Here is a 72,089-nt window from a genome sequence, read left to right on the forward strand (position 1 = left end):
CTTTTGTACATTTTTAACTGGGTTGTGTGTCATTGTCATCTTCTTCTTTTTCTTTTTTAAGATTTATTTACTTATTTGAGAGTAAGAGTGAGAGCATGTTCATGCGCTGGGGAAGGGGCTGAAGGAGAGGGTGAGAGAGAATCTCCAATGGACTCCCTGCTGAGCATGGCATCCAATGCAAGGCTTGATCTCATGATCCTGAGATCACGACCTGAGCCAAAATCAAAAGTTTGACGTTTAACTGACTGAGTCATTTTGGTGCTTCTGTGTTGTGTGTCTTCTTATTATATTTAAGAGTCTTTGTATATATTGGATAGAATTATTTATCAAATAATAGATTTTTCAAAATATTTTCTCTCAGTCTACATATTATTTTTTTCACTCTCTCTTTAAAAATAATATTTATTTGACAGACAGAGATCACAAGTAGGCAGAAAGGCAGGCAGAGAGAGAGGAGGAAGCAAGCTCCCTGCTGAGCAGAGAGCCTGATATGGGGCTCAATTCCAGGACCCTGAGATCATGACCTGAGCTGAAGGCAGAGGCTTTAACCCATGAGCCACCCAGGCGCCCCTCTTTTTTCAATCTCTTAACGGTTAGGTTTCATGGAGCAAAGCTTCTTAATTTTTGTAAAAACCAACTTTCCTATTTTATCTTTCACAGATCCATGCTTTTGATCCTGTATCTAAACACTTAGCACCAAACTGAAGGCCACCTTGATTTTCTGCTATGTTTGCTTTTGGAAGTTTTAGAGGTTTGCATCTTATATTTAAGTCTATGATTAATCTAGTCAAATTTTATGAAAGGTCTAAGTTCTGTGTCTTGCCTCTTCTTTCCCTCTCTCTTTTCCTTTCTTATCTTTCCTTTTCCTCATTCTTCCCTTCTTTCCTTCCTTCTCTCCCTGCCTGCTTTCTTGTCTTCCCTTCCCTTCCCTTCCCTTCCTCCCTTCCTCTTCTTTTGTCCTACCTTCCCTTCCCTGACCACTCCTTCTTCCCTCTCTCCCTCTCTTCCTTCCTTCCTTGCATATGGACATCCAATTTTTCTGACAACTTTTTTTTTTTTTTTTGGAAAGACTATTGTTTCCTTGATTGAATTGCCTTCATTTCTTTTTGAAAATTAGACCATTGTTGTGAATCTATTTCTGAGCTCACTATTTCTGGGGTTCACTGATCTATGTGTCTCAACATTTATGAACACCAAACCTTCTTGGTTACTGACATTTTTGGTAAGTCCTGAAGCCGGGTAGTGTCAGTCCCTCAACTCTATTTGTCTTCATTATTGTGCTGATTCTTCTAGATGTTTTGCTTTTTGATATAAACTTTAGAATTGTTTAAAAAAATACCATGAACTAGATTGCCAGGATTTTATATGGAATTTGTGATCTATATATCAAATTGAGAAGAATTGAGTATGAAGCAATGTCGAGTCTCCCTATCTATGAATATAGAATATTTCCTTATTGATTTATTTTTTCAACTCTAATTAACATACAGTGTTATATTAGTTTCAGGGGCACAAAATAATGATTTAACAATTCTATATACTTCTCAGTGCTCATCAGGATCACTGTGCTCTTACTCACCATTCCGTATTTCACTCATCTTCCCACCCCCTCCCTCTGGTGACCACCTGTTTGTTCTCTGTATTCAAGAGTCTGTGTTTTGCCTGTTTTTTTCTGTGTTGTTTCTTAAATTCCACATATGAGTATAATCATACAGTATTCATCTTTCTCTGATTTATTTCAGTTAGCATAATATTCTCTAGGTCCATCCATATTGTTGTGAAAGGCAAGTTTTCATTTTTTGTTATGGCTGAGTAATATTACATCATATATATATATATATATATATATATATATATATCTCACATCTTCTTTATCTGATCACCTATTGATGGGTATATGGATTATTTCTATATTTGGCTACTTTAAATAATGCTGCAATAAACATAGGGGTTTATATATCTCTTCAAATTAGTGTTTTTGTATTCTTTAGGCAAATACCCCATAGTGGAATTATTACAGGATCATATGATAATTCCATTTTTAATTTTAGGGAAGTCTCTACACTGTTTTCCATGGTGGCAATGTTTTTAACTTTAGTCATTGTGACAGGTGTAAAGTGACATCTCATTAGGGTTTTAATGTGATTAGTAATTTCCCTCTTGATTAGTAATATAGAGCATTTTCATTTTGCCCATACGGATATCTTCTTTAGAAAAATACCTATCCAGATCCTCTGCTCATTTTTAATTTTATATATATATATATATATATAGTTTAGTGTTGAGTCATATAAGTTCTTTATATAGTTTGGATATTAACCCCTTATGGGATATGTCATTTGCAAATATCTTTTCCCTGCTCAGTGGGTTGCATTTTAATTTTGTTGATAATTTCCTTCACTGTGCAATTTAGATCATTGACTTCATTCGATTTCACTAATCAAAGTTTTGTCATTTTCTAGATATAAATTGTGTAGACATTTTATTAGATGTATATGTATGTATTACATATTTGTGGTGATAATGTAAGTAAAAATTTATTTTGGATTCAACTATCAATTGTTTATTGTTGATATACAGCAAAGCAATTGAGTTTTGCATATGGAACTGGTATCCTACAGCTCATCTAATAATTACTTATTAGTAACAGGAGTTTTATTTTTGTTGCAAATGTTGACTTTCTGGGACTCTGTTCATGACAATACAAAGGACAAAAAGCTTTATTCCTTCCCAAACTGTATGTCTTTTATTTCCCTTTCTTTATTGGATTAATTAAGGGTTCTACTACAATGCTGAGCAGAAATGGTTAAAGGAGACAACCTTGGCTTGTTCCTGATCTTAAAAGAAAAACATCTAGTTGCTTCTCATTAAGAATGATGTAAGCTACATTTTTAATTTGTTTGTTTTAAAATGTTTATTTTTTTGAGAGAGAGAGAGTGGGAGCAAGGCAGAGGGGCAGAGGGAGAGGGAAAAACAGACTCCCCACTCAGCCCAGAGCTTGGATCTTAACCTGAGCTGAAAGCAGATGGTTAACCCACTGAGCCACATACCCCTTGTTTGTTTTTGAACGTTCTTTACCATGTTAAGGAAATCTACCTCATTTTCTATTTTCCTGAGAGTTTTTATCAAGAGTGGGTGTTGGATTTTGTCAGTTGCTTTTTTCATATCAATTAATATGATGATAGAATATTTCTTTCTCACCCTGCTGCTATATTATAATGATTGACTTTGAAATGTTGAGCCGGCCTTGGATACCTGAAATAAGTCCTTCTTTGTCATACTGCACTTTTTCTTTTTTTTTTTTTTTTAACAAATTTGCTAATATTTTGTATCTATTAGAAGTATTGGTCTGCAGTTTTCTTTTTATAACTCTTTACATGGTTTTGGTGATAGAGTAATGGTGCCCTCATATAATGAGCTGTGAATTGTCTTCTTTGTCCTTGTTTTTGGATGGAAGTTTTGAGAATTTGTACGATTTCTACCTTAAATTTAATGGTACTCACAAGTGAAATTTTCAAGGTTTGGTGCTTTCTTTTTTTTATTGTTTTTTAGGAGCGTTATTAAGTATTGATCACTTTATTTAATAGAGAAAGGACTTTTGATGTTATCAGTTTCTCCTGTGTGAGTTTTTGTGATTTATGTCTTGTAATTAATTACCTAAATTATCTATATTATTAAACTTGTGGTATAGACTTTTCTAATATTAATTTACTATTACTTTACCATCCATTGGATCAGTAGTGGTGATCCCTCTTTAATTTTGATGTTAATGAAGTATTCACCTCTTGTTTCCTTTGTTATTCTGGCTAGAATGTCATCAGTTCATTTCAAAACCAGTTTTGGTTCCATTGAATTACCCTATTTTCCTATTTACAATTTCATTTATCTCAAATTTTTAAAAATTTTTTCTTTCTTCTGCTTGCTTTAGATTTAAATTATTCTTCTTCCTTGGGTTTACTAAGATGGAAGACTGCATTGCTTATTTTATGCATTTTCCCCTAATATAATCATGTAATGCTATAAATTGTCCTCTAAATAATGCTTTCACTACATCTCATACATTTTGGTGAGTTGTCTTTTATTTTCTATTTAGATCAAATATGCTGAAAGTCTTGAGACTTATTATTTGACCCACATGTTACTAAGATGTTCATTGTTTAACCACCAGAACTTTTAGTGATTGCTTCAGATTTTACAATACCCATTTATATCTAAGTCTCCTTTCAAACAACACTTTGGTTCACAGGTAACTTATAAATGAATATTCAAAATTCCTCCTTCCCCATGTTATAAGGAACTAATGTTGTCATGTATTACACTTATCCATGTGCTATTGTTACCCGTACACTTTCAGTTATTGCTTTGAACAAATATGTGTTATATTAAGAATACAAAAAGTATTTTATTTTGCCTTCATTTATTACTTTCTTGGTGAACATCCTTTCTTTATGGAGATATGAATTACTGGCCTAAAGACCTTCTCTCTGAAGAAGTTATAACATTTCTTACAAAATATGTGTATTGGCTCCACAATCCCTTTTCTGCATATTTGAGAAAGTGTTTATTTCTCCTTTAGTTTTGAATGGTCATTTTACTGAATGCAGAATTCTATATGGTTGGATTTTTTCATTTAACATTTTTTAAAAGATTTTATTTATTTATTTGACAGAGAGAAATCACAAGTAGACGGAGAGGCAGGCAGGGAGAGAGAGAGGGAAGCAGGCTCCCTGCCAAGCAGAGAGCCCGATGCGGGACTCGATCCCAGGACCCTGAGATCATGACCTGAGCCGAAGGCAGCAGCTTAACCCACTGAGCCACCCAGGCGCCCCTCATTTAACATTTTAAACACTTCGAACATTTCACTGTACTATCTTATTCCTTGCATGACTTCCAAGAGGTCTCGAGTAATCTTATTTTTGTTCCCTAAGGCATTTCTTTCCTCTGGCTTCTTTCAAGATTTTCTCTTTCTTTCTTTCTTTTTTTTCCCCCATTTTGAATATACCTAACTGTAGTTTTTTTGAGTGTTTATTCTGTTTGGTGTTCTCTGAATTTCCTGGGCCTGTGACCTTGTGTCTGTCTTTAATTTTGGATACTTTTCAGCTGTTATTAGTGCCGACATTACTTCTGCACTGTCTCTCTTTTTCTCTGTCTCGTATTGTCATTAGGCATGTCATATTCTTTTCATAATTGCCACAATATTCTTGGATATTCTTTCCTATTTGTCTCATTATTTTTTCTCTTTGCATTTCAGTTTGGGAAGTTTCTGTTGACATATGTTCAAACTCCCTGGCCATGTTGCCCCACTAGTGTCACTGCTATTTTTAATAATAAATAATAAATCTATTTTTAGATTTCTGTGAGCTTTACTTGTAATGATATTTACCTGGGATTCTCTTGGGAGATATAACTAGGGTCACTGGGCAAATTCACCTTTAATTTCAGGAGCCAAAATGTCTGACTGTTAAATATGGGCTTTGTTAAATATGTTAAATATGGCTGTTAATTATCGACCCTGGTGAGGGAGTATAAGAGCACATGTACTTGGTTCAAGAATAGATAAACTCAGAGGCATAAGCTGCACCTTAGAGCTCCCTGCAAGTTTAGGCTGAAGTCCAAAAGGACCCTCTCATTTGGCTCTCCTTGTTCTGTCTCTGACTTCCATGCTCTCTCACTGTTGTTTCAGACAGAAATTCCTTAATAAAGCCCTTACACATGATTCCTTATTTTAGGATCTGTCCCTGAAGAACACCACCCAACATTGGCCCAATGATATATTATTACTTTATTAGATATTTGCTCATTTTAAAGGGAGTTTTCTTTGCTATGTTGTATAGCTTTTCATTTATCTTCAGCAGAAAGTTTGGGGCCAGATTACCCAGTACATTATTGGTAAGTAGAAGTCCGCAAGCAACTTTTCTCAACTTGATGGCATTATCATTTTTTTTTTTTTAAGTACACCCTACACTCAATGTGGGGACTGAACTCATAACCCCAAGATAAAGAGTCACATGCCCTAGTGACTGAGCCAGCCACGTGTTCCAGATGGCATTACCTTAATATCAGTGCCATGAGTATTGTGAGTGACTCTCTCGATTTACTTTCCTCTCCTGGTTTTACCACGGAGTCTCCAGTGTTCAGAGAAACCCATCGGTTCTGGGAGAAAGGGGGCAGTTGGTGTCCCTAACCAATATATGAAACAAAATCTCTAAGTAAGGCAATGGTGAGTAGGGCCTGATCAGTACAGGTTGAGTCTTTTTCTCTCCTTTCTATATATTAGTTGCAACTGTGTTCTTTATTCTGCCTCCCTTTTGGGGAGAACGTGGTCATTGTCTCATTGTCTATCTTCCCAATGTCTGTGCTAAATAATCTCAGTTCCATTCCTATTACTGAAGACTGAACATTTCTTTTTTCAATAAAGTCCTGTCATTAGAGCACTTGATATCATTGTGTTTCTTTTAGACAACTCCCAGTCTTGCCCCTCTTCCTTTTTAAATTCACATTCCTGGGAGAACAACCGATCAGACAGCATGTACCAGATGTGCACCCTGGATGGCTCTCCTCTGAAATGGGAGGGGAGTTAGATGACACAGACATAGGTGACACTGGGAGGGTCTATTCCCATGCATTAAGGTGAGCCAGGCAGATATCTCTACAATACCTCTCAGAACAGTGGTTCTCAAAGGGTGGTCTCCAGATTACATCAGCAGCAGCAGTGCCACCTGGGCATGTGTTATAAATGCAAATTATTGAACCCTACCCCAGACTTACTAGATAAGGAACTCAGGGTTGGATCCAAACAAGTCCTCCTGATGATCTTGATGCATGGTCAGTTTCAGAACCCATCTTCCAGAGGACACATTTGACTTCATCACCCTGCCTCTGCCATATTATATTTTATTTTCCCATAGACCAAGAAGAGAAAATGATTGAATAATTTTTCTCAATAATGAAGAACAAAGAAGTGTATACCCATTCTTCGATATAGTGATCACCCCCTTGTCCAGCAAGTGGCCTTCCATAGCATAGTATGTAACGATAGCAAGGGGCAAGAAACAGACAGCGCTATTCCAGAATGTCCCAAGGCGGGCTGCCCCTAAGAGGTTCAGAGCATGGAACAACCACTAGGTTCTGTGGTCCATCGCCCTTCTCCAAACCTCCATGCTATGAAGTGTTTTTTGTTTGTTTGTTTGTTTGTTGTTTGTTTTTGTTTTTGTTTTTTAAATGAGATTCTGTGTGTATGGGATTAGACAATCCATAATTCCTTGGAGATTGGGGCTAACCTCTAGCCACAGGATTTGCTGGCTAGAAAGACAAACATTTAGACCTTTATTTTTGTCAAGATAAACCACTGGCCATTATAGAATGGAAGAGGTCTAGTGGAATCTCTTTGCCAGATTGTATCATGGCTGGTTGCTCTCCTCAAGGAACAGTGCCATACTGGGGGAGGAGGGTCACTGTTGGTCTTTGTGCCTTGCATGTTGAATAGTCAGTAGGTAAAGCAGCTTTGGTAAGTGCTTAACTTCCATCTCTATAATCAGGAAGTCTATTCTTATGCTATTTTGCAAATTCTGTGTTGGCTAATGATGATGGCTGATAAATATTGACTGCTGAGTTATTTTGTCTACTTGTATGTTCAATGTTTCTTCCAAAATAGATGCCTTCTGCTGGGCATTAGCATGTGATGCAAATATCTTCACATATCATGCTCACTCCTGTATATGGATACATCCATTTGCCTTAATCAGAGCTCTTTGCTTATTATACTCCAATACTCCCCCACCCCAGGTCCTCAACCAAGTGCCAGGCTACTGCTAACAGTTCAGAAGTAAGTATACACTCTCAAATTCCTCTAATATCCTTCCACACAAAGTCAGTTCTGCCCATTGGAAAGATTTTTTTTTCCTCTGCTGTCTATTTTGGGCACCCCAGTGTGTCAGTGTTGTAGCTGCCATTCATCTTCAGCTTGCATACATATCCTAAGCTACCCCATCCTTCAGCGGGTCATACAGGACCACTATAGAGTTATAGGAAGACACTAGGGTAAGGGTGTTCCTGCAACTATGGCAGTAGGTGGCCTCTGGTTCTAAATCACCTGGTCATGAAACACACACATGCCTTCTGGTCCTGCTTGCTTCATCCTTGGCGTTATACTCACATTTTACAACAAACTGTTAGGATACCCATATAGATTCATGATGTGGCAGGGGTGACAAAGTCCTGCTTGTAAGACATATTATGGATTCACAGTCTATTTCTGCCACGTGGTCAGGTATTCCATCTACCAGAGCCCACTAATATACTAAGAACTCTCTCAAGATGCATTTAATTCTCCGGTGCAGATGTTATGGCTCCAGAATCTGAGGGTCATATGTTGTCATTCTCCCACTGGGGCTTTCCATAAAAATCACCTGCACCTTTCCCCACTGCCAATGCCTCCAACCCATAGTGTCTAATATATCATAGGGTCTAAATGGAAGGGCTGTTTGGACTAGAGCCTGACCTTCTAAAGACACCAGTTTTGATCTGGCATCATTCAGAGCAATCAACCTTCTATGTCACCCACCATATGGCTCACATCAGCACTCCTGGGTGTGGAACACATTGTCTTCAGAACCCACAGCAGTTTGACATACATGGTGCTTCTTTTTTGCAATAAGAAGCTCCTGCTCACTGTCCAGTCTGTATGATGTCCCCCATGCAGTGGACCAGTGTGAGGACTGAATCTTGTGAAGCTGGAGACAGTAAAGGGCAATAAACTTGAGTCTGCAGTGGTGGCCCACATTTCTCTCCTGACCTTATGAGCAACCCTGTCTGGCTGCTCAGAGGCTTTCCTTGGAGGCGTTGTTGGAATGAGAGGTCTCAGAGATGGGAGAAAAGGGTCACCCCAGCCCTGCAAGCTCCACCTATTCTGAGCATTGGGTGTTTTTATCTGATTCTGTTGGAGATACAAAGTTCCTGTTGTGATCCACAGTCTCAGGGCTTACGGATGCTCTCTCTTGGATCAGCTGACCTGTCTCTTAGGGTGTGCTCTATCTGGACCCACTCAGGGTGTGCCTTGATCTTATGTGTCTTGCATTCACCTCCTCTTATGCCACTGGGGCTCAACTCTTTGGATTCTCCAGCAGCATGTCTGAAAGAAGAAAAATAAAACAGCATCACCTGTGTGACCTCTACACTTATGTCCTAATAGTCTGGTTATATTCTGGAGGCCATAGGAATGCTTCTGCATAAATTGAGAAAGAGTCAGAGATTATTGAAAAGATAGCTGGAAGATTACTATTATAAACACTTAAGGGGTCACAAAAACTCCTATATGGTGACAATGACTATATACATTTTTTAATATATTTTTTAACCCTCTGTGCCCAAATCAGGCTTCACCTGTGACTCCATTCTGGAAGCTTGTTCAGCAGAATGTGCCCTTGGAGCCAGTCTGGCCCTGACATCTGGTGCCCAACACACTTCCCGCAGTCTGTGGTAAGCTGCTGGGGCGCTCCTGTCACCCCCCTTTCTTATAGTCAGTCCTCCTTTCTATCTTATTTTCCACTTTATTATTTTTTAATTATTTTTATTTTAATTTAATTTAATTTTAATTTATTTTTTATTTATTTTCATCATAACAGTATTCATTATTTTTGCACCACACCCAGTGCTCCATGCAATCCGTGCCCTCCATAATACCCACCACCTGGTACCCCAACCTCCCACACCCCCGCCACTTCAAACCCCTCAGATTGTTTTTCAGAGTCCGTAGTCTCTCATGGTTCACCTCCCCTTCCAATTTCCCCAACTCCCTTCTCCTCTCCATCTCCCCTTGTCCTCCATGCTATTTGTTATGCTCCACAAATAAGTGAAACCATATGATAATTGACTCTCTCTGCTTGACTTATTTCACTCAGCATCATCTCTTCCAGTCCCGTCCATGTTGCTACAAAAGTTGGGGATTCGTCCTTTCTGATGGAGGCATCATACTCCATAGTGTATATGGACCACATCTTCCTTATCCATTCACCCGTTGAAGGGCATCTTGGTTCTTTCCATAGTTTGGCAACCGTGGCCATTGCTGCTATAAGCATTGGGGTACAGATGGCCCTTCTTTTCACTACATCTGTATCTTTGGGGTAAATACCCAGTAGTGCAATGGCAGGGTCATGGGGAAGTTCTATTTTTAATTTCTTGAGGAATCTCCACACTGTTCTCCAAAGTGGCTGCACCAACTTGCATTCCCACCAACAGCATAAGAGGGTTCCCCTTTCTCCACATCCTCTCCAACACATGTTGTTTCCTGTCTTGCTAATTTTGGCCATTCTAAGTGGTGTAAGGTGGTATCTCAATGTGGTTTTAATTTGAATCTCGCTGATGGCTAGTGATGATGAACAGTTTTTCATGTGTCTGATAGCCATTTGTATGTCTTGATTGGAGAAGTGTCTGTCCATATCTTTTTTGATATGATTGTCTGTTTTGTGCATGTTTAGTTTGAGGAGTTCATTATAGATCCTGGATATCAACCTTCCAAGCCTCCCTCAAAAAAACTGAAAAACAATCTGAGAGGTTTGAAGGGGGCGGGGGGTGGGAGGTTGGGGTAACAGGTGGTGGGTCTTATAGACGGCACAGATTGCATGGAGCACTGGGTGTGGTGAAAAAATAATGAATACTGTCTTTCTGAAAATAAATAAATCAATTTAATAATAAAAAAAATTAAAAGGGGGAAAAAAAAAGAAAAATCCAGAACACAGCAGCTGTCTCTACACCTTAAAGAACTGGAGAATCAACAACAAATCAAACCCACTCCACACATAAGAAGGGAAATCATCAAGATTAGAGCTGAGGTCAATGAGGCAGAAACCAGAGATACAGTAGAATGTATCAATGAAACTAAAAGCTGGTTTTTAAATTAATTTTAAAAAGATCTTATTTATTGGAACACCTGGGTGGCTCAGTCAGTTAATTATCTGCCTTTGGCTCAGGTCAGGATCCACAGAGTCCCTGGACGAACCCCGCATCGGGCTCCCTGCTTCTCCCTCTCCCTTCGCTGCTCCCCCTGCTCATGCTCTTTCTTCTACCCACTCTCTCTCTCAAATAAATAAAATCTTAAAGATCTTTTTTATGCATTTAGTTATGATTGATTTATTTGCCTAGAACACAAACAGGAAGAGGGCCAAAGGGACAGGGAGAATCTCAAGCAGACGCCCTGCTGAATGCAGAGCCGCACAGGGGTCTTGACCCTACGACCCTGAGATCATGACCTGAGCCAAAAGCAAGTTAGAAACTTAACTGACTGGACCACCAGGTGCCCCTTACCTTCCAGTTTAATAAAGACCACATCCTTGGAGCCCATGGGCTTGATGAGCAAAAAATCCTCAAGAAGAATAAAGACTCAGATTCGACTGTTACACACAGTGGAGCCGAACTCCTCCCCACTTCTGAATAGATCTCTCCTCTGCTAATGGATTTGAAGGGGCCAGTCGACTTGTATTTTGTGTTCATTAGCAGTCACTGGATCAATGTGGTCAAACTACATTTTCTTTGCTCAAAGGCCCTTATTTGACACTTCCTGGCCCTCTGACGATTGGCTCCATTAACGTCAATCTGTTTGGTCACATATTAGCATCGTAACCCTCGCCACCAGCTCACTCTGTATTTTATAGCTGTTTGAAATAAAATGCACTGCATGCTTCCCTTTCCATATCCACAAGATGCTTCAGGCTGTTCCCCTCACAGCAAAGCCACATCAGGTCCTGGGTGAGGGCTGGCATTTTCATGTAAATGGCAAGTTTTATATCAATGTCAGATTAGCTGCGAGGTTGTTTAAACACTGAAACCTTCTGACCAGTTGACAAGACAGGGTTTCCATGAAGGAGGTGACATTTCTGAAGCATCCATATCTTGGAGGTTTTGATGTATTAGTTGATCTTTCCCCTGATGGCTGGTGATACAGACAGTCTTGTTAGTATTTTAAAAGTAATTTTTTTAAAGTTATCTTTTTTCTTACTCTCTCCTTCTCACTTCAGAATTATTCTGTTACCAAATTACCTATTCCAATATTAGCATTCACTGGCTGGGCTAATGGAAGGAGAAACGCCCGCACTGGTCTTCTCGGGGCACAGAACTGGCCAGGCTATGTGAGCTTGGTGCTCTCTGTATAGATGGAAAATTCTCTGGGGTAAACAGAAACTTCTCTGTTCATTTATCTTCACTCTCCATGTGCAAGAAGAGGTGACCCAGGATGTATAGGTTTCCAGTTTATTCTTTTTTTTTTTTAATTAAATTATTTATTTTCAGAAAAACAATATTCATTATTTTTGCACCACACCCAGTGCTCCATGCAATCCGTGCCCTCCCTAATACCCACCACCTGGTACCCCAACCTCCCACACCCCCGCCACTTCGAACCCCTCAGATTGTTTTTCAGAGTCCATAGTCTCTCATGGTTCACCTCCCCTTCCAATTTACCCCGACTCCCTTCTCCTAAGACCCCGTGTCCTCCATGCTATTTGTTATGCTCCAGTTTATTCTTGAGACGATGGGTTTCTGTAAAGAGAGGCGATGACAAAGGCAGACAGAGTAACATTCTCACACTTCTACAAAAAGCCATGGGGTCTTGCTTACCACCTCCCACAAAGAGGAAGAAGCATGCTTCTCCTTGGGTAGTTGGGATAGTGGATGCTGTGCCAGAATGTGTACGCACTCGGCATAGACACACAGGAAATGTGTCCAAAGCCAGAAGCTCTGGCTTCTGACCTCTTTTGTCCTCTGAAGTCCAGCCCCTATGTCCATGGCCTGAAGGCTCTGTCTCTCTGTTGACTCATTTTCCCATTTTGGCATTTTCCCCAGAGTGCAGGAAATGCTGACTCCATTGATAATAAAGGTAGTCTTGGGGCCCCTGTGTGGCTCGGTTGGTTGAGCGTTTGACTCATGATTTCAGCTCATGTCCTGATCTCAGGGTTGTGGGACTGAGCCCCACAGCTGGCTCCACGCTCTGAATAGACCCTGCCTCTCTCCCTCTCCCTCAGCCCCTCCGCCTGCTCATGTTCTCTCTCTCTAAAATAAATAAATAAATGGTGTTTACAAAATTAGTGAAGATAGCTTTGATAATATGACTGTTTCCATGTCGCCCGGGTTCTTTCTGTGCTTCATCTTACAGCCCAGGCAATTAATGGGCGATGAGAACTTACTGCCCACCAGAGGGTTCTAAAACCCTTATCCTGGTCATCAATACTCTTCATGTTACTGCTCAACTTAAATTTCCCAAAATGACACCCACTTACCTTTACTAATTCCATTTTTAGTTTGGGCCATATTATCTGAGATTCCCCAAACACGGCCTGCAGGCTCCTGTCCCCGATGCACCCTGAGCTCCTTCCCATCTAAATCCTGCATGTTGGGCAGAATGAGATTCAATGCCATCTTCAAGAAGCACTTGAGCTCTTGTCAGAGAGTAGACATCCCTTTCCTTGTAATTGTTATCATTTCAGTGTGCATATGGGCCACTTGGGTGCAGAAATGAGGCTTCTCTGTGCCTTTGCACTCCCATGACCACAGCCCCCCCCCCCCGCTCAAATGCTGTACATGGAAGGAAAAGTACATTAGAACAATTGGTATTTTTAAGAAATTGAAAATTGAGAGGGGGATATATCTCAACCGCATGCTCCAGTCTATACTTTTATTAAATGTAACCCAGCATAACTGAGGAATCAGATAAATTGTTTCATTTGTAGTTTCCCGTCCTGGCTTCAGAGGGTTAAACTGAATGTGAGTGTTTACAGTGAGTGCCTTTGAACAGCTCCAATATGGAAAGCAGCTGAAAGGTGCTGTGAGGCTGACTATCAGGGCCAGACGGGTGGGGACGATGCTTTACAACCTAAAAAGGCTACGTTTTAAATAAGCTATATAATGCACAAGAATCTAGATGAGCAACTAAAACATAGCAGATACAATCTTAGTTAAAATGTACATTCAAATACCAGCACTGAATTAGTAATCAGTGGAGAAAAAAATTGAGCTCCCCCATATTTTCGCTCGAGTGATTATTCAGGCAAATATTCTGAACCTGCATTTGAAAGCTGTTCTGAATAAATTGTGTTTTGATAAGTATTTGCCTTGAATACCAAGTTTCCTCCCTTAAATCAACACCAAGTGAAGATCGCAAACTGAGACGAGAGGAGAAAACTGATTAACAGGGACTTCCACCCCTAAGCCATTGTTGCTTGTGATGTTTTCCCTACATTTCTGTCAGTGTGGGGTGGAAAGGAAAAACCTGCTTAGCTGAATGGTGGGTAAGTCTCCACAAATGTCAAATGCAGCTTGTAAGAGACATAGGGATTGGATTGCCTAATGCATTCAAAGTTGCTATTAGAGACCAGATTAGGATTTTCATCCCAGAAAAATTTAAAACATACTTCAGGTTTAGTTTTTGCAATTTCTGTAAGGTTGCAAGACTTGACTTTGCCAGCATAGAATGTATTTTGCAATGGCTGGTAAAACAAAGACACACACCATCGCGACGTTGAGTCTCCCGAGTGTTAGGTACCTATGCCTCAGTGAGCGTCGGTGGAAGCAAGCGATGGTACCCAGAAGGAGGCACTAGGCCTTGACTCAAGTATGTCTGCACACACACAGATTCTTTTGTGTATTGTAGTGCACTTCTCAGCCATCAGCTGATGTCTTTTCTGGGACACCAGAGACAAAATGAGGCCAATGAAAGATGATTCAATTAGGTTCTAAAGTGATTCCTGATCATGGACCGGTTCTTTAATTTCCTTCTTCTCATTGAAATGCCAGACCTTCTTCCTAGATATGTTATCATTGACAGCTGATGTCTCCAATTTATTATGGATTTTCAAATCAGAAGTGATATTTGCTTCTCTCAGTCAAATTAAAAAGAGAAGACTTTCCCAGCGGGAACGTGTATAATCGAACAGTCATAACATAATAGTCACAGAATTGATTCCCTATAATTGTGGTAATTTTGTTCCATCCTGAGGAGTCTGCAAAGAATACTTAGCTCCAGTGGCCCCCTTGTCCGTGTCGTCGTTGGCCAAGTTTAAAGTTGAGTGTAAAACTCTTGCTAATCAATGGCGACTCACTTTGACTCACTTATTGATCACCTGCTACAGCCAAATGCTCTGAGCTAACACGCTTTAGTCCTGGATGTCTAAGACTCTTCTGGTCTCACCAGAAGCTAGGGACCGCGGGTGACCCAAAGACACAACAAAGTGAGGGAGCTGGCATGCCCGGTCCCATGCAGGTGGGGAGCAAAGTCATGGAAACTGAGCAGCAAGAAGGTCATTGTGAGGAGGAACGTCCTTGTCGGGCTGGTGAGGAAGCCATGGGAAGGAAGGATCAAAATAAATCCTTAAAATTCCAAAGTTCTTTTCTAAATGTCTGCTTTTTAAATGATGCTGCCTCCAAACTGTCCTGGGAGGTGCCTCTCATTGGCCCTTCTGCGATGTCTGCATGCAGCACCTGGCAGGAGTCGCCGTTGTAGTCCGCCTGCATCACACACCCTTTAATGCATCGCTTTGCCTTCCTGTCTCCGTTTAGAAACGTCACCGTTTTCACTTTGCAGGCCTGTGTGGCCAAGACCAGCGAGCTGGTCACTGGCCTCCTGGACCGGCATGGACGCTTTATTTCTCTGATGCCTTTTCAGTTTAGGGCCATGGGACCCTGTGCCAGTGGGCTGTGGGAGGTTTGTGCCGTCTTGGGGCCTAGGCCTGAGCAGCTGATGCGATGTCCTACGCTATAGCGGTTACCCAGGAAGCGCGCTCAAGCTGCCCAGGTTCTGAACGAGAAACAAGGTTTTATTCTATTAAGCTCATTCATTAAGTTATTGACATTACCCGACTCACCCAGAAACTGGCATATCCTGTAGCAAGGTGCTAAACTATGCGGTACTCAGTTGTCGGGGGCGAGGCAGCCACTGGGGGCTAGGAGGCTGGGCTACTCTTCTCCTGGGGCAGGGGCACACATGGAGAGGTCAGGTTTGTTCTGGGTCGCCTTTGTGCCTGGTTTGTTTGTTCATGATTCAGCTGGTGTAGTTTCCCAATTGTTGGCCTAGAATTCCAAGGAAGAAGGGTCTCTCCCATAGTTCAGACACTGGGTTACAAGGAACACACTGGAGAGAATTTACAAACACCACTATTTGGAAACATGGTTTCTCTTCCAGCTTCAGCAGCTCTGCTGAGCTGTGATGGGTGGTGAGCCCCACAGGGAGGGGGTCTCCTCAGCATTTCAACACACAAATCCTTCATTCTGAGTGGCTTAAGAAAAAAAAAAAAAAAACCTAAGAGCTTAAATGTATCAGGTCCAAAGCAGGTGGGACTGGGGTCGGGTGGGGAGTAATGTCTGAGCTCTCTGACACACAACACCATCTTCCATCAGAGTTCAGGGGCAAAAGGCACTGATGCTTTAACGACATTGAAATAGATGAAAGTTTGGGATTTTTATGCAACACTTATTTATTTGTCCTAACCCACTTGTTACAGGTATTTCCACTTTATAAGATATCAAGTTCTATTCCCACACACCCTCCCAAGTTTACTGATGATCCCCATTAGGCAGACACAGAGCCATATGATTGTGGGGGAGAAATCCGTGCTAGTGAATGGTCAGCTAATAACGCTGCCTCTGTTCTCTTGCTAGGTTCACTTACTTGGCCAAGTCTCCCTTTTTCCAGAAACACTGGCTTTAATACTTTTGTTTTCGATGCCAATATTCTTTTGTAAATTCTATCTTTAAAATTACTGCGTGGAGGTCTGAAAAAATAAACGAGAGAGAAGCAGAGCTGTTCTGATGAAGCTGTGTGTGTGGCGGGGGTGGGGGTGGGTAGGTTATGGTGAGGACTTTCCTGAGCCGAGTCCATTCAGTGCACACAGATGATAGGGCCCCCAGCAGGGCTGGCAGAAGGTAGATTTTCAATCGGAATTTTATTTTAATAGCTTCTTGATTTCAAATTAATGTGACTGTCTCCTTGTAGCACCAAGCCTACACACAGAAAAGGTCACTTCTAGTTTTTATACCAATCATTGTAATCACAAGTGAAGTGTTAATCTGTGGGGACCCCATCATCTGGTCAAACAAGCTCCTGCTTGCAGAAATGCACTGATGAACTCTCGGGCATCAGAACTTCTCTATCTTGATCTCATGTATAATTCTCTACATGTGTTTTGCTATCAAGAAGTTAAAGCTATTATTCTATCAGTCTGTGTGCTAAAATCGAGCCAAAGGCAAATCTTTGCATCTTCAGCAAGGGAGGACCCAGCCTTCACACGCTTCTTAACCCAAACATTGCAGGTTACATGAGGTGAATGACGCTGTACACGGTCCACACTTGCATATGTATATTGTCTGAGAACACTCGTAATTGCATCAACAAAGCAGTACGGCCCCTATCAGCCCTCAGACTTGCGCCATGGTGAGGCATTCACACCACGGCTCCCTGTCAATCTCCTGGTCCGCTTCCCCTAAATGCGGTGTATCTGTATTCCATATGCAAATTCTCCAGTGAATGATTTCCTGTTTTGTAAGCTAGGCTGCACCTGTAACATGTGGGATTGAGTTAGAAATGACACGCAGACAAGCACAGGCACATTATCTTGACAAACCCAGCCTCCGAAAATTACCCTGGGCCTGAATTATTAAAATAACAAGGAATATTTCACTCAGCTGTGCAGAAATGATCCTAATTGTCCACTTTAGCCAAATCCTTTCAGTCTCTGAGATCGGTCAATTTACATCGGTGGCTTGCAAATTCCTCAACTCCCATTAGAGGCAAGCACAGCGGCAGCCCAGTGCACCCTCATTTATTTTAATAACCTGCCAAGCAGACATGAAAATGTTAACGTTGGGAGGCTATAACATGACAGGATCCTGACTTGTCAGAGCCACATTATAATCTAGTTAAAATACTTTCTTTCTCCCTTTCATGTCTTCTCAGGTAAGTGGGGAACTAATTGTCAAATTACTAATTTTGTTGGCATTAATATCAATACCAAGACAAGAGGAGCATGGACTGTTGAGTGAGAGGTTTTCTTTCTACACCTTCTGCTGCTGATGGGGAAATTACCCTAGAATCAAGTAAAGAATTAAATTTGTATGATCCACTCACTCTGTGGCACTAACCCATGCTTGCAAGCAATGTTTGCCGATGCTGTCAGGGGAGCCATTTCACATCCTCTGGCCTGTTTTTGGTTCTTTGTGGGCCAGGCATCCTGGTAATGAGTCAATGTGAGGCATTAACTGTGTGCTACATTGCATACAAGCATGCAACATGGCACGGATCTGTATGTGCTCAAGGTCTTGCTACTTAAAGACCTTCTATGTGAAGAACTTGCAGCCTGGTCGCAAACTCTGGGATCCTAACGTGTAGATCGGGCTCATAGTCCTGGAGAAATTACTAATACCCTCCTGTTTCCTCTCAAAGGTGAGACCCAGATTACACTGGGAACGGTGATGCCATTTGAGACAGAACATCAAAGACATAACCCATGAAAGAAATAATGGATAAACTGGGCTTAACTAAAATTAAAACAAAAACAAAAACAAAAACACAACAGCATTCTGCTCTGTGAAAGAGAATGTCGAGAGAATGAAAAACATGCCAGCAACAGGGACATGATATCTGTGAAAGACACTTCTGATAAAGGATTGTTCTCTGGAATGTACAAAGAACTCTGAAAATTCAATAGTAGGAACACAAATAGCCCAGTCAGAAAATGAGCTAAAGGTCTTAGCAGCTACCTCACCAAAGGAGAAAGATGGACGGCAAGTGAGCATGAGAAAAGATGCCCCCTCGCACGTGTCACCAGGAAAAGTGAAGCGGAGCCATGAGAGACCACGCACACTCACCAGCATGGCTCTAACCTTACGGCCCAGCAGCCGCATGTCCTGGTATTTGCCCAAATGAATCAAAACCACAGAACTGTGCACATAGATATTTACAGCAAGTTTTTTTTCACAGATTCTAAAACTTGGAAGCCACCAAAACATCTTCTGTAGGTGAATGGATAAAGAAACTGGTCCCTCCAGGCAGTGGAATCCTATTCAGCACTAAAAAGAAATGACTTGTGAAGCCATGAAAAGGCATGGAAGAAGCTTGCATGCATGTCGCTAAGGGGAAGAAGCCAATCTGGAGAAGGCTGCATCCTTTGTGATTCCAACTCTATGATGTTTTGGAAAAGGCAAAACTCTGGAGACAGCAGAAAGATCATCAGTTGCCCAGGTCGGGGAGTGGGGACGAGATGATAGGCAGAGTAGAGGATGTTCGAGGCAGGGAACGTCCTCCGCATCATACGATATGATCAATACATCTCATTACACAGTTGTCCAAACCCATGTAATGCGCGATAGCAAGAAGGAGGAGTCATGGAAACGAGACGCTGTGGGTGGTAATGATGTCTTGCTTTTGGTTCAACAACTGTAACAAATGCCCTGCTCTGGTGGGGCTGCCGATCGCAGGGGAAGTTGTGTGCGTGTGGCCGCAGGAAGCACCTGGAAAATCTCTCTGTGCCTTCCTCTTAATTTTGCTGTCAGCCTAAAAGTGCTCTAAATAAATAAAAATAAAATATTTTTAAAAGGGCCCTACTTTTTAACCAAAAAGAAAACAAAAAAGAATGTTTGGAAACCCAATGAACCACTAAATAGAATCCAGTTTAATGGTCACGGGTTCTGTAAGCTCTCTCTTCACACTCATTTACTGTCAGTGTCCCAAAAAGAATCTAGGTCTGATCGATCATACCTCTCTGTCGGGGTTGTTTCGGACCTTGGTTATCCTGTACCTGCTCCTCCCTCTGCCTGGGAGCCCCGCAAGCTTCTTCTCCAGCTGGAGCATCTACTGGGACCTTGCCCAAATCTCCTTTTCTGAACGCTTTCCTGCCCTGCCCTCCCCTCTGCTGCATAGTTATTGAGCAGCAGTCGGACCACATTGCTGGTCTAACACTATGGATGATTTGATTCCATCTGTCTACTTACACACATAAAATTAATGCCATCAAGGTAGAGAACATGTTTTAATCATGCCTGTATCTCAGTAGGGGCATCACAGAGACATTGTCAGAATGCTAAAAACTGTATAAGAAAAGAGGATGTGAATGCAGGCCCAGAAACTCAACAGTTGTAGCTCCTCTATCACTGAGCCTACCCATGCACCTCGATGGCTGTGTTAGCACAGAGGCTTCAGAACCCCCTCAGGGGGGCGACTTGTTGAGATAGTAATGTGGGCTTTGTTTGCTGTGGAATTCTTCCTAAAAAACCCTTCCTTCCCACTCCACACACACAGGCAAAGGCTACATAGCTACAGTCACTTCACGCCACTTCCATCACACAGAGGAGACTCGGGTCTTGTGTCCAGATCCAGCCTTGGGTCTCAAACTGGGGAGGGGCACTGTTCATGGCTAGATTCCTTTCTCCCTGAAAGTGAAGATGTTTATTTGCTGTTTCATTGCTGTTGTTGTTGTCCACGATAAAGGGCTTTGTGGGCAAAAGTGCTTTCAAAAATTCCTATACTGGCGGGGACATTTTCTCAGTCAAGTAAATTAATCCATAGTTAATAGCATCTGTAGAAGGAGTATTTGTCCATGATCATGTTGGAGAGCCTATAACCTGGAAATTAAAGACACCACAGCTGTGAATTTTTTGAAGAGCCTTTAACCTTTCATGGGAGATAGGTATGGGGAAGAAGAGAAAACTGTAGACATTTTTAGAAAATCAAGAGTGGCCTTGAGAGACAGGAGAACAGAAAGGCACGTGAGACTCGGTGGACGGCACGTCCGTGCTCCCAGGTGTAGGAAGTGCGAGAGGAAGGAGCTGATGGGACCGAAGAACCCTGTGGTTTCAAGGTCGCGGCTGTCCACGGAGACCAGGTTCACTACCGCGCGGAGGAGGACTCCAGCTGCTCCTGCACCTGCATTCACACTTCATCCTCTCCAATTACCTGTGCTGCTGGAGATGGGATTAAGGAGCGGAGACTCACCCCGCCTGCCCCAGCTCAGCTCGTGTGTGCACACAGCGCACGGTGCCATCCTGCACCCTCCGGGGTTGAAAGACACCAACATTCGCACCAACATTCCCCTCGGAAGCACTTTGCCCAGAGAACGCCATGCAGAGGCTACTCCTAGGAGTGTGGAAATTCTCTGTTCCTGCTGCTCCTTCCCTTAACCTGGCAGAAGGTTGTATCCACTGGCAGAATGCAGATGACCTGAGCCATCTTATTGTTTTACGCTAGCAGCACAATGTACGGTGTTGTGAAAATAAAGTATGTTAGTCGGTTCAGGCTGTCATAACCAAGCACTGTGGACAGTGCAAATGAAACAACCGAAATTTATTCCGTCACAGCTGTGGAAGCCTGGAACCGAGACCAGAATGCCAGCATGGTCACGTTGTGGTGAGAGCCTCCTCCTGGCTCCCAGCCACCAGCTTCCAGTGCCCTCACAGAGCCGAGAGAGAGGAAGTCTCCAGGGTCTCTTCTTAGAAGGGCGCTAATCCCAGTGAGGTCTCACCCGCTGACCTCAAGGAGACGTAGTTCACGTCCACAGACCCCACCCTCTAACATCACCACAAGGGGGAACAGACTCCAACCTCTGAATCTGTAGGGGACACAATCCAGTCCACGGCATCAAATAACTTTGATTCTAACACTGGTAAGTGCCGAGCAGGTATCCCGATAGCAGATCACACTTAAAGATAAAATAAGTGAAAAGGCCGGGTTGTGAAATTGTGCCTATGTCATGACTCAGCCTCTTAAAAATTACATATGTAGTAACAGTAATCCTCTTATTATGAAGCTAGATGTATAAAGTTGATTATTTCATGTGATGACCTTAAAGAGAAATCCTGGGACATCACTAAGCCCTCTCAACCTCAAATACCAAATTTATTCAGCAAATCTTCCTGAATGCCACTGTCCCAGATGCTAAGAATATGGAAGAAAACAGACAAGAATTCCTTCTCCCATTCGGGGGGTGGGAGGTCGGGGTACCAGGTGGTGGGTATTATAGAGGGCACGGATTGCATGGAGCCCTGGGTGTGGTGCAAAAATAATGAATACTGTTATGCTGAAAATAAAAAAATAAATTAAAAAAAAAAGAATTCCTTCTCCCTTAGCATTTATTCTTAAGTTACAAGGGGAATTTTGTGTAATAGTCAAAATTAGATTAAAAATGTGTACAAAATGGGGATGCATGCTTCCACCCCAGAAGGAGTAACTCGATTTAACCTCTCCGGAAACAAGTGGACAAAGTATATAAAGCAACCATTTTTAAGGCACTGGACAACAGGCAACAAATGCTGTGATTCCTGAGGGCTGGAAATAAAGGGATGTGGTAAGAGTTTCCAGAACACGGTGCGGGGAAGGGGGACCCAGAAGAACCTGGTGGGTCCCGAGTTGAACAGATGGACCTGAACACCTAAGAAAAACAAGACACTAGGATCTGTAATCAGAGTTCAGAGAGGAGAGAGCATGGAGGGGGGGGGGTTCTGGTGACCTCCAGGCGGCACCTCACATATTGAGAAGGGACTTACCTATGCCTGCATGTGAAGAAGCTACAAGAGAGAGGGAAAGAACCACACGGCAGGTTTGGAAGGAAGAATACCAGAGAGCCAAACAGGGCGAGGACTACCACCTGTTTCCACATCACTCAAAGGGCATCCGGAAGAGCTTCAAAGGGATGTTGCTTTCATAGTAGAGAAAAAATAGCCCTACACTCAGTACTGTTCTGGGCTGTCACAGCAAATCTTATAAGTAAGGCTTCGAAAAATTCCAAGGATTTACAAGAAATTTGGGAAAAAAAGGATTTTTTTAAATTTGAGACAGGGGGCAGGGGGAGGGGCAGAGGTAGAGGGAGAGAAAGTCTCCAGCAGACTCTGCACCAAGTGTGGAGTTTGAAGGGGGGCGGGTCTCAGGACCCTAAGATCATGATCTGAGCCAAAATCAAGAGTCGGTTGCCGGACGAACTAAGTCATCTAATTCCTCCTGGAAAAAGGAAATTAAAAAAAAAAAATAGAAGAACATAAAAATATCCAGTATTTGAAAAAGGTGAAATGTACATGAATGAGGGGTAGCTGGGTTTGTTAAGTGACTAGCTTTTGGGTTTGGCTCAGGTCATGATCTCCGGGGTTGTGAGGTCAAGCCCCATGTTGGACTCCATGCTTAGGAGGGATTCTGCTAGAGATTCTCTCCCTCTCCCTGGACCCTTCCCCTGCTTGCATGTTCTCTCTCTCTCTCTCTAATAAATAAAATAAACAAATCTTTAAAAGATATATACATGAATGGTATCAGTATGTAAGGAAGGAAGAAACAATCCATTCAATCAACTGAAACTGATCCAGACTAAGACAGATGGAATTGTCAGAAAATAAATTTAGAAAGTTATTATAGATTTGTGGTTTTAGCTATAAAACATAGAGTTTGGAAGTTGTCACAGTGGTCCTTATACCAACAAAAAAAAATGTTGAAAAAATGTCAATACAGCTACTTTTCTTGGGCCCATAATAGAACAAATAATTCTGGGCAAACCACCACTGTGAAATCTGGAGAGGAAGAAGAATCCAAGAGTCAGAGCTGGGATCCACTGACCTGCAGTGTCCGGTGCTGAAGCTGCAAACTGGTAGGAAAACTTCCACAGAGATGTCAACAAATTGGTAAGACAGAGGGCAAGCTAGTCTTTGGAGGGGCACCCTCGCCCTCTCTGCCATCTTGAGTTTTGCCTTCACGGTCTCTTTCAGGAATTTCTAGTTTCTTTCTCAGATCCTCACTTGACATTGGCAGGAAAGAAAGGAATAATCCCCAGGGTTTCTGCATTAAAAAAAAAAAAAAAGTCCTTTCCATGGAAAAAGACTTACTAGAATCTATCTATCCTATCCTGGATTAAGGATATTTCAAAAGAAAGTTTAGGGAGTTTTGTTGACTTCAAGTGAATTAGGTCTCAAATCAGGGCAAATGACCAGGGATAAAGAGTGTGTTAGGCAATAATGAAAGGGCAAGCTTTCAAAAAGGTATAATAATACTTACGTGTACAGATCTAACAGTCTCAAGATATGTGAGACAAAAACAGATCACACTGAGAGACAAATAGTAACTTTACTGTTATTTGAAGACTTTAATATCTCTCTTTTAGTAATTGATAAAGTGGGGGGAAAAAAAGACAGTGAGGACACATAGTTGACCTGAACAGCAATATCGATAACCTAGTATAATTGACATTTTTGGACTACCTCATCCCAAATAGCAGGATACATATTTTTCTCAAGCTTTCAAGGACACTTCACAAAATAGGCCACATTTGGCCAATAAATTATACTTTAACAAATTCAAGACAACATAAATCAGACAAATTATGACCCCAGAATGCAATGATATTAGGCTAGAAGTCAATAATAGAAAGATAGATGGAAAATTCCTGAATACTTGGAAATTAAACAACACACTACTAAGGAATACATGAATTAAAGAAAACATCTTTAAATGGATTTTAGAATAGATAGATTGAATGGATATGGAAGACAAGCAGAATCTGTGGGATGCAGTAAAAGCAGTGCTCGGAGGGAAATTTATAACATCAAATGCATAAATTATAAGTAATAGTGATTGAAAATCAATAATCTAAGCTTCCACTTTGAGAAACTAGAGAAAGAAGATTAGTTTAAGCCTTAAAAATGGCATAAAATGAATAATAAGAGAAGAAGAAATCATTGAAATGGAAAACTGGAAAATAATAGGAAAAAATAAGTGACATTAAAACTTTGTTCTTAGAATAAAAAATGATAAAAATGTATAAACCTCAATCCTGGCCTGGCCAGCCACACACAATCTAAAGGTAATGCAATTACAAATATCACAAATGAAAGGGTAGTTACCACAGCTTCACATTTCACAAAAAATAACTCCTAATAGATCACAGACCTACACTGTAAATGCAAAGCTATAAAACTTCCAAAACAAAACATCTTAGGAGAAAATGTTTTGACCTTAGTTTGGTAATGGTATTTTAGATAAAACATAAAAAGCATAATCCATGAAATAAAACATTGATAAATTGCAATTTATTAAATTCTGTTTACTCTTAGACAAACAAACCTGTAAAAATAACAAAACAACAAGCCATGGATTTAAAAAATGTTTGTGAAACAAACTTCTGATAAAGAGTTTGTGTCCAAAATATTTAGAGAACTCTCAAAGTCAATAAAAGGCAAAACATTTAAAGTGAGCAAAATATCGGAACAGATACTTCACCAAAGAAGTCCCAGAGATGGAAAATACACATAGGAGAAGATGTGAAACATGATTTCTTATTAAAAAATGATAGCAGAGGCACCACTGCACACCTATTTAGAATGGTCATAAATCAAACAAAACAAACAAGACTTGACAATGTCAGCTGCTGGCAAGAATGTGGAGCCACTGGAACCCTCATTCTTGACTGGTGGGGGAACAAAACCATACAGCGACTTTGGAAGACAGTTTGGCAGTTTCTTACAAAATTAGACATAGTATTCCCATATGATCCAGTAATTACACTCCTAGGTATTTACCCAATTTGTCTGGGATCTACACCAACACAATGACTCCCACGTGACTGCTTGTAGCATCTTTATTCATAATCACCAAAAACTAGAAGCAACCAAGATGACTTTCCATAAGGTGGATAACCAAATTGTGAAATGTTATTCAGTAATAAAAAGAAATGAGTTATTGAACCATGAAAATACACAGGAGGCACTTTAATGTGTGAAAGAAAGAAAGAAACCAGTCTGAAAAGTCTCTAACCTTTGATTCCAGTTACATACATTCTGGGAAAGGCAAACATACCAAGATAGTAAAAAGATTAATTGTCACTGGGAAGAAAAGAGTGAAGACTGAATAAATGAAATACAGGAGAGATATTGTAGGGCACTGGAACTATTCTGTATGGCATTGCGGTGGCACATGCATGACGCTGTGTATGTGTCAAGCATCATATCTTCACAAAGAGTGAACACCAATTTATGTAAGTGTATAACCAATCACTTGGGTTGAGGAATCCTAGAAAACAGAATGTGACAAAATAATCCGACTCTATGACAAATGTACAAAAAAACTTCACTGAGTTGGGTCAGGGAGATAGCACTGACCTAGTTGATTTGGAAATGAGTAGATCCTGCCAAAGGCAAAAGAAACTACATGGGCACTGCAGTCTGGCTGACAGAATTGTTCCCCGTGGGTGGGTGAGGTTTAGCACTTCTGATATTACTCTGGATACACCGCAATTGACCAATTAAATAAATGAGCAATGGATGGTGAATACCTAGATGTTCACTGGTGGAGGTGGACTCAGAGGTGAGCAAGGGAGGAGGCTAAAAGGGATTAGTGCTGCAGACTTCAGTAGGAGGTAAGACATAGCCAACTTTTCTGGAAAAAGGAGAGAAGACATAAATTACCATTATTAGGAGAGGACATCACTTTAGATTTTTACAGATATTAAAAGCATGTTTAGGATCTATAGAGGGGGTGCCTGTGTGGTGCAGTCGGTTAAACATCTGACTCTGGATTTCGGCTGAGGCTAGGATCTCAGGGGCATGAGATCAAGCCCCTCACTGGGCTCCATGCTCATTGGGGAGCCTGCTTCAGATTTTCTCTCTCTCACTCAGCTCCTCACCCCTGCTTGCTCTCTCTCTCTCTTTCTCTAAATTAAAAAAAAAACATATTTATTAAAAATATCTTCAGATAATAAATCAATATAATAAACATCTATAGAGGATAAATGTTTAGCATGAATCAATTTATACCATTAATAATTTCACAACTTACATAAAATGGAAACATTTATTGAAAGACACAAACCACCAAACTTGCTCCAGATGTAATTGATAAACTAAATAGTCCTATTAGAAAAATTAAATTTTAACTTACAAATCTTTAGGTGAAGAAATTTTCAGAGTAACATGACTTCTTTGGCAGATATCAGTTTTCCTAATATGTGGTATTTCTAATAAAAGCAAGTCTTCCCCAAAAATGAAGACAAGGAAGTATTTCCTGATTCATTTTGAGAAGTCAGTACTACTCTGATTATAAAAATGGTTGAAAACAATGTAAACATGGAAAACTACATATTGATATCTCTCATGAAATTTGATACATAAAGCAATGCATTATTGGTAAATCAAATGAACACATTTTAAATGATAATTCATCATGACCCCATGGGATTTATTGCAGGAATGCAAGGGTGCTTCAACATTTAAAATCAATTAGTGCAATCACCATATTAAAAAAGTTAGATTAGGTGCACCTGAGTGGCTCAGTCATTAAGCCTCTGCCTTAGGCTCAGGTCATCATCCCAGGGTCCTTGGATCCAACCCCACATCAGGCTGCCTGCTCAGTGGGAAGCTTCTCCCTCTCCCACTTCCCCTGCTCATGTTCCCTCTCTTGCTATGTCTCTCTCAAATAAATAAATAAAACCTTAAAACAAAAAGTTAAAGAAGAGAAAACATATCATCTCAATGGAAACAGAAATACCATTTGACGATATTCAATATTCTTTACAGATAAATACTCCCCACAACTAGAAAGAGAAGGCAATATCCTGACCTTGAAATGCCATCTATAGAAGTGTTAGAGTGAGCATTATACTTCATGTTGGGAAAGTTAATGCTAGAAATAATTAATTATAGAAATAACCAGAAATAAGAAAAGAATGCCTATTCTCACCACTTCTGTTCATGCTTGTACTGAAAGTTTCAGCTACTGCAGTAATAACAAGAAAAGAATAAATAAATAAATAAATAAATAAATGACATCTGAATTAACAAAGCAGAAGTAAATCATCTATATTCTCAGGTATCAGAATTGTCAATGTAGAAATCTGATAGATTCTACAAAGAAGTAATGCAAGTGGTAAGTATTTTAGCAAGGTAGTTGCCTACAAGGACAATATATAAAAAGCATTTGTATTTCTACATTCTAGCCACAAACCATTAGAAATTAAACAAATTAAAAATAGTATTCATGGGGCACCCGGGTGGCTCAGTCATTAGTGTCTGCCTTTGGCTCAGGTCATGATCCCAGGGTCCTGGGATTGAGCCCCACATCGGGCTCCCTGATTAGTGGGGAGCCTGCTTCTCCCTTTCCCACTCCCCCTGCTTTTGTTCCCTCTCTTGCTGTGTATCTCTCGTAAATAAAGAATAAATTCTTAAAAACATAGTATTCATGGCATAGTAAAATATGAAATATTTAGGGGTAAAATTTGTAGATTTGCAAGTCCTATATACCAAAAACTATCAAACCATAATGAGAGAAATTTAAGGAAGACCTAACTAGATAAAAGATGTACCTTACTCATGGACAGGGGAGCCCTATGGATTTTAATATTGCCCAAATGTCATTGGTCTTATTAAAATGTCAGTTCTCTCCACAAGAATCTTTAGATTCAGTGTGATTGCAATAAAGAATCCAGCACACTTGACGGTCTCAAAGATTTCTTTTTTACTTTTTCTTTTCTTTTTTTTTTTTCTTTTCTTCTCTTTTCCAGTGTTCCAAGATTCATTGTTTATGCACCACACCCAGTGCTCAAAAACTAATAATGTATTGAACAGTGACTAACATAACAGAATTTAAAAAATAAAATAAACACGCCAAAAAATAATTCAACACACTATTTTGTGCAAATTGCAAGTGAATTCTGAAATTTACAAATCAGCCACAGCAATATTTAAAAGGAAAGGAAAGTTGGAGAACAGATACTATCTAATTTGTGGGTGTAAATATAGCCTGGTAGTTCAAGGGAACAGAACAGAAAATTCAGAAATAAGAACACATGTACGTGGGCACTGATTTTCAGGAAAGGTGTACAGGGATTTAACGGAGAAAGGTAGCCTTTCAACCAATATTGCTGATGCTAGTGGATATTGTTCTGGGCTGAATTGTGTCCCCTGCAATTTCTATGTCAAAGTCCAAATACCAGCAACTCAGAATGTAACTGCATTTGGAGAGAAGGTCTTTAAAGAGGTAATTAAGATGGTGGCACTTGGGTGGCTCAGTTGGTTAAGCGTCTGCCTTCTTCAGCTCAGGTCATGATCTTAGAGCCCTGGGATCAAGCCTCCCCTTCCCCAAGTGGGGCTCCGTGTGCAGCAAGGAATATGTTTCTTTCTCTCCCTCTGTGCCCTCTTCAACTCATTCTTTCTCTTTCTCTCAAATAAATAGATAAATACATTGTTTTTATGAAAAAAAGAGGTAATTAGATAAAGTGAGGTCATGTGAGGGGGCCCTGAGCCTGAGACCAATGTCGTTATAAGAAGAGGTGATCAAGATACAGACAGCACAGACCAAGGGCTGAGCATGTGAAGACCCAGCAAGGACACAGCTGTTTGCATGCCAAGGACAGAGATCCTGGAAGAAACAAAACCTGCGGACACTTGCTCATGGACTTCTAGCCTCCAGAACCGTGAGAACATACATTTCTGTGTGTGAGCGCCTCAGCCTGTTATTTTCTATGGCAGCACCAGCCAATGAATGCAGATATTAATAAGGTAAAACAAACAAACAAAATAAAAACAAAAACCAAACAAAAGTCTCTCGACCCACCTTATATCATCCACAAAAAGTAATTCTAAATGGGTCACTGATTCAAATGTAACAATGTATATTCACAAAAACAGGAGAAAAACCTTTGTGATCTTGAATTAACAAAGACTTTTTTTAAAGGTATGCCCCCGATTGTACTGGATCTCAAAGCCTTCATATAGGATGATATTCTTGTACTACACTGAAATATTCTGAATTTAGACCTAACAGTCTGGGTGAAGAAATTGGTTTTGTTTAAAATGATACAGTTGAAAAAGAAATCCCAAATGTATAGGCGTTTTGCTTATATGCTAATGTTGAGGAAGTGATATTACAGCGAGGATACATTGTTATTAGTTTAAAGTTATTTTGCACTTTATAATGATTACAATTATCACCGTTACTATATTATTCAAATAACTGACACATTTTCAAAAACCTCTCCAAAGGGAGCCAATGACAGGAGCCCCAGAGGTGACAAAGTTATATAACCTCAAGTTCTACAGAAGAGATTCGAAGAGAACCTAAGCTGTTCCTGAAGGTTTACTGTTTTGGGAGAATTTTAGCTTCAAATTCTACTGCTAAATGTATTTAGACTTATTCAAGACATGATATTTTCAAAACAGGCAATCATTTCAGCAGATTCTCTAATATCAAATATCGCTGTGCTACACTGTATCTAGTACATATAGTACATATATTTTGCAGACACATGGTATATGCGTGTATGTCCTGTAGCATACTGTATATACACATTATGTGGCAATGAGTAAGCGATGGCACAGTGTTAAAGAATGTGGGATTTTAAATATTTATACTCTAAATAGACAGGAATAATTTTCATTCATCCCAACACGTAGGAAGAGACTTTTGCTACAACCACTTACCTTTCAGTTACAACCAGCTGATGGGTTGTTTTGAATGAAAATAAACATCTCTTCAAGCAGCATCATTGTTTGCTACAGAAAATAAAATTAGTAAGCATCAGAGTGCTTAATAGATTTTAAAAATTGGATATGGCAAACTAAATGGATCTTAATCTCTCTATAACTTGAGTAAATAAAGGCTTGCTTTAATTCAGGGCAGCTCGCCTGTGAGCAAGCTCCGTTCTTCCTTCTGTTAACCTCACCTGTCAGGCAGGGCCATGCAAATGAGCAAGGCTCAGCTTTCCTCTTGCATCTTTGCTAATCCGCTCCCATTCTTCTAATCAGGCTACACAGAAGCCAATATCTATTTTCATCAGGCAGATAGGATCTCTTAAGGAATTAAAGAGGTTTTCCACTTAGGTCTGTGGTGGGCAAGGACACGGCTGTGATCTGGGGTTTTAGGGATTTCTCATTATGCACTGGCACTTGCTGGATCGAAGAACTGAGTTCTGGCTGCTGGATTTTTAATCCTCTTGTGGTTAGGGTTAGAACTTCCAGTGATTTAAGATCTTTGATTACTCAGCACTTGGCTTTTGATTGAGTGAACTTCAGAAGACAGCACAGGACTGTGATTTCAAGTTAGCAGTTTGAAAATAACTACTGGAAAAATAGATAGGAAGAACCTATGATTAAGCTAACACTATCCCTTTTTAATTGACTTCCTGAAGGTAACTGGGCTTAACTCCTCATGTGCCAAAGAAGAAGGAAATAAACAGAGGGGGTGCGTTTTGTTTTCTCCTGAGGGGGATTTCAATGAAATTTACAGGGCTGTTGGCCGTGGGGACACCGAGAGAGACCGGGCAGTTCCTGTTGCAGGGAGGGTTTACTATGGAAAAGCTGAGGCAGATTTTTACTGATAGGCCCAATGTCCCTCTGCTGATGATTTACATCTTCAGAATAAAAACAGAAAGCAATGATAATGAATAATAATGTCTAGAGAGATAATCCAGATGTGTGTAGTACAAAATATATCATGAATGGAAATATTTCGCACTGGCTAATATAATCCGACAAAATAAAGTTACATATCTCTCCCTATGACTTGAAGAAGTAATGAGTTCTGGCTTCTTTTGTCCAATACTAAAGGGAAATTACTTCTAAAGTCTTCTTTACCCCCAGACTGGCAGGATAGACAACCCCAAAGAACAGAATCAATGAAAACCACAACTCCCCACTCCTGGGCACAGATTGTGGACGAGGGGTCCCGGGAGTGCTGTCTGGTCTCAGGGAGAGTCTGTGGTTCTTGTCGCATCCCGTGACTCTCCTCCATGCCCCTCCACTCCTGGCTCTTTCCTGGTCGGGAACTGTGGACCATGTGCATCTGCGATGGGGCGTGCAGACCCACACACAGTTCCTTTGCTCCGAGCTACCCACCCTGCCAAGGAGGTGAACAAGGGGTGGGATAAGCTGTGTGAGACAATTTTATCCTTTCCTTTTTGACATGCTCTTAGGAACATATTTCTTTTCCTTTTCTATTATTTTTCCCCACTTCAGGTGAAAACCTGGAATAAACAATGTACTGTTGTTTAAAAGCTGTCTAGTGAACTAGGAGAGTGGACACAGCTTGCCTTTCAATTCTCGACGTCATCCCACAATAACCATCTATCACAGGAAAGAAGACAGGCGAAGCCCTGGGGACGGTCAGGGAGGATGGAGCTGAGGAGGGACGTGGGTGGGGATAAAACATAGACACCTGGACACCAAACATTAATGTCCTCTCAGTGGTTCCTCTTGCTTCCATTGGATATAAACCCCACATCCCAAACTGATAAATTGTTTGCACTATAAAATAACCCTAGCACTGGATTTCCCATTTCACTTCCGGAATGATCCTCAAGAAACATGTCGAGGGAAGGACTTTCCACTGTCAGAAGCGTAGGTCATCTCAGGTGGGACAACCCTTTCACACAGAAAATAAACTATAAGAAAAAACACACAAAAAAAATGTTGTCTGAAGTCATTGGCGAGTGATCACGATCAGGAAGAAATGGAATGGAGTGGCACTTGAAAGAGGTAAATGACTGTGAGTGATATTGTCACTTTTTTTTGTAAAACAGTTTTTCACCTAAGGATCTCCTCCCCCTCCCTGTCCACCATTAGTGCCACTTATGGAAACATCTAGAAACTGGATACAAAAGGACAAAACTACCAGTTTAAAAAATCAGATGAAAGATTTCAGAGCTCTCATGTCCACAGGAAAATTAAGAGAGACGTCCCTGAGCAGAAAGAGCTACAGAGGGTGTGGTCGAGATCTGCATAGAAAATGCAGCCCAAACTATGGAACTACTACCCGGCATACCTGTGAGGCACAATGCGAGTAGCTCGGCCAAGTTTACAAGAGAGATAATGGATGCTACCTGTGCAGGGGAGGCAGAATTGTGAATCTGTTTTCTGCTGGGAAAACTGTCTGTTAATACAAGAAAAGTAATGCTCTCTGGAGGAATATAACAGAATCCATAGTCTTTATGATGTAATTTTACAATTTTACAATGTCTATGATGAAATTAAAAAATCAGTAGACATGTAAAGTAAAAATACACAGGGAAACATCCATCAGTGTATACATAACTCCAAGATGACTCAGATGTTGGGATTAGCAGAGAATTTTATAGAAGATATTATAACTATTCTCAAAGATAGGGAATCAAATAAAGTACGAAGACTAGATTCATAAAATGCCAGCAGAAAAATAGAAGCTACAAAACATAATCAAGTGAAAATACCTGACTAAACAAGTATTTGAAATTAAAAAAAAAAAATCAGTAGATGAGTCCTCCAGCAGAATAAAGATACCAGAAGAAAACAGTAAAACAGAAGTTAGGTAAATATAAATTATCCAATCTGAAGAACAAAGAATAAACAAATTGAAAAAAAAATAATAATAGTAAAGCTCATGTACTCTTGGGGACAATGTCAAGAGGTCTAACACACATGCAGCAGGAATCCCAGAGAAAAAGAAAGACGGGATGGAGAAAAACATATTTGAAGATGTAACAATCAAGCATTTTCAATTATGACAAAGTGCAGTAAGCCTTTGAAATGAGAAATCCCAAAGTTCAGGGGAGCTGCTTTAGAACCAGAAAAGACAGGCATGCCATTGGCCTTTTAACAGAGATAGAAACACTTCACTGTTCCTGGGCCTCTCCTAGTTGAGCTGGGCTTTCCCAGGTACCCGAACAGAGTCAAGTCTCTCCTGGGTTCTGGTGACCGGAACGGGCTTACTGTATGTGTGTGGACGGGTGTGTGTGTCTGTGTGTGTGTGTGAGAGTGGGTGAGTGTGAGGGTGAGTGTGCATGCTGATGAGGTTCTGGAGCTGAGGATGCCCATGCAGGTGGGACAGACTAGGATATAGGTTTAGAAAGGTGATTTCGGTAACCGGGGCAGACTGGAATCCCGACACTAGGTTTCCGTATGTTCCTGACGACGATGTGGGACATTAGAAAACCTTGTGACTATGCTGCTAAACAAGCATGGATTCTCAGCAAACGGATTCCTAGAACCGTTTTGGAAGAGGAATTAAAGTGGGCAGATCTTTAGACGGATGGTCAGTAGAGGGGCATTGAATCTTCTTGATAAGACATTTTCATCAAAGCAAATGAAAAGGAGAAGGAGCTTTTCTGGTGGGTTTTGAATTAAAATGAACTACAAGCCAGATTCTTGTTGGGCAGTACCAAAATCCAAGGCATCTAGAAATCCCACGTGTCAGGTGTGGCGTCACGTGTCCGGCGGAGCAGAAGTGTATTTGATTGACAGGCAGGGGAGGCTGAGGAGCACGTTGGGGACACAGTGATCTTTGGGAGTCTGGGAGACACATGAAAGGAAGTGTGTAACAGGAATGTGGCTTGTGGGCCTGAACCGCGCTGAGGTCCAGAGGTCTGCATTAGATGGAAAGATACTGATTTTACTTGGATAGAGATCTCCAGGAGAATAGATGTGACCATTGAAATGGACCTGTTCCCAGAGAGAATCACTGAAGGCAGGTTCGAGTTTAAAGAAAGGAGTTTGAAGGAATTTCAAGGGTATCCCAAGGAAAAACAGAATAATAGAAACCCCAAAGTTTCTGTGTGAGAAACTGTGAAAGGATGGGAGGACCCTCAGGAAAATTAGATGCCTCGGCACGTGAGTCATGTGTGGATGCCATGTTGAGGGTAGGAGGCTGTGGATTCAGCCTTTGGAAATCAGGGGACTATGGTGTTGCATCAAAGTCATAAACCCCTTTGACAGAGTATGGGTCTTAACAAATCAGAAGGAACCAGACGTCAGGGGGTGAGGAACTGGATGAAGAAGGCGTGAGGACTATTGGCAGCTACCATGAGAGTGACTTCAGAGTCATGTCTTTGAACTCTTCTACTAGAATAGTTTACTGTGGGTGTGGCAAGATGGGATCCCTTTTCGTGAGTGTCTTTGGAGGAATGTCACCCAGTGTGGTGGGCAACCTACCAGACGGCCCAAGAATCCTCTCCTCCTGGTGCCCCTAGCCCACTGCAGCCCACCCATAATGAATAGGACTGACCTCTGTATTCAGTGATATATCGAAGACATGATGAGGGAACCCTATATGCCATACCAGACATTGCAGTGTCCAACTTGCATTCTCTTTAATCAATCACCTTGAAGAAAGTCTGCTGTTGTGTCATTCCACACTAGAGGAATTTGTGTGCCTCCTGCACACAGTCAGTGGCATTTTGCTAGCCTTGTGGGGGAGCAGCATTGAAAGTGGGTCCTTAGCCCCCTTGGGGCTGCAGATGCCTGGACCCTGGCCAGCCTTGAGACTACAGCATCATGAGTGACCGCTGTCAGAGCCACTGACATCTTGATACATAGCAGGTGTGTGATATAATAAATGGTGACCCCTAATTTAAGTTCTTACATGTTGGTGTCATGTCTTATGCAGCCATAAATAACTACAATGTCCAGTCCCTCTGTTATCATGCTATCATTTTGTGTTATTTCAGTCTTGTGGATTCCTTGATTAAAGATCATACTCAATAAATCATTTTTTAAAATTTCTTTTCAGTGTAACAGAACTCATTGTTTTTGAACCATACCCAGTGCTCCATGCAATGCATGCCCTCTGTAATACCCACCACCTGGCTCCCCCAACCTCCCACCCCCACCCTTTCAAAACCCTCAAGTTGTTTTTCAGAGTCCATAGTCTCTCATGATTCACTTCCCCTTTCAATTTCCCCCAACTCCCTTCTCCTCTCTATCTCCCCATGTCCTCCATGCTATTTGTTATGCTCCACAAGTAAGTGAAACCATATGATAATTGACTCCCTGCTTGACTTATTTCACTCAGCATAATCTCTTCCAGTCTTGTCCATGTTGCTACAAAAGTTGGGTATTCGTCCTTTCTGATGCAGGCATAATACTCCATAGTGTATATGGACCACATCCTCCTTATCCATTCATCCGTTGAAGGGCATTTGAATCTCCCTGATGGCTAGAGATGATGAACAGTTTTTCATGTGTCTGATAGCCATTTGTACGTCTTCATTAGAGAAGTGTCTGTTCATATCTTCTGCCCATTTTTTGATATGATTATCTGTTTTGTGTGTGTTGAGTTTGAGAAGTTCTTTATAGATCCTGGATATCAGCCTTTTGTCTGTACTGTCATTTGCAAATATCTTCTCCCATTCTGAGGGTTGCCTCTTTGTTTTCGTGACTGTTTCCTTAAATTTGTATGGAATCAGAAGAGACCCCGAATCACTAAGGAAATGTTGAAAAACAAAAATAAAACTGGCAGCATCACGTTACCTGATTTCAAGCTTTACTACAAAGTTGTGATCACCAAGACAGCATGGTACTGGCATAAAAATAGACACATAGATCAGTGGAACAGAGTAAAGAGCCCAGATATGGACCCTCAACTCTATGGTCAAATAATCTTTGACAAAACAGGAAAAAACATACAGTGGAAAAAAGACAGTCTCTTCAATAGATGGAGCTGGGAAAATTGGACAACTATATGTAGAAGAATGAAACTTGACCATTCTCTTAGTACATAAAGATAAACTCGAAATGGATAAAAGACTCAATATGAGACAGGAATCCATCAGAATCCTAGAGAAAAACATAGGCAGTAACCTCTTCGCTATCAGCCACAGCAACTTCTTTCAAGATATATCTCCAACGGCAAAAGAAACAAAAACAAAAATGAACTTTTGGGACTTCATCAAGACCAAAAGCTTCAATAAATCATTTTAACTTTCCCCAAATCACCTTGCTACAGGGATAGGAGTCTCAGGGTACAGCCTGCAGGGTTAGAGAAAGGTCAGACTGTGGCTTCATGCTTGTCATGAATCCGTCCGTGTCTTCCTGCAGGCTTCCATCTAAACGATAACGGTTCCACTCAGTGATGCAGATAGATGCTCTCCAGCGAGAATTTCAGGCCTGAGCCAGGTGGTTCTTTCAGACTCTGGTTTTCAAGTGATAGAAACCTCATCTTCTGTAGAATATAGCCTTGCATAGAAGTGGCCAAAACCACTTTGTCTTTATCTCTATGTTTCTAGGGACTAGTAAAATTGCCATTTTGCTTATGTTGTTAAAGTCATTTTTAACCTAAATTCATTCTAAAAAATATCATTACAACATTGTGTCTTTAAATTCACTACAGAGTGCAATGTGGTAGAGTTTCCATATGCAATATTCTTCATGCTAAAAATAGTGTTACTGTTTCTTCTCATGTGGAAAGCAGGTACTTTGAGGGTGTGGTTGATCGATGTGTGTAACCTGATCTAGACTTTCTCTGCTTCTATAAGCGGGTTCTACTCCTTCTCCAGTTCCACAGCGTGGGCACCTGGGTGCCTTCCTTTCTCAAGATCCCATAGTTACCCAGCTGATTTTAATCCTCAAATGGTTTTCTTTTTGTTATTCACTTTTATTATTTCTGGACATCAATCTTCTGTCCTAAACGTAACCTCATTTCTCTCTTCTGCAAACGTTATTTTGGAGGCTCATTTTTGTATTGTCACGCATATTTCTGTACCAACTTCTTTTATTGCAGATAACCATCTTGGTAATTTTGTATTTCCATAGATCCTGATCCTGTAGCATTGTAGCTGAAAATTTTTTAAAAAATTAAAAAGGATAATGAATATAATCAAGGAAGTATGTATTTATCACACTTCTTCCTTACCTCATGGGCAGTTTTCTTGTTGGTTGTGTGAAGAAGAAAATATATAAGCAATAGCAAATCTATGACCAAGTTTGCAGTTTTAACTTCAACTATTTTATAACCTTAATCTCTGCATGCCACAGGGATGTTGTAGAGTTTAATAGTTATTTTATTTTGCGTTGCATCATATTTTTGACAAAGGACAACATTTACTCACGAAGAAGTTGTTCTTTTAAATGTCAACAAAATGAAAATAAAGTCAGCAGTGATGGACTTGCTATTACAACAGTCTCTTAGTTTATCTGGTTTCTGTAATACAGGCATCCGTGACCCTAGATACACGCTCTCTTTTATAGCTTTGTAACAATGTTCTCCAGGACAGTGGGGTTGTTGTTGAACTTTTCCTTGGATTCTCTGTCTGAGATATTGAACCCCTATCTTCCTCATCATCACAGATTTCAGGGCTTCAGTCATCCTCATGACACAGCAAGGACAATAGATCGATGATTCCTTCTTCCCTTCGTGCTACTGGTACCTCAGAACTCTTCACACAAATCATGTGAATAGCTACCCTACACCAAGAAAGTGCCTGTTTACCTGCAAAAATCTATATTGGGTGGCAAGCTGAGGGGAGCACATTCCATCCCTGCCCCAGTCTGCAGGGTGGCTACCATCCATTTCAAAACCTTGACTCATTCATTCCATGCAAGGCATTATTAGAAGAGCATTGTTTCAAAGTTTTTCTGCTTTGATTCATAGATGGTTTAATTCCATCAATGAGCAAACATCTTTTTGTGTCTTTTGAGATCTACTGGCATGTTTTCTCTCATTGTTTAATCCAGTGACATCTAGGGCCAGTTCAAGAATGAACTTGAACCTTTTCAACCTAAAGATAGATATCCTGTGTGCAGGCTGACATGGGATGTATTGGGATGTGGTGGACTTCTAGGTAGGGTACCAGTGAAGGAGGTGGTTGATATCACCTTGTTGAGATGCTGTGATCAATGAAAATGAAAAGGGAAATATTTCATCAATTCAGATCTGTAAAGCTCTTTTTTGTGCCAATGATGGGAATGTCTGCATGGAAGAAGAGGTGGGCAGAAATGTCTCACACTTGGTAACTCATTGGGATTTGGCAGAGGGTAGACCACAGAGCAGGAACAAATGAGCCCCTCTTATTTTCATACCTTCCAGGATATTAATAACATATATGCAACTTTGGTGATATTTACCTATGCTTTGCTCAGTGGATTTGGTTATAGAGAGAGTATCTCAGAATCTGCAGCATTAGGCCTACTATAAATATCATCCTCAGTAGACACCTGCTTCTGAGCCCTCACTGTTAGCTGATTAAGAAATAACTTTCTAAGTGCATCTGCACTTTTCTTTATTTAAAAAGGATACCGAACTGTTTTTATTTTGGTGTTCTGTATTTTTCCCCCACAATAAATGAAGACTCAATATCTCTGTCCTAGAAAAAAAAAATCACTAATTGGATCACCTTTGATTTACTTGCTTGTACTTTCCATTCTTTGTGTACTAGAAACATTTTTGCAAGGGCTGCTCTATTCTTAGGGACAAATTGATTCACAAATAGAATTTGGTGGAAAAATGCAATGGGAGAAAATGAGCCAGAGGGAAATCAGAGTAGGAGATAAGAGAATCAGCAAATTAGAAGAGAGTCAAAAATAACTCTGGTATAGATACCCCTTAATTAAGGGAATCAATGTCTCCTAGGTAGGTATTCTACAGTGCTGTGCAATTTGCATTATAAAAACAAAGATGCATCTGGAAAAATGGGGTCCCTGTAATGTGTAATGAGGGGCTTAGTTAGAAATTTTTCATGAAAATGTTAACCTCTTTCATTGGCCAGTCTATTTTCCTCTCCATGCTACCACCCTCTTGCTCGTTCCCACCTGCCAGGAGCACTGCACTCATCTGCAACTTTCCTCAGTCTCTTTCAGAGTTCTCCCCTGCAACTCCCAGCCCATTTCTCTCCCCACCCCATTATCAGAGTAATTTCCTTCATAAAAGATTGAATTATGGCATTGCCCTGGGTTTTAAAAACTAAGTAAATTTAATTATTAACATCAGCAAGAATTCTGTGATTGAGGATGAAGTCCATAATCTCCTTTATAATCTGGGAATTTCCCTGGAGGCAAGTAATGTGACTTTTCTTTCTTTGCAGAACCGTGCTCAGAAAATATGTATTTACTGAGTGACTCCCACCCGAGTCCGTTCACCACCTGTGCCTAATCTACTCCAACTGCCCTACCTTCTGCCTTCCTTATTGTTTCATTCAGCACATCATCCATCCTTCCTGGAGCATTTTGCCATGGATGGTGCAGCTTTCTAGTCCAAATGAAATCGACAGTCAGTCCTCCAACCTCCAGAAAATGGTGGTGAAGGGGCTCACGGAGGCTGTCCTGGAATGCCCCCACAGATGAAGTGCTGGCCTCATTGCGGAGAACAGAAAAGGTGCCTGGCGCGAGGCTGGGGTGGAGCTGAGGGTCAGGGCACATGGGCATTCTCAAGAGGAAGACTGACTTGAGAGCTGGGGATGAAGATGGATATGGATGGGGTTTGTTCATGGAAGGTCATATTTAGGAACCCTTTGGCGGGGCAAGGAAAGCACCTAATGTTCTCTTGGATGATACAACTAAATTCAGCAAACTGTCTCAGGTGGGATTGCAAATGGTTGAAGGTTGTGAGGACCATTGTGGTGCTGACAGCTTCCGGGAGCAGACTTCTCAGACAGCTCACGCAGCAGTTACTATAATTCAAGAAGTCAGTGACTTGACTCAGATAACCTGTTGGCCCCATTTCCAGAAGAAATTGTTCTTAATTGGTCTTCATCAGCCTCTCCTTGCACCAGTCCAGAGACAAGCCCCTCCCCCCACCCCCTTCATGGCAGCTGGTTCAACTCAACATCCTCCCCCACCCCACTCCAAGCCCACACCTTACCCAGTATACGTCCTTCTCAGTCTGTCCCCACTTGTCCCACAGCAAATGTGGAAAGAGGAGGAGAGAGCATATGACGCACGTACGGGAAATGCAAATTACACTCGGGTCTAGGAAAATAGCTATGCCGTCTTGGGAAAAGAACAAGTGATTATGGTTTTTAAAAGTCAGTGATGAAACTTTAAGGTCAATGTGAATTTGCAGGGATACAATGCCAAGGTTAGACAAAACAAATGATTTATTGTGGTCACTTAGGGAGGTTGCAAGTTCACCATGGTTTTTATAATTGTCGAGAACAGAAATAATTTTACCAGGTACTATACAGGGTGACTACTAGGAATCATTCATTTTCCAGGTGATTTCAGATTTGAGTGTAGACTGACACCCAGTATTATAGGTCCATGGAGGTTTTCTTGTGCTCTTATTTATCATACCAAATTATCACTATCCCCCAAAATATTATGATGAACCTCAAGCAGGGCCATTTAACAAGCATATGTTAAGCAGATTTCTAACATCCTAATGTGTATGCTGTGCCTTTTGCAAAAGTCCTTTCCTAACTGCACACTTTGCTTTCTTTGCAAGCATTGCATATAACAAGCTAATAAAAGCACTCTTTGCAAAATGAATGAATTAATAAACACAATAGATTTCTTATGTTGAGTTTAACCTGATTAGTGATTAAAACCTCCCAGAAATTAATCCAGAGATTCACTGGATTATAAATATGTTTAGTAGGGTAAAAGCAGGGATATCTATCTACCCAATCTTACGCAGTACATGACCCAAAAATGCCAGATTTAAGAGAATGATCCATTCTACTTTTGATGAGACATTAATGAGGCAATGTCTGGTTTTATTAAATATTATACATTATTCATAGACCATCCATTCTGGAAACTAAAATATAGACATTTTCATATTATAAGCATCAATACTACATGAGATTAGCCTGGGGGTCACCCAGAGGGACCTCAGGGACCAACACACATCCCAGAACAATTTGTGAACAGTTGCACTAAATGACACCCACTGGTGGATTTGGAATAGTTTCTCTTTGGGGGAAAATACCATTTTTAAAAGTTTATTTTTACAATATTTCTTTGTTCTTCTAGCCTATAAAATAGACCCTTTCCTATCATGAACATGTTAAGTAAAAATGGTGATTTTAAGTTATCTAAAATAAACATGATTTTACTCAGAACCTTACAGTGAAGAGCTATGCAAAATTACTTTGACATAAGAATAAACCCTTATTCCTTCAACTTCCAACTAACGTGAAAGCATTTCAGATATGACTTTATTTCTTGTGTACATTGAGAGTGTCACATCAAAAATATATTCACTACCCCATGAAGGAAAAGACCCTACAAAAGGACACAGAATATTGTAGGTATACTCTGAATGATGAAGACAGGTTTAAGGGCTATTATTCTTTGATTAATATAAAGAAGTTACTTAGAAGATATTTATAAAAACCTTTAAGAGAGAAATAATATTCAAAAGAACGTAACTGTTTGAAGTTTGAACTCACCTGAGACTTTTTTGCATATAACGTTCACATAGGCTTTAAATATAAAAACATAAGAATTATTTTACTGGTCTAATTGATAATTAATATGTGACCTTAACTACTCTTGCTGTTATGGGTTGAATTGTGTCCCCAAATTCATATGTTATTGTCCTAAGCAACAGCACTCCAGTATGTGACCTCAATGGAGATGGAGTCTTTATGGAGGTGATGAAGTTACACTGAAGTCATCAGGGTGAACCCTAATCCAATACAACTGGTGTCCTTATAAATGAGGGACACTTGCAGACAGACGTGCACACGAGGAGAATGACTTTGTGAACATGAAGGTAGAGAAGCGGCGACGTGTCTACAGGTTAAGGAATGTCAGAGGTTTCCAGCAGTGTCCAGAAGCCAAGGGAAGGCCTGCGTCAGAATCTCCCTCAGGACGTCAGAAGGAGCCAGTCCTGATGGCCCTCAATTTTGGGCTCCAGCCTCCAGAACTGGCAGAACATAACATTTGGATAGTTAAGCCACCCAGACTGTGGTATTTGGCTGCAGAAACTCTAACCAACTTAGATTGCTCTTAGCATCTCCTATCAAATGCCCATTCTCACCTCCTCAGAGGGCATCCGTACTATTCATCTTTTGTGATCTTTTCATGTTTTTCAGAAACAAAACAAAGCAAGTAGCTGCTTAGTCCTTTACCAGTGAGACCTTCCTCTCGACCCCTCGAGTCCTCAGGAGAACCCTGATTTACAGCACCTGGTCAGTTTGCTTTTGCCTCAGAGAGGACATTTGATAAAATGTACACAGATTCTTTAATGTTAATAACTAGCCCCGGCTTGTTTACTTCAGGCCATGGGTCCCAAGAGGAGCCCTCAAAGACAGCTCCCCTCCAGAGAGGTCTCTGATGTGGGGACCACGGGTGTTCTAGGGACAACTGTGTCCTCATGGTCCTTCCCCCTTCTTTGATGGACCCCAACCCCTCCCACAACTACAACTCTTTCCTATGCTTCCAAGAGCCGTGTTTCCACAGGCAGCACAAGCATGGGATCAGGGCCAGCCCCTGGCTTCTCATTTCAGCAGTCCCACTGAAGGAGTGTTGATCCAGGCCAGGGACAGCCCTTTTCCTGCCCAAGTTCTGCCCACTAAGGAGGCAACTTTACCCTTTCATGCTGAGAACAACCAGAAAAGTATTGTGACCAATTCCTTGTCCAAGTCAAATGGACAGTGCCGAAAAACACAACACCATTTTTTAGCACCAGAGCCCCACATGCATGCCCTGTTTGAGCCCCTCGCTGCACGGCGCCTCAGCCTTCTCTGCTCTTGTCCGCTTTGCCCACTCTCCAAACCTTTATTGATGCACACAGAGTTCAGTTGGCTACAGCTAATTACTGCGTGTTCCTTACAAGCATTCCCTACAAGTAATCCTTACTCTTTAATCCTTGCCAAATAAAGTCAGCATTTGACTTCCCTTTAGATGGATGAGTAAAGGAGACTGCGAGAGATTAAGAATTACCATGGGGCATGGTGTTTGTAATGACCCCAACATCTGCATATGTTTAATTTACAGACATGCTAAGAGAATAACTGAGCTGAGCAAAACACAGCCAAGCTGGCCATCCTGTAGTCCAGGCCAACAACGGTGCCGAGGTGCCAGGGACAGGGAGTGCTTCACACAATGGCATGTCCTCTTCCTACTCGTCAAGGGCTCACCCCGGCCCTATATCTCAGGTCTAGTAAAGCCCTTGCCCAGTTAACCTAAGAGTTATTCAAAAGGTCAGTTAGAGCATGGACAGTCCATCATGTGCACCAGGACATCATTCGGGGATTATATACTAAAACACTCCTGTGCCCTTTGGTAACTAGCCACCGCTCGAGGCCCCTTGATACTCAATCTCCTCTGTACTGCCCTTCCCTGTGGATCCCTGGAGTTGTCCCAATTCCGGCAACTTGAAAGATAATGCCCGACCCAGCACCGTCAGTGTGTGTAATGTCCCCAGTGTTCTCTTTTGTCCGCACAGCACTTTCACACTGTCCAACTTTGGGCAGAACCCATCTGCCTGGTTACGGCCATTCCTTACCTGCCCGTCATGAAACATCTGAAATACCAACCCTGGGAGACCACATGTTTTAAAATTAAAACTATAAATGGCCATTATTTTCTAGCCTTGAGAGGGGAAGAAATTATTTCTTTGAATATGATCTGTATACTGAAATTCCAAGTCCTCCTCGGAATTTACACAGAAGGCTGAATATATGATTTCTAGGAGTGTGTGTTTTGTAAGGGAGTGACACTTGACGACAATTTGTAAAGTACTTTGAATATGGAATTCTTTGAGTTTGCTTAATCTGCCTTCTAAATGTGAGTTCCTTGGATCCTTCATTTTATAGGATTTTTAAAAGTGACATGCTTTAATCACATTTTCCATTGGTGTGGTTCAGTCAGACGGTTTAAAGGAGGAATGGGGAGTGGGGGTTATTTTGGACAGTTTGGGACGTCGAAACTGGTTAACAGAGGGGTGGCTGGTCCGTTCAGCAGGTACAGCGTGCGTCTCTGGACCTCAGGGTCATTGAGTTCAGGCTGCAGGCTGGCTGCAGAGCTGACGTTAAATAACTGGTTAAGAGAGCTATTTTAAAGCAGTAGGACCTTCATTTTAAAGAGAAAGAAAACAGAGCTCAGGGAGGGTAAGTAGTGGACGCTCAAAGGTAAACAGTGTGGTAAAAAGCAAAATCCTGCCCCAGCAGCCCACGCCCACCCAGGATTCAGATCTTTGTTTCTGATTCCCACTCTGCACTGGAAGGAACCCGGGCTTCTTGGAGAAAGGCCTGGCCGGCTCCAGAACTGGAGGGAGAAACACGCCGACAAGCCTGGAAGACCGCAGAGTGCGGGAAGAGAGGAGCGTGTTCGGGAAGCGTCCGCACAGGGAGACTCCCGCTGCCCGTGCCCAACCTGGAAGGATTCGCCGACTGAACGAAAGAGTGGAGAGCTGGGTTCTGATGCAAAGTATAAATTAAATACGGGTGAGTCCACACTGATGGGATTGAATAACCGAGTTGGTAAATCATGGAGTTTTTCCTTTATTTATTTATTTATTTTTTGCCTCTTGAACGTAAACCCTCAGGACAGAACTGAACTCTTCTTTTAAAGGACTTTCGATCCAGCGGGGGATCCAAAATTTGAACCATTTAGTGCGTGAAGCAAAGCAGAATAGATCTCCTGTCATTTTGCACTAAAATCTGTGTTTCGGGGGCACAGTGAAGCCAGGGTTCATGCTAACTACAGCTGCCGGGGAGAGAGGCATTCAACAAGGCAGCGAGGACGTAGACGAGCAACCAGGAGCAGGTGAGGGGTGACAGGTAACGTCCCCTTGGAAGAATGGGAGGATGCCGAGGTGCAGGCGAGGAGGGGCCAGGTCAGGAGGAAGCCGGATACGTGCTGTGCATTGATTTACTTACGGCGCAGGGAGCGCTTACTGATGACACCGTATGCTTACACCTTAATCTGACAGACGCGGGATGAGCAGGTCCCTCTTTCAGCTCGGCTTGCTTTTGAAGAAGAGGTTCAGGTGCAGGAGCATCTCTGATCCAGAGAACACGACACGGCTCAGGCCAACGGCCACGGAGAGGAGGCTCTGCACACCTGTCCTCACATAAACAGAAAAGGCCATGAATCTCTTCACTGGCACCCAAAGGGGCTGGTCTGATCGGCAAATCAGGCTTTTATCACATCAGCAGTAATTAAAAAAAAAAAAGTAATTTAATTGCTTATCTAGTATCATTATGGCTAAAATAACCTCGATTCCCTATTCCCTGTATATGTTCACAATTTTAATTAGTCATAATAGGTCTTAGGTATTAAAGGCAGCAATCTTTCTCTTTTGATTCCTGATTCACACTTGAAAAATGAAATGAAGCTCTGTTTACCTTATTATTGAGCCATCTACCAGACGTGGAGGATGGGGATGTGTGGAGGAAGCTGAATTACTTTCGCATTTCAGGTCAGACTCACAGGAGTCCCCACTGAAAATGCCTAGGAAGAGCCCACAACGTGGTGATCACAGCCACACTCCCCACCTGGTGAGCCGGGACCACTGGCCTGCTCCCCAGCTCTCCCTGGCGCTCCGCTGTTTCGACGAGGGGCTATGAAACACGCAACAGCCCCGCGGACGTGTTTCTCATCCTACCTCTTCAACTTAGTTGACCATCTGATCAGTGGGGCTGGGCTAAGTCTACAATGGTGGGGACACTACCTCATTGAGTTCAGTAGATCCACATATGGAAAGTGTCACCAAAATTAATCAATGGAATTAAGGTTATTCATTTGGGTGTTGTGCCTCTGTCCGAAATGCATTGTTTGGCTGGCCGGGCTGAGTCCAGCTGTGCAAAGAAAGGGAGGCACGCTGGGCCATACGGTAACAAAATTTTGTTTTGATATTTAAGTCATCACACAGATTTAAGGTCATAACTCTAGTGTTTCCTTTCTTTAACTCTCTGAAGGGAAAAATGCAGGATGAAAATTCAGAAGGCTGTCGCTCTAAAATTCATTGGCATGTACAAATATTTGACATTCCTAAGAAAGAGAGTGAATCCTAGAGATTATGCCGTTAAGCTACAGCTGGATTGTTATTTGTCTGCAATTTTAAATCCTGGCTGTTAAAATTAATTACATTCAAGGAGAGTTTATCAGAATAAAAGACTCAGACGTGATATTTTTAGTCTCTGGAATTAAAGCAGCACCCATGAGCCAATAGATCACACTGAAAACAGCCAGGCTTGCCGTTTCGAGGTCTTTAAACAGACTTATTCTGATTGTGACAAAAAGACCCATAAATCTATGCACATATATATTGATCTTGGCTTCCTCTTAAAAATGACTCTGTCCTAGTAAGTTGGCATATTTCATAAACAAACCAACAAATTATTGATCTATCATATACTCTAAAAGTCCTATGAAGAATCTAGGTTGCTTTTAAGTTCATACTGCACCTAAGGGAATGAGAAACTCTGAAATGAAAAATAGATATTTAAAGAGAAGCATGGAAGATATATAGCTGTCCCTTTCTGCTTCTTTCTGACCTCCTATTGTGATTCAATCTGTGGGTACCGCATCCCACATTGTATCTACTGGTACGGCAGTTAGTACATCGGGGCTGTTTTTTTCAAGAGTCTGCAGTAATTAAGTTACTACACTTAATAATTGCTTTCTGAAAAAGCCTGTCTAGCTATTTCTTTGCTTAAACAAAAAAGGTGTAGATTAATGTATTTGTGGGGTATGTTCTATTAGAGTCTCACGGGGGAAATATATTTAAAAACACATTGTTTTTATTAACTAAGTCTAAAAAGACATTACTGTGAAATATTTTATTAACAAAATTTAAATGGTAGCTGGTAGGTGAATTCTGGTACTGAGTGAAAGCAGGACGCCTATATGTCTTTTCCTCAGACAGGTTTATCATAGGAGTGAGGCAGGTTGTTGCAGAGGCTCAAGACACTAGACAACACCGACTATGGGTTGAGGAGGAAAGTAACTCGGTATTCACTAAAAGCTGCAGTGATTGTGTAAGGTCTAGACCTGTATTGGAAAATCATAGATATGTTTTGTTTTTTTTTTAAACTAAGCACTGTCTAATGATGAGGAACATTTTTTCATGTGTCTGTTACCATTTATATGTCTTCCCAGAGATATAGATGTCGTGAAAAGAAGGGCCATCTGTACCCCAAAGTTCATAGCAGCGATGTCCACAGTCGCCACACTGAGCCCAGATGCCCTTCCACAGAGGAATGAATAAAGAAGATATGGTCCATCTTAACAATGAAATATTACTCAGCCATCAGAAAGGATGAACACCCAGCTTTTGCATCAACATGGATTGGACTGGAAGAGATGATGCTGAGTGAAATCAGTCAAGCAGAGAGAGTCGATTCTCATATGGTTTCACTTACTTGTGGAGCACAAGGAATATGTTTGGGAGAAGGAAGGGGAAAATGAAGCGGGGAGAAGCACAGGGGGAGGTGAACCATGAGAGACTGTGGGCTCCGAGAAACAGACTGAGGGTTTTGGAGGGGGAGAGAGTGGGGGATGGGTGAGCCTGTGATGGGCACTAAGGAGGGCACGGACCGCAGGGAGCGCTGGCTGTTACACGCAAACAATGACTCTTGGAACCCTGCATCAAAAGCTAATGCTGTGCTGTCTGGTGACAGACATAACATAAAAGGAACAACAACAAAAAGATCGGGGCTAAAGACTAAACACTCTTCCCTCTTTGGGAAAGGGGAGGCAGAAAGTCAAGTGCAGACAGATGATTGACTAGATCTAAACACATGCTAGAGCACAGTGAGTGACGGGAAGCAAAAGGGTGCCTGGAACCCCGTCGGGGAGCCAGGGAGCGTCGGGTGGGGGCGGGCAGGGGGCAGCATGGTTTGGTGTGGTCAAGGGAAGGGAGACATTGGAGCAAAGCCTTCAAGCAGTAAAATGTTAGCCATGATTCAGGAAAAGGTGATCCTGGCAAGGACCTGGGGCAGCAGCATGTGAGCTTCGGTCAAGTCCTCCAGGGTCTGAACAGGTGCTGACTGCATGCAGGAAAGCGGCAGGAGGGAAATCTGAGCTCTAGGCTGAGCCCAAGGCAAGTTGGAGGCACCCGGAGGGCCAGTGCAAGGGCTTCAACATCCACGGAGCGAGATGCACTGCTTTGGCCGCTAAGGGTCCAGCAGAGAACCAGGGAGGCCGCTTGGGAGCTGCCGCAGACACCCTGATGCAGGTGGTCAGGCCCGCGCCCGAGTCCCACGTGGGTGAGCGCTCTGGGTGGTGACAATGGGTCGAATTCTGAGGATAATGGGTGGTTGAGTCCAAGAGGCTCCCTCACCTCCCGGTTGCGGAGTGCAAGGACAGAAGGTTGGGGATGCCGTCGGGTTTCTTGTGGGAGCGGCCTCAAGGTCAGGAGTGCCATCTGCTGAAGGAAGGGCCACAGCATAGGTCTGGCCCCAGGGAGTGGGGTGGGGACTTGGAAGCTCAGTTTTGGTCCTGTACATGTTGAATGAAATGTCTGTCAGACGTCAGGATGGGAGTGAGGAGTGGGCACTGGGCCGTGTGGGGTCCGGGACAGACTTCTGCGGACAGCAGTCCTGGGTGTAGAGACACATTTAAAGCCAACAGAAAGGATGAGGTTGCCAGGGTCAGAAGAGCAGAAGTGTGTGGATCCTGCGAAATGTCTGCAATCTCAGGTCTAACCGCATTCATGCAAAATCAGTCCTATCTGTATGTAATAGAGAATCTACCAAGCAGTATTGTTTATTTGGGATGACGACTGCTATTTGTGACACATAGTAACCATAAAGCAACCCTATCTCCAGTCCTAGCACTTCCCCTTCTGCAAGGCAAACATGAACACAGACCCTCAGGAGCTCCAAGGGGAGAGGAGTTCAGTTATTTTAGGCTGGCATATCGAGGCTAGGCCGAATCTCAGGGTATTTTACACAGATATACACCGATCTCAAGAATGTGCTTCATAAGATACAAAAGAGTGATTTTATGGCTTATAGTGACTTCGAAAAGAATAGTTTCTCATATCAGAAGATCAGACTTCATTTTCTGGAATGAGTGTTTCCTTGGGCAAAATGTTTCCGTGGGCAAAATACAGAAGTGTGCCTCTAATTGTCAACAGCTTTGACTATGAAATGGAATCATAATATTTACATCAACTAAATTTCAGTGGAAATGCCATTTTTCAACTTTCACTAGTACATTATCAGCTTGTCTTCGATAAATGTTTAGAAATTTTTTTCATATTCACAAAATATAGGATGTTCTGGTTTTTATCTCACTATTGATTTGTAATTATTTTAAAGGCTCCAGGTCAGGGAATATAGTGGGTAGAGTATAAATATCTTGATAACTGAGACAGTTTCCACAAGCTCCACTGGGCTCCCCTGCGTACATTCTCTATGCTTACTATAAAAACAAGCTTGTTCTCTGAAGATTGAGCACAAAATATTCCATATTCAATAGAACATAAATGCTCAATATGTTACTCAGAATTTCTATATCTATTTTGTCAGTTGATTCAGTGTATCAATTCCTGAGGAAATTATGTTAAAATCTACACTCTGAATTTAATCTATTTCTTGTAACTTTTTTACTGTTCTGTTTTTTTATAGTTTCCATTAGGTGTGTACAGATCCAGTTAAGCTGTATGTTTTACCTGGAATGAATCTTTTATCACGACAGAATGATGTCCTGCTCTGTTGCTTACAGGTCTGTTCTGTCTAGCATAGATTTACCGACTTCTGTTCGGTCACCTCTTGCCTGATACGAGATCAAGGCTTTGGGAGGGATTGTGTTATAGTTCATTTTATCTATTCCTAATTTTGGGGGTTTTATTGGGAAGTCCCCATGTTTTAACAGGAAACATCATCCATTAAATGTATTGTTCTCACTAACTGTCTGAGGTTGGATACTCAGTAGCAGCCCCTGGAGGGAAGGAGGCTGAACGAGGCAGGGTAGGGGTGGGAGTGGGTGGTGGGCATGAACTGGACGGAAGGTCAGTTGCCTCAGTTCTTTAGGGGAATCAGAGTTCTTTAGGGGAGCAGAGAAACCCAGCTCAGAGCTGTCCGATCCGGAGCCCAGAGCTGGCCACTGTGTAGGCACAAACCTATTCTTCACTAGCGAAGGGCTGCCTTTTATGACCGGAGGCTGGGATGGAGGTCACCCAAAAACACATCCTGGTCTCTGCACAAGGGCAGCTCTGAGTGGGAGAGGCAGGGGTGCAGGCGGCAGGTGGCAGGGCTACAAGTCACAGAAGGATCTGTGAGACTCTGGACGGAGATCCTACGTTTTCAGTCACACTGATACGCTCTTCCGCTGTCTTACATAGACTCGGTTTCCTATCATTTTCCCTTTTTTCTCTCTGCATTTCCATTTCGGGAGGATGCATTTCTCTTTCTCTCATCCTGTCTATCCGTTTATTTTTCCAGATGCACAGTTGAAACTATAAATCGTATGTTAAATAATCTTAAGTGACTAACATACTCATGTGACTATGGCTACAGCTAATCAATGTAATAAATAAACATGGCAAATCTCCCCCTAACTGGTAATTGGTGAGAGGCACATAGGATGACGCCATTCTGAATTACTTCTCCACTTCGGGTGTCATTGTTGTGTAGTCCTCTATTTTTACCTTTTAAAAAAATATTGGAAATAACTTCCTGTTATTTTTGTGTTTTTTTTTTCCCCTAAGATAATGGTTTATTTGGATTTATTGGGGGGGAGGTCTTTGTTTGTATGATTATTTTCGTTTCTCATGTTCTTAGTCTTCTATCTTTATTCAATTTCCTCAAAATTTATCCTTTAGAAATTCCTATAGAAAAAAAATGTATGGCCTGGATGCTTTCTTTGTTTAAAAAATGCCTTTGGGCACCTGGGTGGCTCAGTGGGTTAAAGCCGCTGCCTTCGGCTCAGGTCATGGTCTCAGGGTCCTGGGATCGAGTCCCACATCGGGTTCTCTGCTCAGCGGGGAGCCTGCTTCTCTCTCTCTCTCTCTCTGCCTGCCTCTCCATCTACTTGTGATCTCTCTCTGTCAAATAAATAAATAAAATCTTTAAAAAAAATAAAAATAAAAAATGCCTTTATTTGGCTCAAATTCACCGAGTACACAATTTTATGTTGCGAGATGTTTCCTATCAACTCTTTTGCATCACCATCGGATGGACTACAGACCCCAACAACTGCTGCTGTTGTCCTGTATGTGTTCAATGTCACAGCTTAAATATTTTAGTTTATATTTTATAAATTTAATGTATTGGCTTTTTCTCGCCCCAGTACTCCAATTCCAATAATCCCCCATCTGTTTGCTTAGTTTGCTAACACTTTAAAACTCAGAAGAAATAAGTTCACTTTGCTTAATGCACTTTGCTTCATGGGGGGACGGCTGTGGGGGACAGCCGCCTCTGCCCAGCCCCACTGGGTCACAAGGCTTCGTACCTCCAGAGTGTGGGTCCTTCGTGTTCTGTCAGAAGACAACGTTTCCCCCTCTCCTTGACTCCCAAGACAGCCGTGCCTGGGTTCACCCACCGGGGTAAGTGCCTGTGAGCTCAGACAGAGAGCTCCGTGGTACTGATGAGAGAATTCTAACCGCTTCACCCGACGGTTGGGAATCAGCAGCACCAGACTTTCAACTGCACAACCTATGTGAGAAGATAAACACTCTTCAAGGTACTGGTTTGAGATGAAATCGGGGATAAGGAAACAGGAAAATAAAACAGCATAAATAAATACATTAAAAAAAAAACACCCACACACAGAGACAAACACACACGAAAACCTTGGGCGTGTTGGTGAAGTGGCTTGTAAAAGGAAGTGACTGCCCCCCCCAATTTAAATACAATTAAGATACATATTTTAAAACATCTTAAGAGAAGTTGTGGGTGGCCATTCCTAGATTCAGCTATACACATAAATAACAAAAGTAATTAATGGAGCGTAATGTCCCCAGAAGTCAGCCTGCGAAGACGGGTGTGGATCTCCGGTATGTATTAAGATCTCAGATAGATTCTTTCCTCGCCTTTTTGTAAATGGAGCTCGGCTGTCTGAAGCCCTGGAGCTCCCAGGTGTCTTTCTGATAGGACCCTGTGGATATTCCTTCTTGCAAGGTCTTTGTTTAAAGGCTTACACCGAATAAAATCCTCAGACGAGAATTTCAGCTTTCAGAATTATTCCAGTTAGCTCCAAATGTGATTTATTTGTATCATGAACTTACACGCTTATTGCTCCAATGATCACTAATAATATGATCACAATGGTGAGGTTTGGGTTTTTATTCGATTTCATTGAGGGAGGGAAAAAAAAAAGGACAAAGAAAAAACCCTGACCTTTCTTCCTGTCAAGCCTACCAACTTGTAAAATAATAATTTATTTAAGCTTTCTGGACTTTTTCTCCATGGCAACTACAAAGACGAGTTTCCTATGTGATTATTTTGCATGAGAAAGATGCGGATTTCAAGCACAGATATTCTATTATTCAGTCCATTCACATGTTTTGTTACATTTGGAGAAATGTGTTAGCAATTTGGCAACTGTTTAAGCTTTATTCAGTTTTTGAATTTTTGACTAAAAGCTCAGAGTCTTGCGCTGCAGACAGCACCGTGGGAGCGAAAAGTGCCCCGAAGCACGTCCCATCACTCTGAGCGTGTGGCTGTCTCCCACCCGCACTCGGTCCTAATTCCCCGCTCCCTTTCCTTGGAAACCTCGCAAGCAGCTAGTCATGAGACACACCACCGTTATTGAATGATGTCAGGTACAGGGGATTTGAAAGCCTTGAAAACAGAAGAAAAGTGGATCATGTCAGTGCTCTAAACTCGAATTTTACTACTAGAGGAAATCCGTGGCAAACAAACCACCAGTGACCAGTGAAGGGATTGTGCATTTGCAAAATGAAAGATTATCTTTATGAGTAGAAGCATAGAACAATAGAATTCACTTCTTTTTATTTTATTAATGTTGGATGAAACAGTCAAGAGCCTTTGCAGAATTCTTCTGTTTCCTGCCGCTACAAACCCTGAGAATCCCCAACACCTGACATTGTGCGGCACATTTGATACCTTGAAGGTCACTGTTTGTGGAAAGCATTGGTGCAGAGAAAGGCTACAAAGCCCAGCAAAAATTTCCCTTGTGGTTTGCTATTGTCAAAGGTCAGTACCAAGACTCCTGTGCGTCTTTATTTTAAATTTGTTTCTGCCAGTTTCGCAGGCATGTGGTAGCCTTTTGAACTTGTTTACATTTTCATTTTTGATTGCTAATGAGCATTGCACTTTCTTTTTAAATGTTGCTATTTGTTATTATTGAATCCATCTCTTCTGGCCCTTATGGGGGGATTTTTATCTTCGTATTTTTTTTAATTAGTCCTTATTTTTTTCAGTACTCTTTGTTCTGTGGCTTTCCTTTTCATATATTTGGGTTTAAAAAATATTTGTTTATTGTTGTGGAATTGTAACTGACATGCAGTGTTATATTAGTTACAGGGGAACAAGAATGTGTTCCCACAGTTGTGTACCCTTCAAAATGCTCACCCTGAGGAGTGCAGTTACTCTGTGTCTTTTAACCAATGCCCTTGCCCCTAGTGGTCAAAGTCCAGAGAAAGATAAGTTTTCTGGGATATCATGAGGTGCTGATTATGACTTCTAAGGCCAGTGGTGCTTGGAATTGTGTTTATTTTAACCATTCTCAAGCTTGTTATTCTTTTCCTAGATGATAGAGAATTCGCTGGACATCTTTCTTTTGGTAAGTTCTCTTAAGTAAGAAACATCTCACCCAGCCCCGTGGATTGGCTGTGAATGCTCTTTCAGTCACTATCATTTATGTTCCCTGATCTCACTCAACCTATTTTCTTCTGTAACATGTTGCAAGGTCTTACTATATTAGCTTAGGTTTCAAAGCCAAAAAAGAAGGTTTAATCTTGCAATTTGTGTGCCGTATTCTCCAAGGAAAAAGTTCCTCACAGCAAGAAAGAATGAGACTGTTTAAGCTCTCTCTCTGCTTCTGGACAAGGGCAGATTAATTGAGTATAATGTTGAGTTAGAGGGAGAAATACTAAGCCTGAAACAACCTCAGCAGTCCCTCAAGACTGACCTGAAGGTGTACTTTGTGTATTCCCTGCTGAGCGCAGCCTTAAAAGAAACTCATTTTTTTCTGTGATGAATATCACCCAGTCTCCGCTTCCTCTAGCCTCTGACTCATCCGTGCTTACAGTCAGGTACCTAAACACACACATGCTCTCCTCTCTGTTCCTGAAGCACATTTTTATCACTGGTATTTGCACCTGTTTTTTAATATTCTTAAATGGGTCCTTTATATCTTTTTTCAGTATTTATATATATATTTTTTTCATTAAGCACAACTGCTTTGTATGGCTTAGAAGCAGAACTGATGTCTGGTGGTGCAAAAGCCAAAGATTGCTTGTGCTTTGAATCCTCAGCGTGGATTTTAAACTAAAAAGAACCAAGAAATGAGAAAATGCTTAAGTGGGAAAAAACAATCACAATGACCTTCCTCTGTTGCTGTCTGCCCGGTTCTGCACGTGGCTGCAGGACTGCTGCGAATGCGACGGGAAAGCCCAGATCGCAGTGAGGATTGTACACCGAGGTTCTGAAACAGCTGAGGTAAACCAACGCCTGGAACAGTATTTACTTAGTGAGTGTATCTGATTCATTAAACTGTGGTCCCAAGCTTCACTGTACACGGGATGGTGCATATAAATTAGAAGAGCATTTTTCACTGAATCTTGCCTCACAGTAGCCAGCAGATGCAACATTGGCATGAAGATTTTCACTAGTTGACCATTCACTAACTTCCTCTGGGTCACAGATCTTTTCTCAACAATATCTGAAAAAGGACCTTTATATGTTGTTCTTTGTAGAAATAATAAAACAAATTCCTGAACAGAATTGAGCTCAGATTTTATAATAAGCTATGATAAACTTGTTATATATACATATTTATAAAAACTGTGGGAAAATACAGAATATTTCTATTCTCAACTCACTTGAACACTATTAGTCGAAGTCCTTAAGTGAAAAAAAATATATAATTATATAAATTTGTTGCCACTTTTTCACGAGAAAATGTGATGTAGTCTTCCTTAATTAAAAACAAAACAAAACAAAACAAAACAAAACACTAAAAACAAATTGTGCCAAAACATGAAATTTACTTCTGCATAAAGTTGTGTCCAAATAAAGAAGAAAAATGATGATATTTGGATTAAATAAGAAATTAAAATTAGAAAGATCTCTAAGCATTCTCTTTGTCATCCAGTGAATTTCGGATTTTCTATCTGATGGTAACACTCAGGCAAATTCCTAAAGGCACATTTGATGAAGCTATAGACAATGTGAGTTCCTTGGCCGGAAAGCAGTAGGCTAACTCAAGCAATATCTGCATTTTCTATGACTCTGAATTCAGCCATGTCCTGTCGTGTCCTTTGTCCTCAACTTCATTTGTTTATGTTTGGTGATGTTTTGCCCTTAATGCAGATTCACATTACAACCAAAAACAAATCTTCTACAAGGAGACACATCTAGAAAATGATTCTCTATAGTTTCAAAGAGGCTGAAGATTTCCAGCAACAGAAAAATGATCAAATATTTCCTTTTTTCAAGCAGGATTGCCCGGGGTCCAAAGAGTCCACATGGCATCTGCTTCCAAATGTCTCCTAAACCATCACCTAGGACAAAGTCTGTACATGATTGGGCCGCAGGACTTTGGATCTAAGTGTTTACTGCATTCACACACCCAGAAATGCTTTAAGTATCTCAGTTTGGGAATGGTCTCTTGCCTGTTCAATCATTCATAATTTTTTTCTTATTCTTTTTATTACTTAGAATTTCAGTCAAACATTTGAAGACATTCTCTGGGATGTTCTAGTCTCAGTAAGTGTCTTAAAAAAAAGTGATGGCTTGAAGTCCTCACTTTGATGAAGTTCACTATTTTTGTACAACATTAAAAGCACCACTTTGGAGATTTCTGTCTGTGCCCTTGTCAACCCCCCGTGTGGATGTAGCAGGCCAAGATTTGCTGTCGGGGGTGAAGCATGTCTCCTCACCAAAGAGGAAAACCGAGGTGTCTGTGGCAGGCACTCTAGTCTCCTCATTGAGGCTTCAAGCCCCATGACCTTTCACAAACCTGATATCTTGCCTCACAAAAGGACGTTTCTTAGTTTATAAGATGTTCCCTTATATGAACGTTTGAAAATAAAGGAATTTATCTTTGATGCCACTTGAATTTCTTTAATAAATGAAAAGCAGGAGTCGGTCCACTAAACTCAATAGTCTTTTCTCAGTCATAACCTGAAGGACAGTGATGTTGCTGTCACCTGTTCTGTGACCTGCTACCAGGGATTAGTACGGATGTCGACGGTGTTACAGCTCACTTCACCGTTCAGCAGCGCCCTGTCCTCTTGACTCGCTTCTTTATTGAAGAAACATTTGCTGAGTGTTTACGAGGTTCTAGATACTGAAGTTAAAATAATGAAAAAGAAAATGCTTTGAGTAGCCTCATGGCCCATAGGTTCTGACATGGGAAGAAAGAATGGAAAACCAAACTTTAACATAATTTCATGCAAAAATGCCACGGAAAAGAATCTCACTGAGTCGAGAGACAGGAGGTGAAGGGGGCGGGGCTGGCTGTCCCGCTCGGTACCCCCGTTTCTCTTCTTCGCTCTCAGACACAAAACAAGGCATTCATTCCTCCCAGAACATTTGGCTGCACAAACAATTCTCTAACTCGGAATGTTTTGTTTTGTTTAGTGGAGGCAGGAAGAGCTTTAAAAATGCTTCATAAAATGATTTGGGAATGGAGAAAAACTTAGGTTTTGGTAGCATTTCCATCACTTTAACCTCGTTGTATTGCTCACAAAACGATGCAAGTCATTCAATCGCTATGTGGGATGTTGGCGAAACGTGGCCATCGTGACCAGTTCCCCAGCACCCCAGCACAAAGGAGTACCATGGCACTGTGACAGACACATCAACGTGATCACGGTTTCCTTGATGCCTTGGGCATGGTGTAGCCTCAAATTATGGGCATAACCTGATGACAGTGACCCTACCAGCACAGGGACAAGATGATCACTGCGCAGTCAGTGGTGAGTGCAGCTGGGATGATTTGTGGTTCTCATTCCGGTTTATTATTCTGGCTCTACCTCGCTGCTCTTTGTTCAGGGAAGGAGTTGATGGTGTCCTTCCCAAACTGGAACCAGGATCTTGTTCTCAAGGATTTATCCACATGGCTGCCAGTTGCTGCTTGGTCTGGTCAATCTGTGTCATACAGAGTTCATCTTGGGGGTTTTACAGTATCTTTGGCCCCAGTGGCACAAATTCTTCAAACTGTATTTCTATCATTTGTTTTGTTGTGAGGTTATCTTTGCTATTTCAGAAATCTTTACCATTGCAAATATCAAACTTATGTTTCTCTTACCAAATAAAGTTGCTAGAATGATGCCTTTGGCTATAATACTCTCTGCCTTTGTGGGGTATCTGGGTGGCTCAGTGGAAGTGGGTTAAAGCCTCTGCCTTCAGCTCAGATCATGATCTCAGGGTCCTGGGTTCGAGCCTCACATTGGGCTCTCTGCTCAGGGGGAGCCTGCTTCCCCCTCTCTCTCTGCCTGCCTCTCTGCCTACTTGTGATCTCTGTCTGTCAAATAAACAAATAAATTTAAAAAAAAAATACTATCTGCCTTTGTGCCCCCATAAGTGCACAGTTATAAAGATGTAATGTGTCCTAGCACTACACTAGGCGGTAAAAGCATAATGAAAAGTAAAACATAATATATGAAAAATAAAACATGGTGCTATTTTTATAAAATGGCAATGACACAAAAATATCTTCATGTGGATGTAAGTATCACATTCATGCCTGTGCGCACACAACACATGGGCACGGGGAAAAGAGAGGAAGAACGTCCTTAGTGGTCGGGGTATCAGCCCACGCCTCCTGGGCTCGCCTGCCGCAGGATCATTTTGTGGAGAGACTACAGAAACAGTGTCGCCGGCAGTTCTTAAATCAGAACTGCATCCAGATTAGTGGCCTTTGGGACTTTGCTCTGGAAAAACGGTAAACTGAAATAAATCTGATCAGTTTGGCTTTAGTTAAAAGAAAACTAAAGACTAAACTAAATCACAAATATCCCTCAAATCATCCCCAAAGAGTGCCATAACAACCATGTATTACTCTCACGGATTCATGGACTGAGGAACATAGACATGGCAAAGCTGGACGTCTCAGCTGGAGACTTGAAGTCTGTCTTCTAGAATCATCTAAAGTCTCATTTGTTCCCATGTCTAGAAGTTCACGCTGGCTTCTGGCTACTTCCTGGGGGCTTACTTTTCACTTTTTTGTGTGTGGGGTGGTGTATTCCAATGGACGACGACACACGCGCACCCACCCCCACACACACAACATTATGTGGGAATCATATTCCTCCGTGAACTAAACCTGGAAGTCAAGTTGCATTCCTTCTACCATAGTCTAGGAATTAAAGCAATCACAAACACCTGCCACATTAAAAAACAAACAAACCAACCAACAAACAAAAAACTTAAACTGGAAGCCATCTCCTGTGAAGCTCAACAAGATTCCGTAAGGGCATATAGGACCTGTGCCTGCTTGAGGGGAAAATACAGTCTGCTACACACACACACCCCAGGTTGTTAACCTGACTTCCCTGAAATGAGAATGACGAAGAATGTTAGTTTTCCCTTTATAGTTATTTGTATGATCTCACTTGTACCACAAACAGGCACTACTTCTTAAATTTAAAAACTTCAAACGAAGAATTTTTTCAAGAACAAAAACACAACTGGAAAGACCAAGAATTAGAAAATATGTGAAACTAGAAAATATGTGGAAATATGGGCTCAGTGAATAACACGATAGAAGACCAAGAGTAAAGCGACCCAGCTGGAGAGAACTCAAAAATCACAGAGAACATGGGAGATCTGAAAAGAAATTAAAACGTACTGATGGACTTAGAGTGACTGAACTGTTGTAGGGAAGAGCCCAGGACAGACGGCTGATCACTGAGACGGTGACGCACACCTTCCGCAGTAAACCGTAGGAAACCATCACGAATGCGAGGTTTGCAACTGGAAGGTTCGGATGCAGATCCGTGAATGACCCACTGGATTTTGTTTGTTTGTTTGTTTATGAATGACGTTCAAATAAAGTTAAAATATAAAGTTACACATATTAACTTCTCCATTTGAAGACAGAGCTAACCTGAAGGTGGAAAGAGCTTATTAAATGCCCAGAAGGAAGGAGGATTTTAAAATTCTAATGCAGAGGCTCCTGGGTGGCTCAGTCGGTTAAGCAACTGCCTTCAGCTCAGGTCATGATCCTGAAGTCCCGGGTTCGAGTCCCGCATCGGGCTCCCTCCTTAGGAGGAAGTCTGTTTCTCCCTCTGACCATCTCCCCTCTCATGCGCTCTCCCTCTCAAATAAATTAATAAAATATTAAAAAAAATAAAATTCCTATATATATGGATATGTTGCTGTACTGTTAGCACCAGAGGTTTATGTTATGATTTCAAGGATAACAAGAAATTTACTCAGATGGGGCTCCTGGGTGGCTCAGTCAGTTAAGCATCTGCTTTTAGCTCAGTTCATGATCTCAGAGTGCTGGGATCAAGCTCCACATCAGGCTCCCTTCTCACTGGGGAGTCTGCTTCTCCCTCTCCTTCTGTCCCTCCCCTTCTCTCTCTCTCCTTCTCTTGCTTTTTCTCAAATAAATAAATAAAATAAAATAAAATAAAAAAGAAATCAGCTCAGACTTATATGTTGGGTTGATAATATAGACCAGACAATCTATTCTATGATGGGCAGGAAAGAAATCAAGTAAGTTGTTAATTCATGAGATCTATATTGTGGAATCAGAGAACTGGGGAAAAACAAAACAAAATTAAACAAAACAAAACAAGAGTGTAAAAGCATTTGCCTTATTTTAACCATGAAAAAAAGGGAATCCCCAAATTCTACAAAGTAAAAGTAAGTGTAAGCGAAACGGCAATGCAGTCCTCTCTCTGAACAAAGCAGTCTTCTAAAAACTGAGCTCATTAAATCCTTAGCCTCGGTTCAATGGATGGCAGGAGAATCTTTTGTCAGCCACCTGGGAACATAGGACACTATTCACTCTTTTCTATTCTGACCACGGGCCTGTTCTACCCTAAAAAACCAGGCAAAGTTGTGCAAATTAAAGCCACAAGCAGCTAAAGCAAAGAAATAATAAAGATGGGAGCTCAGTTAAGTTGCAAAAAGAAAAGCAATAGAGACACTCGAGGAAGCAAACGCATGGTTCTTGAATTCTCCAGGCAGACTGATGAGGGCGCGGAGAGAAGAACCACGGGCGCCCGAGACCAGGAACGAAGACAAGCCGCGCGGACGGTACCGGCCCTGAGATGCTGGCAAGGAAGCGTCACAGACAACTTGATGCCTAAGAACGGGCCAGCTGAGATTAAATAGACAAATCATCTTCAGGAAAGAAGTCACCATGCTCATTAAAAATGAAACAGATAAACGGTAGTCACAGATTTTCTAAAGAAACAGAACTTGCAAATTCACAAACCTCCAACACAAGGACTCTAGGGCCAGGTGCCTTCATTGGAAAATTCTACAGTTGAATGAAAAATAATATCATTGCTCCACAAACTCTCTCTCTCTCTCTCTCTCTCTCTCTCACACACACACACACACAAAGAAAAAGAAGAAGGGAAAACATTTCCTAAATGATTTATGAGAATATCACTCTAATATGTAAACCAGACAAAGACATTGCAAAAGAAATTACTACAAACCAATATCTCTCATGAACATAGAAGCAAAATCATCAACAAAGTACTGACAAATCAAAGCCAGAACTGTCTAAAAGAATAAAATAGCACATACACGCTGCTTCACCCCAAGAACACCCAGCCCCACTGGCATCTGGAAATCAGTCTCTGCAGTTTACCCCATCATCAAACTAAAGAATTCAAACAACATAAACATCTTAATAAATGCAAAAACAAACAAATAAACCAATGAACAAATAACAACAAAAAAAACAAGCAAACCCATCCTGATCAAATTAGAATCTCTTCATTTCTTTTAGAAACCTGGACATATAAAGGAATTCCCTTAAGCTGATAACAAGCATTCATACAAAACCAACAATTAAAATTTTATTTAAAGTACAGACAAAATGTTTTCCTGTAAGACAGGACAAAACAATGGTGTCTATTCTCACCCTCTTGTTCAATATCCTAATTAAGGTCCAAGACAGCAGAGTAAAATAAGGGAGAAAAAGGTACAAACACTGTAAAATGAGTAATTAACCTACAACTATTAATAATTAACCTACATCTATTCACAGGTGATTTGATCGTCTATGTAGACAATTCCAAAGAATATAAAACACTAATGAAATTAATAATTTCATTTAGTGGGGCGCCTGGGTGGCTCAGTGGGTTTAAGCCTCTGCCTTCCACTCAGGTCATGATCCCAGGGTCCTGGGATGGAGCCCCACATCAGTCTTTCCGCTCAGCGGGGAGCCTGCTTCCTCCTCTCTGCCTGCCTCTCTACCTACTTGTGATTCTGCCTGTCAAATAAATACATAAAAATCTTCAAAAAATAATAATTTCACTTAGTAAAGTCAAAGAACATAAGGTCAATATAGTAAAAAAGGTCAAATTTAAATTTAAAAGTAACATCATTTACATCATTTACAAAAATTCTTAAATACATGGGTCTAAACCTAAGAAATTATGTGCAAGATCTTTATTTTGAAAGTGAAAATGGAGTGCTCATATAAATCAGAGAAGACATATGTAGACAGACGTGCTGTATCCGCATACTGAATAATATTAGGATTTCCATTCTTTAGAACATGTACTTTTTGTGTAGTTTACTGTGTACCAAGTATGCCGAAAAAATACATATACTATAAACTGAGAAGGTATAGAAAGCATTGTGTCCCTTCTGTGTACATGATTGGATTAGCAATTTTAACTTTAACTGCTTTATCTATTTTTCTCCCCAAAGCAGAGTCTACAAGAAGAACTTGTATGCTGGGTCACCAAGAAGCAAGAGACATGGAGGCAAGGGAATTTAAATCAGAATGTGTTAGGGAGTGGACCACCCTTAGAGTGAAGAGGAGGTTAATTCCAACATCTGAGTACCGAGAACTGTTCGAAACGGAGGCATTGGGAGCTCCATATTCATCTGCTGGCTCCCATGCCCTTTTGGCCCAGAGATGGTCTAGAAGGTGCTGACCCCATAAGCTCTTTGAGGTCATGCATGCAGTCAGAATGGCTGAATGAGTGGGGAGAGTGAGTGGACAGAGTCCCATGGAGAAGGGCAGAGATGCACCTGTGGACAGCGATGGGTGAATGTGTGCACCTGGCTGTTGCAGGTGCAGCTGCCGTGGAAATTTGCTTGGAGAGTGTGTGAAGGGGAGCCTGGCAGACATCCAATAAGGTGGCACAGAGTCTTCCTCGGCATATGATTCATGAGTCCCTTTGAAATTAATTAAGTAATTAATTGATTTAATAGTATCATAATCCCGCTGCTCAATTCAACCAGTAGAATCTCACCAATAATTATAGCAGCTCTGAAGGGGTTCCCCATCTATCCCACTCAAGCTCCCCAGCTAGACAAAGCAGCCCTGTCCTGATTACTCTTTGCTCTTCATTCCCTTACTTTAAGAGAGTTTTATTACATATTACTATATACCTCATATTTGGACTTACTGGAAATACATTAAACGTTATGTTCTGGGACTTGTTGTTCACTCAAATTAGATTCCTAAGATTTATGCACATTTTTGCCTGTAATTGTCATTTGTACACTTCACTGTTACTTGATTTTCTATCATGAGAAAATACTGAAATTTATTCTCTTTAACTGGGCACTTAAGTTCTTACTGGGTGTACCTGTCAGATATTGTGCTGATAAACATCTTTGTGCATATTACCTGGTCCTCATGTGAAATGTTTCTCTGGAAACAAGAAGCGATACTGTATTGTAACAGGGAGAGTAAACATGTAAGGCAGTGCCAAGTAGTTCTCTGGATGTCTCTGACCCCAGCCAACGTTCCATGAAGCAGAAAACCATCCAGTCGAGTTCAATGAATTCAGAAAACAAGCATATTATAGTCATTAAGTAACTAACTTTCTTATGTACCATCAGACACCCCAAATGTAAATAATTTTATTGCTGGGACTCTTTGGTAAAACACATGCTGGAATGACCCAAATTATCCATTTTCTAAAACTTATGGATTATCTATTAATTACATTTAAAACAAGAAAAATGTTATCTAAAAAAAAAATGTGGTTATATAGTACTCAGAGGCAATTTTTTTTTCCCCACACACAAATGTCTTACAAAAACCAAATCCATATTTGTTTTTCATCAGAGGCAATCTTAAAGTTTTCATTAGTTTCGTGATTAAACAAGAAACAATTAAATGAAACGTACCAAGAATTTCTATTGGAGAAGACAAACCTCAGGAAGTAACGAGATAAATTTAATGATGTCAATTTCAGGAAAAGGGGAAATAAAATATAAATGAAAATAGATCTACAATATTGATCTAAAATGCTCAATGAAAACACTTACACAGTAAAGTCAAGAGGTTAAAACATATGTATAGAAATAGAAGGAAGACATTCTGATCCTGCAGACACATTACCAGCCACAGGATGAGGCAAGAGTCAAAAAACCCCTCACGTGACCGAATCCTTGCCTGGGACTATCTCAACAGAGCTCAAGAAGACACTTAATGATGTTCAATATTCCTTCATGATTAAAACAAGTAAATCAGAGGGGGAGACGAAAGACGAGAGACTGTGGACTCTGAGAAACAAACTGAGGGTTTGGAGAGGTGTGAGTGGGGAGATGGGTGAGCCTGGCGGTGGGTATTATGGAGGACACGGATTGCATGGAGCACTGGGTGTGGTGCATAAACAATGAATCTTGGAACATGAAAATAATAAAATAAATTAAGATGTTAATAAAAAAAGCAAACAGATAAATGAAACTTTCTTAGGAAGCTGGGAGTAGAAGTTCCTTAAAATTATAAACCATTTCCATTTATGCAAAGAACCAACATTTTACTTGAGAATTCAGTTTCTCTCTATTAAAACAAAAAATTAGAGTGTCAACTCTCCTCTTTACCACTGATCACTTTCCCCATTTTTTAAGATAACAATATAAATTCACAAAAACAAAGCACAACTTTCCATAAAGATGAAAATAGCATGTCAGTGTATGCAGGTGCCTTGAGATTCTACAAATCTACAAAGCAAAACAAAACAAAACCCAAAAAGCAAACAAACAAAAAACCCACACATACAACACACACAAAATGTAAAATAATGGAAAATTCAATCAGATGATCTATTATGCCAAATAATTTGACAAAATTGAGCATTCTTTAATACTGGATACCACAATTTACACAAATAAAGCAGTGACTATAATCCCATTTATAATAGCCATGAAAGTAGAAAATACCCATAATTAAAAAAATATTTATCAATACATCCAACCAAAAAATGCATAAATGCCTGAAGAAAATTTCAAAAGACAATCTGACGTGAAGGCTACGGCTACCTATGGTTTAAATCCACAGACCTGCCATGCTTCAACATATTAAAATTATGCCTCAAAATGTTATATAAGTTTATATACAGGCATGATCTTTAAATTTTTAAGATTTAATTTCTATCAAAACCTTTTTTACTGATGTCCATTCAGATGTGACTATATAAGACATCTATAAAATAGACTGTCAGAAAGCAGTTTACGGGCGCCTGGGTGGCTCAGTGGGTAAAGCCGCTGCCTTCGGCTCAGGTCATGATCTCAGGGTCCTGGGATCGAGTCCCGCATCGGGCTCTCTGCTCAGCAGGGAGCCTGCTTCCTTCTCTCTCTCTGCCTGCCTCTCTGCCTACTTGTGATCTCTCTCTGTCAAAAAAAAAAAAAAAAATCTAAAAAAAGAAAGCAGTTTAAAAGTCTGTAAAATAGACTGTTAGAAAGCAGATTGTTATTTTTAAAAATAACAATCAACCATCTGGTATGCCTGAAACTAATGTGGCATTGTGTACCAACTACACTCAGAAATATATATAAATAAATTTAAAATAACCATCAAGAGCTCTTGACAGTATAGTGGTTATCAAACTGTATATAACTGTTTTAAGAAACAACGTGGATGGAACAGAAGAAATTAGTGGAAGAAAACAAACAAACAAAAAAAATCTTACCATTTTAATACTTTTAAATGAATGATTATGCTTGCTTACAGTTTTCTAACCAACCAGTACAAAATTTGCATTAAAAAACAGGTTAACTATCCAGAAAAAATGAGTTTGGATTATTTGCTTTTTATAGTTCTCACATGTAAGTTTCAGCTGGAATATATGTTTGATGCAACTATTAATGAACCACAAGGGCAGATGCATGAATACACACAGAAACCAGGGTGAGGAGAAATTTGTTAATCCAAAAGCCAAAGAAAAAAATGATGAAAATATTCTGATTTGTTGATGCAGCTCTTAATTTCTGAACCTTAAAAAAGACATAATAGTAAAAAAGATCTGCATCAATATTTACACAAAAGTATAAATCAAAGATTAAGAAAATCAGTATTATATAAAATATTATGTGAACTGAAAAAGTAAAATGCAAAGTTTCTATTGTTAAAGACTTTAGTAAATCCTGAGTCCCAGAGTCTGAGACCCCCCCACCACAAGCTTGCACACTCGTGCACGCGTGCACACACACACACATTCCCATAAAGATCTCTCTTGCTCTTGAGATTACTGATCCCAAGTGAAGAGAGTCTGAGAATCCCACTCCCTTCAAATCCACAGTCTGTGCTTGACCCAGAGTTGTGTGAAACTGTCCCTTCTCACAGCCCTTTTGTTTGGAAATTGTATCTATTAGCTTTTGATGGTCCTATGTTAAGCTAGGAGAAATTCTGAGATAAGAAGGTTTTTAGGAACTGAACTGTCACCATAAGCTTATTTTATTTCCTATGAGAAAAGCAACATGAGGGATATGGAAATTGAGCTCTCTATTGAGACCTCTATCATCTTTTTATCATCTGTCTGTCTACCCATCTGTGTATCTATCATTCCACGCATCATCTATCTAGAGACAGAGGGAAGTAGTTCAAAATTGGAATTACGGTTCGTTTGTATGCTCACAGAATTACAGATTGCCTTTGTTATACTTTTTTACACTTTTTAGTATTTTTGCCTGCTAAGAAAATTTCAGTGAACAGATATTGCTCTCATCGTGAGAACAGGAATCGATTAATTGCTTGTCTCAGTGTACTTTATTCCAGTACCCTGTGCTTGCCTGTAATTCCTTACATGAACAATAGTGCTAAACCTCTGAGTGCCAGTTTGAAATCCATCAGTCAGAGACAAGAAGTCCACGGCATTATAAAAGATTTTAGAAATAAAAAAATCATTTAGAGACTGATGTAAACAGAAGGACCATCATAAATCTAGAACTAAATTTTATAGACCCAATTATTTTATTTGCCTTTGATTTCATCAGAACATTAATATTCTCCAAAAATTCTTATAAAGAGTGTTATACTTTGTACAAATTACAACACGCTGTGCAAACGAGCACCTCAATATTAATATCTGTTTGAGAAGAGTTTGGTGAAGGGCACGGCCGCGGGACTAGGGACCGGGGTCTCCTCTCTCCCTCTTCTGTACAACAGCCTGCGCCTGCATTAGCTCGCTGAGCCCCAGCGGCCATTCCGGCTTCAACCCGGAATCCCGAGAGGAGGCGGAGGGTTTTCTGAGCTCCTGTTTCGGAATGAGGCACACACGGGTTGTGTTGAAGTCAGACTTCCGCTGGTGCAGTTACGGGAGGCAGCCGAATCAAGGAAAAATACCCCCCTCCTTCAATTCAAGCATTAAGCTGGATTGTTTCCCTTCCCTATTGCTAGGGAATGGAAATGAAACTCTACAGTTAAAATGTAACTTGAAAGAATTTATGTGGTTCACTGGGTAATAATTGCAACATTTTCCATGGCCTATTAAAGAGCAATTTCTTTGGTTTTATTAGGTGTTTCAGAATATTTAGAAAGGTTTTTCCTAGTGTATCTTTTCTTTTCTTCTTCTTTTTTTTTAATTTTCCTTTGAATGGCATGCTATTCCTATATTTCAATGGAGAAAGTGGAACTAACACGATAAAATGAGAATTTCCAATGCAGTTCTTTCACTGCTTATTTTAGCTGTTGTAATTGAAGAAAAACTAACCCTCCAATATTCTCGTGATTTACTATTTCCTTGACACATATTGCTTTGCATTTAACTTTTTTTGATGCATAGAGGAAAAAAAAGAAAAACAAAACAACACAACACAAAACAAAAAGAACCCGCGCTCCCCTGCTCAGGGGCTTAATTACAATGTATCTTCTCAAGTGTGTCTGAGCCGATGCACACGTGGACGCAGGAATGATCCGCCGCCTTCGCTTGCCCGATTCGCCACTGTCCACCCAACGGGGCTGGGGGCCCGAGACTTCCAGGACCGCCGCGTCGGTCAGAGGAGCCGCCGTCCCGGAGCCGCGTGAACTCCGCGGCCACGCACCGCGGGGCCGAAGGACGTGGGGTCCGCGGAGGCCGCGCGGCCGCACTTCCCCGGACGGCCAGCGGGCGGCGCGAGAGGACAGCACTTGGCGGCCCCCGAGCAGCCCGCGGCGGGCGTGACTCCGGCCTCCCCGAGCAGGGCCCGCGGCAGCGGTCGGCTCCCCCGGGTGCCCGCGAAGCGAGGGCCTTCGGGCGGGGCCGTCGGCGGGAAGGCGGGCGGCCGAGCCGGCGCGCAGGCTGCCGGAGAGCCGGACGTTCCCGGGGCGCCGCCCAGACCGGCGCGTCCGCGCGGGAGGCCGCGAAGGACCCCGCGGCCGTGAAGGTGCGGACCCGCAGCCCCAGCCGCCCAGCAGCGCGCTCCGAGCCGCGCGTGGACGCTCAGGCCAGTCTCCACCCGGGGCCAGGCCCGCGGAAGCACCCACGCCCCCGGCGGCCGCAGCCCCGCGCAGCCCCGCGCAGCCCCGCCGACGGCGGCCCCGGGACCTCCCCGCAAGGTCGCGAAGCCGCGAGGCGCCCGAACGCGCGAGGCCCGGCCAGCGGAAAGGTTCCGGGGCGCGGCCCAGGGCAGTGGGCGGGGCTGCGCGGGGGACAAGGTCTTGCCGCAGAGGACCGGCGGGACGCAGCGACCGGAGGCTGAGGTCTGCCCAAGCGGGAAACATGCAAAACATGTGCGCGTAAAGGTATTCGATGTTTAAAAGACGCTGGAACCATTGGGGAAAAAAACAAAAACACAGACACAAACAGAAATATAAGTATTTTGTCTTTGGGGGGGGGGCATATTATTGAAGTACACTTGCTTTGCAGCCACACGTCCTGTCTGAGAAACGCCGCCTCGGTTCCTTTTGGAGATTGACACTGCGATGCCATGACCAGCCTCCTGCTCTTTGCTACCCAAAGGAACACACACGCGCACGCGTGCACGCACACAGACACACACACACGCGCGCATGCACACAGACACACACTTGTGTGCACGCACACAGAGAAACATGTGCGTGCACACATACACACGCACGTGTGCACACACACACAGACACACGCACACACACAGACGTACGATTATAAGCAATGGGCTCATTCCCACGTAACGTGCAGCCGCCCCGGATCGGGTTCTGCGCTCCCATCCAGTGTGTCAGCCGCGCTCGCCGGGCCTGGAAAGACCCGGTCGTGGGCTCCCATGCCGCACTGGAAACGAAGGAACACGCTCGGTTCCCACCCACGGCCCCCGTGGCCTCCTGCAGCAGGGCGTGCTGGAGAACTGAGAACTCTGCGGGTCGTGCAGGTGCATGTGCACAGGCGCCGCGGCCGGGGCGAGCGCACCGCGGGCATCGTCTTCAGAAGCGGTTTCTGAAAACCAGGAGGTCTGGGTGGCCCACAGCGCGCTCCGCACGTGGACACGCTTCCATTTGACACGCTCTGATGTGTAAGTTCTTCGCCGGGAAACCATCCCCGCAGTGAAGCCGATGAGCGGATCCTCCATCCCCGAGTTTGGTCACGACGCGCCCCCCCCCCCCACGCCGTCTCTCCCTCCGCCAACCGCGGGGCCCCTCGCCATCGCCGGGCAGGAGGGCGCGTCCTCCAGAGCGACGAGCCACGCGGACTCCGGGCGCGCGGCAGTCGGGCCAGGCCGTCGGGGTGGCGCCCGTCGCGGGGGCGGCCCGCGCAGAGTCCGTCCGGTCCTTGCGCAGGGCTTTCCGCCGCGCGGTCCCCGCGGGCGAACGTCCGAGCTGCTTCGGTCGCGGCTCGGAGCGGTAAAGCGGCTTCCGACACGCCAGTGTGCGCGGAGCGCGGGCCCCGCCGCGGCTTCTGCGGACCCACACCGGGCCGCAGGCGGCCGCTCGCGGGGAGACGCCGACGGAGCTTCGTAGAAACCCGCACTGACCTCCAGTCACGGTGACACTTTACAGCAGGAATCTGTCTGCCCCGGAGTCCATCAGCAGTCGGGAATGTCTGACTTGCTCCAGATCTTCTCTGACACCTTGACCACGTGTAAGGTTAGTCTTTTTCTGCTCGTTCTTCCTTTCGTCCTCCCTCGCTCTCTTTCTCTCTTTCCTTCCTTCCTTCCTTCCACCATTCCACCAGGCACATGGTGGTATCTTACTCTGCTTTCAGTTTGCATTTCCCCAACGACACATGATGCGCAGTATTTTTCATGTGTTTATTTGCCATCTGTGTGTTTTCTTTGGTACTGTGTTTGCTCGCACCATTTGCTCATTTTTCTTTTCTTTTCTTTTTTTTTTAATTTTATTTGCTCATTTTAAACTGGGCCTTTTGTTTTTCCTATTATTACATTTCTGGGTTTATATTCTTGGTAAAAATTCTTACTGATATAATATTTGCAAGCATTTTATTCAGACTATTTTTGTGTTTTGATTCTCTTTAGAAACATCTTTTGAAGAACAAAAGTTTTTAATCTTTATGAAGCACAATTTGCTCTATTTATTTATTTATTTATTTATTTTATGGACTGGGCTTCTGGTGTCCTATCTAAAACATCCTTATCCAAATCAAAGTCACAAGATATTATTATTATTATTATTATTATTATTATTACAAACAATGCTGCCATAAGTATTCTTTTTTAAAGCTTTTTTAAAGATTTTATTTATTAATTTGACAGAGATCACAAGTAGGCAGAGAGGCAGGCAGAGAGAGAGAGAGGGAAGCAGGCTCCCTGCAGGGCTGATCTCAGGACTCTAGGATCATGACCTGAGCTGAAGGCAGAGGCTTTAACCCACTGAGCCACCCAGGGACCCCTGCTGTAAGTATTCTTATAAGTATTCTTACATGAATTTCTGAGTCTATAATATATATATATGTATATATATATATATGTTCAATATTTTTCCAGATTTATTGAGATATAATTGACATATAATATGGCATAAGTTAACGGTGTATGATAAGTCAATGATGTTGATTTGCTACACTTCAGTACTGGAATACGATCCCACTATAGTGTTAGCTAATGCATCATATCACATAATTATCATTTCCTTTTTCTGGTGAGACGCTCTAAGACCTAGCCTCCCAGCAACTTTCAACCCTATAGTATAGTATTATTGTCTATAATCCTGATGCTATGCCTTAGATCCCCAGAACATATTCATCCTCTAACGAGAAATTTGCATTCTTGGACCAACTTCTTCCCATTTTCCCCATCTTCCCCATTTCTCCCAGCCCCTGGCAACCATCATGCTGCTCCGTTTCAATGAGATGACCTGTTCGGATTCCACAGGTGAGACCAACCTCTGTATTTAGAATAAGCCACGCACTTAGGTGCGAGCGTCTTCACACTTCCTAGGCATTGCCCAGGTCCCTAAGTACTCCCAGCAGGAGCCCAGATTTCCCATAACCCCATCCCAAGGATGCCCTCATTGGACTCCTTATTATTTTTTTTTATCAATGCCATCTCATTGTAGTTATAATTTACAGTTCCCTTATAAGACAGATTCGAGCATGTTTCTGTGTTCATTGAGGACCCAAGTCTCTTCTTGTGTGGATTACCTGCTCTCAGGTGCAGGAAGGGACTGGAGCAGACCTGGGGTCTGACTGTGCTGGGGGGTGAGGCGAAGGAAATTTGTCGATCATCTGTTCTTTGGGAAACATGTAGGAACATACTGTCATTGATTTTTCTCTTTTGTTTTTCCAATTGCTTAACCCCATGAGCCAGCAGACATGTAGCCAAGGTCTCCAAAGCACGCAGGGAGAGTGAAACGTCTCCATGAGAACCCAGAGTCCTGAATCCAGCCGAATTGTCAGCTGGGCCCAGTGACGTTATCAGCAGTTGTGCGTCCCTAGAGGAGGCTTGGCTGCCTTGAGCACAAGCGTGCTGCCTTCCCTGCTTCTGCTCTGCTTCCAGTGGAAGTTTCTAGTCTTTTCCTAATGAGACAACACACCCTCT

This window comes from Mustela nivalis (assembly GCF_964662115.1).
Source record: "Mustela nivalis genome assembly, chromosome: 3".
Taxonomy (NCBI): domain Eukaryota; kingdom Metazoa; phylum Chordata; class Mammalia; order Carnivora; family Mustelidae; genus Mustela; species Mustela nivalis.